General features: G+C 42.3%; 2 long non-coding RNA genes and 1 pseudogene across 2 annotated transcripts; 2 read left to right on the forward strand and 1 right to left on the reverse strand.

Annotated features, from left to right (window-relative positions):
• Nucleotides 1–5610: 5610 nt before the first annotated feature.
• Nucleotides 5611–36473, reverse strand: LOC138789245 (uncharacterized). Its single transcript, XR_011362712.1, has 3 exons — nucleotides 36405–36473; nucleotides 32066–32112; nucleotides 5611–6208 (listed from the first exon to the last, which is right to left on the reverse strand). It is a non-coding gene; the product is annotated as an uncharacterized lncRNA (long non-coding RNA).
• LOC138781788 (U2 spliceosomal RNA) lies at nucleotides 31923–32102 on the forward strand (annotated as a pseudogene).
• Nucleotides 36231–49192, forward strand: LOC138789249 (uncharacterized). Its single transcript, XR_011362713.1, has 3 exons — nucleotides 36231–36320; nucleotides 39833–39885; nucleotides 48959–49192. It is a non-coding gene; the product is annotated as an uncharacterized lncRNA (long non-coding RNA).
• The last annotated feature ends 22897 nt before the right edge of the window (nucleotides 49193–72089 follow it).

Below are 72089 nucleotides of genomic sequence, written 5' to 3' on the forward strand. Positions count from 1 at the left end.
CATTCTCACAGCCGTGCGCTGTCTGGTAGCTAGGTTTTGGAGGCAGACGGTCTCTCCTACACGAAATGACTTATATGCTCGCATTCTCGATGTGAGGAACATGGAACAGTTAACGGCCATGCTTAACAACAGATTAGACCATCTCAAACAGGTCTGGAACTTATGGGATGTGTTCTGGGCTGAAAAGGAATCTATAGGTACCAGGCCCCATCGTACTACCTGTCCCCCAACCGATAGGGATCCCTCTCCGTAGACTTTCCCTCTTGTGCTCTATGTCCTGTCTACCCCCTCCCTTTCCTCTTTGCTTTGTCCGGTTTATGGTTTTTCATTTTACTATACTCTACTTCGGTTGCTCTCTTTTTTTTATTTTTTTCCTTTTTGTTGTTTTTCTTAGTCCAATATGACATGAGCAATACCTTTATTCATTCATGTGCCTGACTGTAGGCTCTGACTGTTTCTTTGTATTGCGATGTCTGAGCTTGCATATGCCTATTGATTAATAGACATGTTGTTTTCCACATTGGCTGTTTTATGAAAAAGAAAAAATCCTTTCAATAAAAACACAATTCTAAAAAAAAAAAAAAAAGGTTGTCAGCAGTTTTGGCAGATCCCCTTTAAATTATCCTGTATCCCCAAATTAACTCTGATCTTGCGATCAGTGGAGGTTCTAGCAGTCGGACCCCCAAGCATTAAGGTCAATTGTCCCCCAAATGGTACCTGAGCATGCGCACTTGGCTTCTACTCCAGTACCATTCAAGAGGACTTAGCTGAGTGCTAAACTTGGCTATGCACGTCCTATGGGCAGCAAATGGAGTGGTGGCCGAGGGCAATTAACTTGGGCACAGTTGACTATTTTCTTGATTGGTGGTATGAAGTCTATCCCTTCAGACGTGAACAGCAGACCAAGTACACACATGGATATTGTGAATGGATGTGAGATCGAGACGAGAGTGGATATACCATAGAAGAACCCCATGAGACCATGGCATGGGGCAGGTGGAAGGAGCGGAGAGACAAGAAAATCCATAATGAGCTAATTACACATTAAGATGATTTTATATACTAAACAGACATTGCCCATTGACAGGGATAGACAGACGTTACAGGATAGTTGCTCAACCCTTCACATTTTCTCTCACAATTGACCCTAAAGATTGAGTCAGCGCCTCAGTGACTCAACAATAAGTGAACACTGTTAGCTGCGCAAATGTAGAATTTATGGCAGGGCTGCTGTTCGGAAGCCACATGTTTCCAGGCCCGATGCCTGGATAAGAGATGCATAACCTGTTCTATGACCACAAAGTCTTGACTCTTGAGTAATCGACAAATGTAATATGATAAGTCATCTTTCACACTTCTTCCTATAACCAGATGTTCGGAGAAAGTAACAAATGTCTTCAACCGAGGGGGAGTATAGACTGAAGATCAGGTCATCAATCACAGATCAGTGATGTGCCAACACCCAGTGCCCTCACCGATCAGCTGTTCAGCTCCCGCAATAAACGGTGAAAGCAGTTAAGGAACGGCTGCAAGCAGTTGGCTCCATTGACTGTATGCTGGTGGCCACGCATAACTGCAGCTCAGCTCCCGCTTAAGTGGACAACAGCTAAGCTGCAGTAACCAGGTCTGGCCACTACACCTCGTCCGGCCTGCTTCTTTGGCCCCATTAACTGTGTATGGTGGGCATTGAACAGCTGATCGGCATGGGGGGGGGGTACGTGTCAGCATTCCACTGATGAGTGACGGATGGCTTATCCAAAGGTTGCCTAGAAAACTGCTTTAAGCCCCCTAACAGGCCACATTATTTTTTGTCTGGACCAACCCCTCTTTCTGGATGTGTTTACCATAAAAAGAGGGGAGTAAGTTGCTGGCACACCTTTTAGGAGAATAAAAGGCCAGTCCTGCCAAAATTGGTGGGTTTTAGACTGGTCCAGAGAACATACAGATCTTCCACTTGGCCTAAGTTTCTAATTCAATTCAAAGTGGACTTATAGGTGTTCTGCATAGATGAAGGATGGGCCCTAAGAATTAGTTTCTTTAGAGGAACCAAGGAACCTTAAATTTATATCAGGGGAACAGATAAAAATCTAATTCATGGATTTAACAGCTAAACATATGTCCAAGGAGTTTAACATTTAACCAAAAATAGACGGGTTCCTCCACCAGCCTCATGGTGTCTTGCATGGTTGGATGCCATAGTCTACTTGATCCTTCACAGTTTAGCTGTTTAGTCAACTCCCATTTCACTTTTTCTATAATACTATCTGCCATGGATTTAATCATACCTCAATAGCTAAAATGTTCTATTCGACACGTAGAACCTTTGTGGTATAACCTCTATGCTCAATGACCCCAATCTTTTTGGTATTATCTTGCCTTTTGGTATTATATTCGTCTTTATCTGCCTGGCTTTCTCAGATTTCGCCTGTATTTGCTTGAGTATTATTTTATGACTACTTTTAAGTTCTATCCGAGATTCAAGTTGAGTCCTTTAGATTTATGTTTCAGGATGGAGCCAAATGTACGCCTGCGCTGGCACCACATAGCTCCAGATTATCCCTTTTTGTTTCATCTTGGACCTCTGACTGCGTTGTGGAGCGCTTCGGCATGACGTGCGGCAACGGGAGTGACGTCACAACTCGATTCCAAGCTTAGGAGCAGGTTAATGACTTGGCTGGAGATGATATTAGCTGCACGAGCTTCTGCCAAATATAAGCAGCTGGAGCTGATTTATTAGATGACGGAGAATAAAATGAAATGTGGGAAGGATAACAAGCTCTAGAGCCCAAGTATAATAGACCAGGGGTCCTCAGAACTATTCAGGTTGTGGAACATCTTGTACTTCATAAAACTTTTTCAAGGAACACACAGGGAAAGAGAGAAAAAGAAATTATGTTCCGTAACGTGAGTGTTATCCGGTGTCCAGACCCTGTCCCGGCCCTCGGCAAAAATTTAGAAGGGACTTTTTGAGTCACCTCATAGAGTTCTTAGAAAACAAACAAGACAATGGTTCGATGTGGGCTGCCGTGTTGTGTGGCTGGATCAAAGAGTTTTGGAGTAAAGCACAAGATATGCAGCACAAGTAAAGGTTATATTATACGGAACCATTATTGTCCGTATTCGGCCGATAATCGTCCTGTGTAATAGAAAGCAACGATCAGCCGACATGAACGATGTCGGTTGATCGTTGCTGTGGTTTGTCTTTCAACATGTTGAAAGACAAACGACAATGATAGCAGCGATCTGCTGCTGTCGCTCCGTGGAATAGGAGTGGTGGCAGCAGACCGCCGCTATCCTCTATGGGCTGTCTGGACAATCTAGCAATCACCTGGGCAGCCCCCGCAGCCTCCCCTGTACTCACCTGCTCGCCGCCGACGCGTGGAATAGCGGCGGCAGCGAGCGGGGAATGAGGAGCAATCAAGCGCTGACAGCTCTTCTCAGTCGCCCTGTGGAATAGGGGTTTAAGTTTCCAACTCTTAGGCCACTAAGTATCTCAGGCTTGCCATAAACGACAGCTATTTATCCTATACATAGACTCGTCAAAGGTTCTCAATAGGGAAGGGACTATTAGCTACTACCAGACACCTTTGGTGGTGGCTCAAGCATTCGACATTCCCAAAGCAGATGACAGTAGCAAGGGAATCTACAGATAATATAGTCCATCAATTCTACAAAAATTGGCAATGTGGACAACTTTGGGGCCTTTAAACTCGCCCAGTAGGGTGCCTTTGATAGGGCAGGGACCCAAAGTTTTTGAAGCAGCTGGACATGCACTTGTTCTATACAAATGGACGGTGGGTTCTAAGTATTGGGGAGACCATTCTGTCATTTCCACTTACCAAGTAACATGCACCTCAAAAGGAGAACATGAACCATAATAGTAGACAATACGGTATGGACCACCTTAGACAACAGAAGAATTGATCATGTTGAAATCCAATTGCCCTAATAACTTTAAGCTGTATGACATATACTGTAGTTTTGTTTTTCTTAAAGATCTACTTGCAGTGCAATATTTATGGTTGCCTGTTGGTCATTTGTTCTCGTAAAGAAAAGGGATCTCCATTTTGTAATTTTGTTGGCTGATCATCTGTCCCCCCCCAGTACCACCACAACTACTACCACAACCAACACTACTCCCCAAATTTAAGCAGCACTGGAACTGTTCAGATAACCAGTTCAGATAACTGACCTCTTAATAATTTTCAGCTGTTGTGTCAGTGGCCGTTGCAGTCATAAGTTGGCCAAAATCTCCAGGGACCGTCCAATATCCATTATTATTGTCTATATTTTCCAAATTGTTCAAATAGCTTTTGAAAAGGAAAGGCAGTTGAGACGGCAAAGCGGTACTCTGTGATCAACTCTGAAATCACTTAAAGTGTATGGCAAAAAATTCATAGGATATGTGCCCTTTTTTTGCAAAAAAATTTCATGCCAAACTCAACTCCTACAATTTCCCAATATAATTTTTTTAATGATTTTTGATAGGACACCTCTTGTGGGTCAGTCCATACATAAGTTTTGATTGGTGGGGATCCTCACCGATCAAAAAAATGAGTAGTGAGACACATGCGGTATAGACTATCACTTCCCAGCTGGACATTGCTGCAAGCCATGGTGTACTTTTCCCTTTTCTCAACTCACTTTTCTGATCAGCTAAGACCTTGACCGATAACACTTTTTTTCTACTGATCGTGCTTATTTAAGGTAAAAATACCCAATACATCATGTGTCATTGGTTGGTTGGAGGGTACCCATACACCTTAGATCTATGTTTTCCAAACCCACCGCTCAAGGTGGATTCAGCCGTCAGTCTATAGGGCCCCCCCGGTCAATCACAACACATGATGTTGGCGGTGATAGGGGTCGGCCGTCATGAAAAATTATAGACCCCTTTGTTAAGAAAAAGATAAGCCACAGTGACAGTGCTTCTGTTGCGGCTTACACCTCCCCTCATCATAGAGAACAAAGGAACGTTCCTGTGTATGAGGAGGACTGGTGGCAAACAAGTGACATAACTGATGGTGTATAAGGATCTTTACTTAGAAGAGTCAGTAGACTCTCATTCACATTGGATCACTGGTTATTTCTGCTCAAATCAGTAATGATCAAGCGTAATTGACAATGCATCTACTGTAATAAGAAAAATCTAATTCTCGAGGAACCATTTTGAATTAACAATGAAATTCAGTATACAATTGTGATACAATAACATTTAGAAATTAAAGGGGAATTTCACACAGAATTACCTTTTAATATGTTGTTGCCCTGGTGCAGAACATAACAGACTATTATTACCTCTTTGTGCTCACCTGGTGTCCCTCTACGACATCTTTGGTCCCCAGCTGACCGATCCTGCCTAAACTTCCGTGACGGGCGCATCTGGCAGTGACAGCCTGCTCAACCGATCAATGACTGAGACGGGACAGCAGCGTGGCCAGTGATTGGCTGAGCGGGCTGTCACTACCAGATGAGTCTCAGAAGTGGTGGCGGGAGCTTGGGACTGAAGATGATGTAGGAGCACGGAGAGGTAAGAATAGGCTGTTTGTTATGTTCTTACCAAGAGCAATAATATATGAAAAGTTAATTATGGGTGGAATACCCCTTTAATTTAATAATAGTACTCCATACCAAAAAACAAAGCTGCACATTTTTTTCTATGCTTTTGAGCCGTAAACGTTTTTCAAATAACGGGGCCAAAATATAAGGCCTAATAGTTTATGATCTCTCTGCTATTGTTTGTTAATTTTCAAATTTTTTGAAACTTTTTTTTTTAATATCTTTTTTGTCTTTGTCCATACACTTTCTTATTACAATGGCGTTATATTCAGTCTTCATTTACTCAGAGAAGTCACTATTGTTTTCTCTTCTTTCCTGGTAGTATAATACCACAAGGCTGGCCCAGCGGGAGGATAAGTTAAAAATAGCCTCACAAGTAACATGCAGCGATGCTCAAGAGTGAGGATTGATAATCCTTGGTGAACTTTCTGTGTTCCGGGTTCCAGATGTCTTTTTAGACTTGTGAACCGCTAATGGTGCTGAATCAGTTAATTGCTCTGGCCCCCTCGACACTAGTGTTGTGCCTGCTGAGCCGGTTGGTGTGTGTGGGGGGGGGGATTCGGAGATTCGTTTGACGTCACGAGTTCAGCAACAATCCATTTTTCCAAGGTCTGTGGGAATTGCTGAGTTTTTACAGTTTATGATGAATCTGGCGGAAAGGAAAGGCAAAAATAGTTAAAAATAACATGTCCGTCATAACTTCTTTTTTGACAGTGGGACGACTATCATCATTGTGTGACTAACTGGTTAATAAAGCGTAAAAATAATCAATAAACAATAAGAATGCATATAAAAAACAATGATATGTGCTATCTATAAAATCTATAAATATATATATATATATATATATATATATATATATATATATATAAAATATTGTGTGAATCTCCGTATTGGACAATCCCTATTTGTTTCTTATCTTCTAGAACATGACCACAAGATGTCCTGCTCGACCCCTGCCATTAGCTGTGATTTATGGAGAAACCTGGCAGCAAGTGTCCAATTTCACTACAGCACCTCCGCAGGAGGAATGAAGCATTACACCGCCCCCATTCACATAAAACAGGGGTGGGGAACCTCCGGCCCGCGGGCCGCATCCGGCCCCTGAGACCTCCCGATGCGGCCCGCAGCTCCCCTGTGATGCTCGCCGCTCTGCTGGGGAAGAACTGGCATACACCGCATCCTCCGGTGTCTGTGACAGCTGGCGGACACCGGAGGATGCTGTCTGTGCCGGCTTCTTCCCCAGCAGAGCGGCGCGTGTCTTTAGTCTCCTGCGGGCCGCGCGCGACGACGTCATTTCATCGCGCGCCGCCTGCAGGAGAAGACCGGCACAGAGGACCTGGGAGAGAAGAGGACCTGGACTGCGTGGGAGCGGAGGTAAGGTGAGTGGGATGTTTATTTTTTTATTTGGGGGTTAACTAGGATCCCAGGGACATGACTGATGGGGGGGGGGACAACTAGGCTACCAGGGACATGCCTGATGGGGGTTAACTAGGCTACCAGGGTCATGCCTGATGGGGGGGGGGGGGGAATAACTAGGCTACCAGGGACATGTCTGATGGGGGGGGGGAATAACTAGGCTACCAGGGACATGCCTGATGGGGGGGGGGGGGACAACTAGGCCACCAGGGACATGACTGATGGGGGGGGACAACTAGGCTACCAGGGACATGACTGATGGGGGGGACAACTAGGCTACCAGAGACATGACTGATGGGGGGGGAATAAGTAGGCTACCAGGGACATGACTGATGGGGGGGGAATAACTAGGCTACCAGGGACATGACTTATCGGGGGGGGGGGGGGACAACTAGGCTACCAGGGACATGACTGATGGGGGGGACAACTAGGCTACCAGAGACATGACTGATGGGGGGGGAATAACTAGGCTACCAGGGACATGACTGATGGGGGTTAACTAGGCTACCAGGGACATGACTTGGGGGTTAACTAGACTACAAGGGGCATCACTGGGGGTTAACTACAATAGCAGGGGCACTGGGGGAACAATACTTTGCCTTGTCCTGGGTGCTGCAAACCCCCGCTACTAACTGCCGCGCACGGTATGCGGCCCTCGAATGATTTTATTAATGCCCGACCGGCCCTCGACATGGAAAAGGTTCCCCACCCCTGACATAAAAGAAGTGTGGACAGAAGAGGTCCTCCAGAGTGAGAGACTCTCTTTATAGCTGCTCCACAATATGTCCAGGAGATGAGGATCTTAAACAGAGGCGCCCCCGCTATTAAAGGGGATACCCAATTCTCACTGGGTTCTAATTGATCACCACTTCCGACACATGGGGTCACCATTGTGGCCAATGTTTGGCTGAGTGACCATTTCCTTAATATTGGGACAAGGAAACATAGACTGGACAAACCCTTTTTTTTTTCTTTTAACCAATTGTAACCGCTTTAAAGGGAACTTGCCATCTTTTTCATGCTACCCAAATGCCAGGCAGCATGAAAGTCTCTGTTTGATGCTGCCTGTAAATCGGGCAGCATGACAAAGTTGTTAATTTTCCTTTTAAAGTGGTTAGATTGGGTAAAAAAACACCCCCTTGTCCGCTTTTTCTAGTTTTGACCCTCTTTGGATGCCATAGATCAGTTTAGAGAGGGGGGTTAAAGGGGTTGTCCCATGAGCAGAGGATGGCTAAAGCTTTGTGCTCACTGGCGCTCACTTTCTGAAATTCCACATCTCAGAACTTAGGTTTCCAAGACATGAGGGCTTGGGGCTAAAGGCCCTATTCCATGGAACGATTATCTGCTGTATGCGGCAGCAGACCGCCACTATCCTCTATGTGCTGCCCAGACGATCTAGCGTCCAGCCCCTCACCCGCTCGCTGCTGACGTGTAATAGTGGTGGCAGCAAACGGGGAACGAGGAGCAACTGAGTGCTGACACCGCTCATTTGCTCCTCAACGTCGGCCCGTTGGAATAGGGCCTTAAGTCGTAATCATCGCGTCTGTGAATCTACACCAACACAATGTCAAATACCTGCACAGTGTCTCCGGTATTGGGGAGACACTGTGCAGCAACTGGACATCAGGTGTGGGCGTTTTTCGTCTGCACGCAATGATCGCCTGTGTTTTGAAAAGGATAGGGAAAGAGAAAAAGTTTCGGCACCAATCGATGGAAGACTTTAGCCGTCTTCTGCTCTCCAGACAAGCCCTTTAAGAGCCATACTGCGGCTTCTATGATACGTGGGGTTGACCACCACTCTCCTAATAGTGGTATAAAATTGGAGAGAGCACAAACTTTTGGGTATGTAATACATAGAGGCAAGGCAGAAACATATAAATTCTCCTTTTTTATGATCCCAATGACCTCTTATCGTGGTAAGGTCAAAGGCCATCAAAAGACACAAATTTTAGACTAATGGCCCTATTACACAGGCGACTATCGTGCGAATTATCGTTACATCGTTCAAATTTTAAACGATAATCGTTTTGTGTTCAGACCCTATTACACCTAGCAGTTATTGCCCGTATTTGGCCGATTACCAGCTGTACCAGCCAATAATCGTTTTGTGTAGTCGCTCATGTTCAAAGGCAACTATCAGCTGAAATGCGGCTGATCGCTGTCTTTGAACATGTTACAAAAAAAACCAAGAGCAGGTTGGCACTCACTTGCTCCTTAATATCCGGCCATGTAATACGGCCCTAAAAGCAACCGATTAAACGACCGAGAAATCGTTCATCATTTATTTGGCGCTGACACCAAAATCAACATTAATCGTTCGCAGTAATTCTGCATTTGTTCACTAACTGTTCAGTGTAATTCCACATTGTTCCTTCATTTGCTGGGATCAGATAGAGTAAACGATTGTAGTTCTGTGCAATATGGTGAACGATTTCGTCTGGCCTAAACTTATTTTCCAATGAGAAATTATACAAACTTGTAATGTACACTTATAACGGATTCTTACATCTTAGCAAGTTTGAACCAGAAGTTGTGTATTTTTGAAAAAAATTTATTTTGTCACGAACCGCACACTCTCCATCGGCGCCATATTGATTTGTGACGTCGCTTGTGCGCGTCACGATCCTAGGCGTTCCTCATGCCGGATACACCCTCTTCATTATTTGGGCGGTCTTAGGCAGGATGGAGAGATCCCCTTCATTATGTGGGCGTTCGTATGCAGCTTGTCTACATCCGGCTTGCTTATGTGGGCGTTCTTCTCCAGCGACGCAGCGCGCCCCCCCCCCCCCGTTAATCGTTAAAAATAGCTTTGTCTAATAGGTCGCTTCTTAGTGATAAGTTCGGATGAGGTAATTGGAGTTATAAAAGTGTATATGGATTATATTAATGTTTACCTTATCTATCACATTCTTCCTCTTACATTTACGAATGGAGCAATTGCCAAGATGGATGGATGCTGTACTGATCTATGGAAAAAATAACATAACAAATTCCTGTCTACAAAAGCAAAAAAAACAAAAAGAAAGAAAACAAAAAACAATAGTTAAAGAGTTATACAGAAAAGTAGCTAAGGGGTGCAGAGTTTGGGGGTCACACCAAGCCTTGGAACAGGCCATGTAGCCCCTTTCTGCTTCCATTCAGAGTTGAATTCACGCATTCCATAATTATGGTCTGTGCACGGAGGATGTGCTACAGACAGAAATTCATAACTCCCGGCATCATCATTGATTATGATGCTGGGAGCTCTGAAAACTGTTTAAATCTTCACGCTACTGTACTGTCATGCTGTGTCAGGACAGAAGTACGAAGAATTTAAAAAGTTTTATACGGGCGATGTGCTACGGAACAGAATTCGGAACTCCTGGCATCATCATTCCGTTCCGTATCATCATCTCGGCATCATCAGAATTCCGCTCCGTAGCACATTTTCCGTATATACAGACTGTACATGTAATGTGTGAATCCCCCCAAGACAATATTCACACAGTAAAACAAATCCCAAATTATGGATGTCATTTTGAGTGAAAATGTGAAAAGGTGAAAAAAAAACCTGCAGTTTTTATTTTTGCTAGAGAAGTCCTAAAAAATGAGCATGTACATTTTTTGACAGTCAGAATCAATTACAACCGTTATTATTTACGGTGTGTTCACTGCCGGCCAATTTCACATTAAATTCAATGTAACACATTGTTATATTGAAAATATTTTCACCTTAAATTTTGGCTGTATTTTTTATTTTTTTTTACTGTAAGTCAACATAGCTTAAAAATGTAGAAATTTTTTTAAAAAAATACAGCCGTTTTTCCTATGTAATAATATGCTCCATTGAAGTTCATGGGGAATTGACCTTTACTGCAGAAACAGTACCGTTAAATGCCCTTAATTGAGTAGGTGTAAGTAAGTTAAGTAAGGTTGAGTAAGGTGTAAAAAATAATGAACATGCTCATTAATTAAGATCTGTTTTTATTATAAAAAAAAAAACAGACAATATTTTTATCTTTTCACACATGAAATCAGGTAAAAAAAAACGGATGTATTTCTAACAGATCAATTATAAAAATGAATTTCCTCTTCCAAAAGATAAATAAATGAAGAAAAAATTACAAACTAAAAAAAAATAAAGAAGGGAAAAATATGTCCGTAATTTAAAAACTAGTAAAAAAGCCTACAGTTTTCTACTAATATATTTAACATTTGTTTTTTCAGTTATACATAATACTGGCAAAAAGAACCTATGTGAACATAGCCTTATAGCAATAAAACAAAAATTATAATACTTAGAGTTAAGTTTCTGAAATCAAAATTTGTAATTTTTTTTATAACAATTTTTTTTTTTACTTTTGATACAGTCATCCATTATGCGGCTGCATCTTTCCCGATCTCCAGCACTATATTTATTCCTGGTCTCACGTGTTTTTCCCAGGGATTTTTCATACTAGATTAACATCATTGAAGGAGCCATTAAAGTCACTGATTGTGGCATTGTGGAGCCGCTGTCTCCCTGTTCTCTCCTTTGTGCTGAGATGAAATAGCCGGAGCCGTCCTATAATTGCCTTTTTAAGAGTAAATTGTTAAAAAGTAGATATATGCAGAAGTCACTCTGGTCCCACCGAAAACGAAGAGGCCTTTTATAAGATTAGAATGACGGTCACTTAGGATTCATTCATGTTAAAGTATCTATTGATTAATCTCCTCACCGCTCTGCTCCGAAAATGAAACTTCACTTGTTATATGCAAAGCAAACACACCTCAGCTGCTGCAGAACCTCATAACAAACCTCAGCTGCTGCAGAACATAATACACCTCAGCTGCTGCAGAACATAATACACCTCAGCTGCTGCAGAACCCCAGAATACACCTCAGCTGCTGCAGAACCTCATACAACACCTCAGCTGTATATTATGAATGCTGTGCAGTGGATGAGGTGTTATACAAGGAATCATGTTCCCATAAATGATTAGGACTGCCTGTCGTCCCCTTGGAGTGCGGCCTGTACATTTATAGGATCAGGCAGCATCTGTGTGACTTGTAATATTCCTATAATTTACAGTATGGAGAACACCAGCCCATACGTAACTGTAATAATATATAATAAAACCATCCCACGCTCTATGATTTTCCATCGTCTTACAGCCAGCATCTGCCCAATGTGGTTACTGCAATAAAAGAACCCAGAATACCTGATCCTGTAAGGCTAGGTTCACACTGCGTTTTCAGCATCCGTTTAACGCATCCGTTTTTTGAAAAAAACGCATAAAAAACGGATTGCAAAAAACTGATTCATTTGTGTGCATCCGTTTTTCCATTGACTTCCATTATAAAAAAAACGGATCCGTTTTTTTTGACGGACCAAAACGGACAAAAAAACGTTGCTGACCCTATTTTTCTGGACGTTAAAAAAAACGGATCCGTTAAACGGATGCTGAAAACGCAGTGTGAACCTAGCCTAACACTGACGCACCCTTCACTCTCTGGAAAACTTTTAGTGTAAGCCGAGGAGATGTTGTCCCTGTTTCTCCTCCTGGAAATCTATGACTAGTACATTCCTCTGCTACTCCTCCTGGAAATCTATGACTACTACGTCCCTCTGCTACTCCTCCTGGAAATGTATGACTACTACGTCCCTCTGCTACTTCTCCTGGAAATGTATGACTACTACGTCCCTCTGCTACTCCTCCTGGAAATCTATGACTACTACGTCCCTCTGCTACTCCTCCTGGAAATCTATGACTAGTACATTCCTCTGCTACTCCTCCTGCAAATCTATGACTACTACGTCCCTCTGCTACTCCTCCTGGAAATCTATGACTAGTACATTCCTCTGCTACTCCTCCTGGAAATGTATGACTACTACGTCCCTCTGCTACTCCTGGAAATCTATGATTACTACGTCCCTCTGCTACTCCTCCTGGAAATGTATGATTACTACGTCCCTCTGCTACTCCTCCTGGAAATGTATGATTACTACGTCCCTCTGCTACTCCTCCTGGAAATGTATGATTACTACGTCCCTCTGCTACTCCTCCTGGAAATGTATGATTAGTACGTCCCTCTGCTACTCCTCCTGGAAATGTATGATTACTACGTCCCTCTGCTACTCCTCCTGGAAATGTATGACTATTACATCCCTTTGTTTCTCCTCCTGGAAATGTACGACTAGTACATCCCTCTGCTAACCCTCCTGGAAATGTATGACCATAACTATTATTAATGTTTTCTACTGTAAGGTACTAATATGCCCAAGTGACCGAAATTCTGGAGTACCCTTTCTTACAAACACTGTATTGTGTGGGTCCTCCGTTGCTCCTCCTGGAAATGTAAAGCCATTTTCTATTGTAGTGGGCAAATATGCTCTGGTAACATTTCAGGCTTTTGGTTTTCTACAGGCACTGTATTGTGTTGTGTTGTTCCCCTGTTCAGGGGTGTAGTGAGGATTCATGGGGCCCCATACCAGAAAACTGTACGGGGTCCCATGAATCCTGTAGCTCCCCCCCCCCCCCACACACACACACACTCCCCCAGCATTACTTCGACCTACAAGCTCCCCGATTCATGAGTAACATCACTTCTTCGACAGGGGACTACTCCGGGCCAGGTGAGTATGAGTATGCTGGTTTGGTGGGGTGCTGGCGTGAGTCGTACCATGCGTTTTAAAGGGATTGTCCAGCGAAAATCTTTTTCTTTCAAATCAACTGCTGTTAGAAAGTTATATAGATTTGTAATTTACTTCTGATAAAATATCTCAAGTCTTATTATTATACTTATCAACTGCTGTATGTCCTGCAGGAAATGTTGGTTTATTTTCAGTCTGACACAGTGCTCTCCGCTGACATCTCTGGCCGAGACAGGAACTCTGTCACGGTATTCTATGAATCCCCATAGAAAACCTCTCCTGCTCTGGACAGTTCCTGACATGGACAGATGTGGCAGCAGAGAGCACTGTGTCAGACTGAAAATAAACCAACATTTCCTGCAGGACATACAGCAGCTGATAAGTATAATAATAAGACCTGAGATATTTTATCAGAAGTAAATTACAAATCTATATAACTTTCTAACACCAACTGACAATCCTGGACAATCCCTTTAAAGGGAACCATTCACCCCGTGGCCCCCGGCAGAAACTGACATACAGTGACATAAAGGTCAATATACTTACCACATCGCTCCCGGTCCCATCCCAGTTCCCGTTGTTGACACGGAGAAATCGCCGATTCTTCTTCTCGCGCCCATTATGGTAATGAGCGCCGCCGGGCCCAAAGTCCAGCCTTCTCCCCGCCTCCGACACTTGATTGACGCCGGGTCTTCTTCCTCCTCGTCTTCTTTCTTCTCGACGGATCCCGCGCAGGCGCTGTGACAGTAGTTTTCGGCGCATGCGCACTTCACAATTGAAGCCGCTCCGCAGCTTCACTGAGGATTCTCTCGAGCACGTATCCCGTTTACCACTCAGGCGCAGAAGAGGTGACGAGACCATCGCAACATCGCCTGCGCGGAAATTCATCAGAAGACTGAAGACGTCAATCAAGTTCCAGGAGGCGTGGATGGGCGGCGATGAGAAGAGGATTTCTCTGTGTCAACAACGGGATCCGGGACGGGACCGGGAGCGATGTGGTAAGTATATTGACCTTTATGTCACTGTATGGGTATATTCACACGGACGGGCTCGCAGCGAGATTCTCGCTGCGAGCCCGGCAGGTCCTGGCAGTTCCCATACACTACATACTTGCTGCGGTCTAAACGACCACAGCGAGTATGTAATTCTGCCGCCCTTAACCCCTTCTGCTCCTGCCCGGCTCCCCCGCTGTAAGCATACATTACCTGTCCTCGCTGCACGGGTCCGGCGTCCTGCTCTCCCGTCCGGCCAATCAGTGTTTCCCAGCCGCAGCCACTGATTGGCCGGACGGGAGAGCAGGACGCCGGACCCGTGCAGCGAGGACAGGTAATGTATGCTTACAGCGGGGGAGCCGGCCGGGAGCAGAAGGGGTTAAGGGCGGCAGAATTACATACTCGCTGCGGTCGTTTAGACCGCAGCAAGTATGTAGTGTATGGGAACTGCCAGGACCTGCCGGGCTCGCAGCGAGAATCTCGCTGCGAGCCCGTCCGTGTGAATATACCCTATGTCAGTTTCTGCCGGGGCCACGGGGTGAATGGTTCCCTTTAAGGAGAAGTCACAGAAGCAGTGGTGTAGCTACCATGGAGGCACATCACACAACTGCTGTGGGGCCAGTGTGGCAGGTGGGCCCACCCCGGCAAAGCATGGACTGCCTCCTTGGTAGCTGTGCCACCTCCTCTGTTACTCCTCCTCATCCTCCTCCATTGTCTATTGTATGGTGCAAATGTGCTCCTATGATAGCAATTTTGGTATCTTTTTGTGCCATTCTTTTGTTGCTCTTCCTGAAATTGTATGAAATAAATTGACAACTGGGTGTTCCCATTTCCCTTGTGGATAGGATGTTTCACTACTGGTTGGACAGTTGGACAGTTCCACTGTTACGCGGAATCATTTTTAACGATGGACGACTAACAATCGCAAACGAGATTGTTTATCGTTAACCTGAAATCGTTCACCATACTACACAGAACGATGGTCGTTAGGTACGATTGTTACTATGATTGTTTACTGCTTGTGATCCCAGCAAAACAATGAACAATGTGCAATTACACTGAACGATTAGTGAACAAATGCGGAACTTGAGCGAACGAATGTGGAATTACAGCGAACGATTAACGATAATTTTGGGTTAAGATCTAAATCAATGATCGTTTCGATCGTTGCCTGCCATTACACAGAACGATTATTGTTTAAATTCAAACGATACAACGATTTTTCAATGTGTAATAGGGCCCTTACTCTCCCTGGAAATGCATGACTGTTACAGCCTTTTCCTCTTGCAGGGTGGAAATAACAATGCTGGAATATCTTTTCTTGGAATAAAGTGTTTTTTTGTTTTTTTTTTGTTATCCCTCCTGGAAATGTTTCAACCATTCCCCATTTTAGTGAGTTATTAGGCTCTCATGATTAAAAAACTTTCCTCTGTTACTCCTCCTGTAAGTATATGAAATACTTTGACAAATGGGTGTGGCCAAAAGTAAAGGGTAACACCCAGTTGTCAGTTTATTCATACATTCCCAGGAGAAATAACTGAGGAATAACGCAACAAAAATCATTTAAAGGGATTATCCAGGTTTACAAAAACGTGGCTTCTTCCTTCCAGAACCAGAGCAACGCCTGACCTCAGTTTAGGTTGGGAACAGCAGCTCATTACTATTGCAGTGAATGGCACTGAGTTGTAGTACCACACATAACCTGAGCACAGGTGTGGTGCAGGTTTTTTTTTTTTTTTTTGAAGGAACAGCTATTTTTCCCCCTTTAATAAAAAGCTTTAAGGGGTACTCCAGGGACATCTTTTTTCTTTCAAATTAACTGGTTTCCCAAAGTTATATTGATTTGTAAATTGCTTTTATTTGAAAATCTCCAGCCGTCCAGTATTTATCAGCTGCTGTATGTCCTGCAGGTATTCTTTATAGTCTGGCACAGCGCTCTCTGCTGCCACCTCTGTCCATGTCAGGAACTGTCCAGAGCAGGAGAGGTTTTCTACGGGGATTTGTTACTACTCTGGACAGTTCCTGACATGACAGCAGAGAGCACTGAAAGAATATACCACTTCCCGCAGAACATACGGCAGCTGATAAGTACTGGAAGACTTGAGATTTTTAAATAGGAGTAAATTACAAATCTATATAACTTTCTGAAACCAGCTAATTTGAAAGAAAAAGATTTTCGCCGAAGTGCCCCTTTAACATTGCAAATTGTCATCACTCATTTCTACCTGACTTGAACTAATGGATACATTTTTTTACTGCACCCCCTTATGGTAAGATTATATATTTGCCACTAAAAATGTGATTTAAAATAGGTTGGGGAGGGAACCACAACCAAAATATTCTTCTCTATGACAGTCAGTTCTCTATCCAACAAAGGAGAGAGAGGCGCTCCCCCTAGAGGCGGCAGCTGGTACTCCGAGGGAAAATTTCCTCCCTGTGTGTTTCCCTTCTCTGACCCTGCTTGATAGGAAAGGCTACTATATATGTATATAAATGACAGGAATGGTGGGATACTATCTATATCTGATTGTATTCTGAAGTGAGGGCAGTAAGGGGCGTGTAACCCTTTAAAATGACCCCATGACAGCTCTGCCGGGCTGTTGACCCGCTATACTATAAGCTGTAATCCCCGCAGCCGCACTGCACGCTCTATAAAGCCGCTTTTATGGCTCTGGTCACATAAACACCAAGAAGTTGCTTTCATGTTCTCGCTTTATCGCTAAAATATTTCACAGCTGTAAAAAGAGAAAAGACCAAAGAAAAGGAGAAGGAAGGGGATATAGATATACATATATATATATATATATATATATATATATATATATATATATATATATATACACTGTGTATATACATTATTGAAGACGAGGATATAGATCTATACTGTGTTTATACATTACTGAAGAGGAGGAGGATATAGATATATACTGTGTATATACATTACTGAAGAGGAGGAGGATATAGATATATACTGTGTATATATGTTACTGAAGAGGAGGAGGGGACAACTAAAGGGGATATATAAATATACAGTATGAATATTACTGAAGAAAAGGAAGAGGAGGAGAAGGGGTATAGATATATATACTGTATATATATAGTACATTACTTAAAAAATGAAGAGGCAAGTCAAGGGGATATACTGTATATATACAGTAAATAGATATAAAGCACACAGGTAGGGAGTATATTCAGCTACTACAATATGAGCACACTCCTGAGCACTATATACATTACACATATACTATATACAGCCACAATAGTTGAGCTCTTCTCCACTAGTGTAGAAGCTGCTGTCTGTGAATATTTACAGCAAAAGGAATAGGAAGGAAGGTATAAAAGAAGCACAAAATAATAATGATGATAATAATAACAATAATAATAAAAAAAATAATACTATTAGTTAATAGTTAGCAGAGCTATGTACTGTGGCTGGTGACACTCATCAGAGGATATACAGGAAATCCTCTATATATTATGTGTAGGGAACCTCTCTGTCCTGTATGTATGGTCTTCCTCCTAGAGGACATTCCCTCCTCCGATGAATGGATAGGAAGGTGTCGGTCAGCTATCTATCTATCTATCTCTCTCTCTCTATCTCCTATCTATCTATCTATCTATCTATCTATCTATCTATCTCCTATCTATCAATCTATCTCTATCTATCTATCTATCTATCTATCTCTCTATCTATCTCCTATCTGCTATCTATCTATTATCTATCTCCTATCTATCTATCTCCTATCTATCTATCTCCTATCTATCTATCTATCTATCTATCTATCTATCTATCATCTATCTATCTCCTATCTGCTATCTATCTATTATCTATCTATCTATCTATCTATCTATCTATCTATCTATCTATCTATCTCCTATCTATCTATCTATTATCTATCTCCTATCTATCTATCTCCTATCTATCTATCTATCTATCTCTCTCTCTCTCTCTCTCTCTATCTATCTCCTATCTCCTATCTATCTATCTATCTATCTATCTATCTATCTATCTAGCAAATAGATAATCCATGGCACTCACAGGGTTATACGGTGAAAAAAGTAAGTGATTTATTGCAGCATTCCAAAACAAGACACAACGTTTCGGTAACCTCACGTTACCATCCTTGAGGATGGTAACGTGAGGTTACCGAAACGTAGTGTCTTGTTTTGGAATGCTGCAATAAATCACTTACTTTTTTCACCGTTTAACCCCGTGAGTGCCATGGATTATCTATTTGCTATTTGGGAACGATCTGTGGTCAGGATCCAGGACCGCTGGCACCCGAATATTTTTGAGCAGTGCTGCTTAGCTTTTCTGTTACATATCTATCTATCTATCTCTTCTCTATTCATCTATCTATCTATCCCCTATCTATCTATCTATCTATCTATCTCTCTTCATCTATCTATCTATCTCTCAATCAATCAATCATATATCTATTATCTATATTGATGATAGATAGATATAAGATAAATAGATAGATAATAGATAGATAATAGATAGAAGATAGATAGATAGATAGGGGATAGATAGATAGATAGATAGATAGATAGATAGATAGATAGATAGATAGAAGATAGATAGATAGATAGATAGATAGGAGATAGATAGATAATAGATAGATAGATAGATAGATAGATAGATAGATAGGAGATAGATAGATAGATAGATAGATAGATAGATAGATAGATAGGAGATAGATAGGAGATAGATAGATAGGAGATAGATAGATAGATAATAGATAGATAATAGATAGGAGATAGATAGATAGATAGATAGATAGATAGATAGATAGATAGGAGATAGATAGAAGATAGATAGATAGATAGGAGATAGATAGATAGGAGATAGATAGATAGATAGATAGGAGATAGATAGGAGATAGATAGAAGATAGATAGGAGATAGATAGATAGGAGATAGATAGATAGATAGGAGATAGATAGGAGATAGATAGGAGATAGATAGATAGGAGATAGATAGATAGATAATAGATAGATAATAGATAGGAGATAGATAGATAGATAGATAGATAGATAGATAGATAGATAGATAGGAGATAGATAGATAGATAGATAGGAGATAGATAGATAGATAATAGATAGGAGATAGATAGATAGATAGATAGATAGATAGGAGATAGATAGATAGATAGATAGATAGATAGATAGGAGATAGATAGATAGATAGGAGATAGATAGATAGATAATAGATAGGAGATAGATAGATAGATAGATAGATAGATAGATAGATAATAGATAGATAGGAGATAGATAGATAGATGTAGTATGAGGATGTGCTGTGTAGTTATGTAGAGTGCAGACACATAGGAGACCCCCGCTCTATATAACACAGCAGTAATGACCCCCGGCCGGGCTGTAATGTACAGGGATTAGTTACTGCTCCCACAATATATCATTGTCCCCGCATTATCATCAAAGGGACCTGAACTCTGGCAAAGCCAATTAGTGGTGTAATAGAGAGAGGCCGCATGTAACGAGCCTCATTAATTACAGCCAGAGCCCCAGGCCATGGAGGCCGAGCACACCCTGCACTGTACATACACTGCACCGACCCCTCTGCATACACGGCACTGTACATACACTGCACCGGCCCCTCTGCATACACGGCACTGTACATACACTGCACCGGCCCCTCTGCATACACTGCACTGTACATACACTGCACCGGCCCCTCTGCATACACTGCACTGTACATACACTGCACCGGCCCCTCTGCATACACTGCACCGGCCCCTCTGTATACACTGCACTGTACATACACTGCACCGGCCCCTCTGTATACACTGCACTGTACATACACTGCACCGGCTCCTCTGCATACACGGCACTGTACATACACTGCACCGGCCCCTCTGCATACACGGCACTGTACATACACTGCACCGGCTCCTCTGCATACACTGCACTGTACATACACTGCACCGGCCCCTCTGCATACACTGCACTGTATATACACTGCACCGGCCCCTCTGTATACACTGCACTGTACATACACTGCACCGGCCCCTCTGCATACACTGCACTGTACATACACTGCACCGGCCCCTCTGCATACACTGCACTGTACATACACTGCACCGGCCCCTCTGTATACACTGCACCGGCCCCTCTGCATACACTGCACTGTACATACACTGCACCGGCCCCTCTGTACACACAACACTGTACATACACTGCACCGGCCCCTCTGCATACACTGCACTGTATATACACTGCACCGACCCCTCTGTATACACGGCACTGTACATACACTGCACCGGCCCCTCTGTATACACGACACTGTACATACACTGCACCGGCCCCTCTGTATACACGGCACTGTACATACACTGCACCGGCCCCTCTGCATACAATGCACTGTACATACACTGCATCGGCCCCTCTGTATACACTGCACTGTACATACACTGCACCGGCCCCTCTGTATACACTGCACTGTACATACCCTGCACCGGCCCCTCTGCATACTCTGCACTGTACATACACTGCACCGGCCCCTCTGCATACACTGCACTGTACATACACTGCACCGGCCCCTCTGTATACACTGCACTGTACATACACTGCACCGGCCCCTCTGCATACACTGCACTGTACATACACTGCACCGGCCCCTCTGCATACACTGCACTGTACATACACTGCACCGACCCCTCTGCATACACTGCACTGTATATACACTGCACCGGCCCCTCTGCATACACTGCACTGTATATACACTGCACCGGCCCCTCTGCATACACTGTACTGTATATACACTGCACCGGCCCCTCTGCATACACTGCATCTCCTATGTATCCATCCATATCTATGTTTTCCTCTTATCTACCTTTCTCTCATCATCTTTCTTTCCTTCTTTTATCATCTATACTTTCCTCCTCACATCCAACTCTCAACTATCTATCTATCTCCTATCTATTTATCTTGATATTTCCTATCTATTATCTATCTATCTATGTATTTCCTATCTATGTTTCTCCTACCTATCTATTATCTATCTATCTATGTATTTCCTATCTATGTTTCTCCTACCTATCTATTATCTATCTATCTATGTATTTCCTATCTATGTTTCTCCTACCTATCTATCTATGTTCCTGTGACTAACACTAAATATAATCCACAGAAATGTCTAAATAATATAATAAGTCACATTGTATATATCTGCTCTATAGACCATGTAACAGCCCCGGCACCTCCAAGTGTGGTGCAGCATTACTGTATGGGATGTGGTGTGCAGGGATTATACCCTGTGTATATTATATTGTAGTATTACAGTCCAGGAGGGCAGCCATATGGGATTATACACAGTGTATGATATACTGTAGTATTACAGTCCAGGAGGGCAGCTATGAATATGGGATTATATACTGTAGGATATATTGTAGTATTACAGTCCAGGAGGGCAGCTATATAGGATTATATACTGTAGGATATATTGTAGTATTACAGTCCAGGAGGGCAGCTATATAGGATTATACACTGTGTATGATATACTGTAGTATTACAGTCCAGGAGGGCAGCTATATAGGATTATACACGGAGTATGATATACTGTAGTATTACAGTCCAGGAGGGCAGCTATATACAGTAGGATTATACACGGAGTATGATATACTGTAGTATTACAGTCCAGGAGGGCAGCTATATAGGATTATACACGGAGTATGATATACTGTAGTATTACAGTCCAGGAGGGCAGCTATATAGGATTATACACGGAGTATGATATACTGTAGTATTACAGTCCAGGAGGGCAGCTATATACAGTAGGATTATACACGGAGTATGATATACTGTAGTATTACAGTCCAGGAGGGCAGCTATATAGGATTATACACGGAGTATGATATACTGTAGTATTACAGTCCAGGAGGGCAGCTATATAGGATTATACACGGAGTATGATATACTGTAGTATTACAGTCCAGGAGGGCAGCTATATACAGTAGGATTATACACGGAGTATGATATACTGTAGTATTACAGTCCAGGAGGGCAGCTATATAGGATTATACACGGAGTATGATATACTGTAGTATTACAGTCCAGGAGGGCAGCTATATAGGATTATACACGGAGTATGATATACTGTAGTATTACAGTCCAGGAGGGCAGCTATATAGGATTATACACGGAGTATGATATACTGTAGTATTACAGCTGAGTATAAGAAGCGGACGGCTTAGCCTGGTCTGTGGCTCCTCAGCTCTGGGGGCAGCACGGGCTTCATTCCTTTCATTTCACAGACTCACAAGTTTCCAAACTGCTGCAAGTAGAGAAGCATCAGCCCAGAGGAGAGAATACAGTATATATAATATATTATATAGGTGGATAGCTGTAGGCTGGGGAGCTATGGGCAGAGGAGCCACCAATGAGCAAGGTAAGAAGCCTTCCACATCTCATATACACAATGCAGATACATTATATAGGAGAGGAGACTGCAACAACTCATATACACAATGCAGATACAGTACATAGAGGAGACTGTGACATCACATATACACTATATACAATGCGGATACAGTATATAAAGCCTGGATATAGGAGACTGTGACATCACATATACACTATATACAATGCGGATACAGTATATAAAGCCTGGATATAGGAGACTGTGACATCACATATACACTATATACAATGTGGGTACTGTATATACAGCCTGGATATAGGAGACTGTGACATCACATATACACTATATACAATGTGGGTACTGTATATACAGCCTGGATATAGGAGACTGTGACATCACATATACACTATATACAATGTGGGTACAGTATGGAGAGGAGACTGTGACATCACATATACACTATATACAATGCGGATACAGTATATATAGTCTGGATATAGGAGACTGTGACATCACATATACACTATATACAATGTAAGTACAGTATGGAGAGGAGACTGTGACATCACATACACTATATACAACGCGGGTACAGTATATACAGCCTGGATATAGGAGACTGTGACATCACATATACACTTTATACAATGTGTGTACAGTATATACAGCCTGGATATAGGAGACTGTGACATCACATATACACTATATACAATGTGGGTACAGTATGGAGAGGAGACTGTGACATCACATATACACTATATACAATGTGGGTACTGTATATACAGCCTGGATATAGGAGACTGTGACATCACATATACACTATATACAATGTGGGTACAGTATGGAGAGGAGACTAACATCACATATACACTATATACAATGCGGGTACAGTATGGAGAGGAGACTGTGACATCACATATACACTATATACAATGTGGGTACTGTATATACAGCCTGGATATAGGAGACTGTGACATCACATATACACTATATACAATGTGGGTACTGTATATACAGCCTGGATATAGGAGACTGTGACATCACATATACACTATATACAATGTGGGTACTGTATATACAGCCTGGATATAGGAGACTGTGACATCACATATACACTATATACAATGTGGGTACAGTATGGAGAGGAGACTGACATCACATATACACTATATACAATGTGGGTACAGTATGGAGAGGAGACTGTGACATCACATATACACTATATACAATGTGGGTACAGTATGGAGAGGAGACTGTGACATCACATATACACTATATACAATGTGGGTACAGTATGGAGAGGAGACTGTGACATCACATATACACTATATACAATGTGGGTACAGTATGGAGAGGAGACTGTGACATCACATATACACTATATACAATGCGGATACAGTATATATAGTCTGGATATAGGAGACTGTGACATCACATATACACTATATACAATGCGGGTACAGTATGGAGAGGAGACTGTGACATCACATATACACTATATACAATGTGGGTACAGTATTAGGAGACTGACATCACATATACACTATATACAATGTGGGTACAGTATTAGGAGACTGTGACATCACATATACACAATATACAATGTGGGTACAGTATTAGGAGACTGTGACATCACATATACACTATATACAATGCGGGTACAGTATGGAGAGGAGACTGTGACATCACATATACACTATATACAATGTGGGTACAGTATTAGGAGACTGACATCACATATACACTATATACAATGTGGGTACAGTATTAGGAGACTGTGACATCACATATACACAATATACAATGTGGGTACAGTATTAGGAGACTGTGACATCACATATACACTATATACAATGCGGGTACAGTATTGAGAGTGACAGTATGCAGTAAGCTGAGCTCTGGGCACTGTATATAATGTAATCAGTTACAGTGCACTATATGGCAGTGCCCTCCAGGATCTGCCAGCAGTGCCTGCCACCTCTGGTATAAACCAGCCTGCACTGCATGGGCACAGCCTGTATACACTACCCTGTACTGCACAGACATCCCCTGCCTATACTGTACACTCCACTGAACAGTCATTCTAAATATCTGCTGTCCTGTAGGATATGGACATTCTCTCTCTATATATAATATACAGTATAGCCTGTACTGCACAGACATCCCCTCACTATACTGTACCACCCTGCACTGCATGGACATTCTTAGTACTGTATATAGTGTATTACACTGCATAGTCATTTTCAGTGTATACTGTATGGTTGTTCCTAGTATAGTCATACCCAGTCTATTCTATGCTGCAGTACATAGACTATTCTGCACTACATAGATACTGGCAGTATTATATTATACTGTACAGCACACACATTCCCTGCCTAAACAGTACCATCCTGTACTGCCTGGTAATTCCCAGTATATGTTACATTTGGCTAAATATAATTTCCAGTATATAAAATTTTTGCACTACATATTCCCAGTATATACCATTTTTTAATATATATAATTCCTATTATATAACATCCTGCACTACATAGCATTCCCAGTATATACCATCATGCACTACTTATCATTCCCAGTATATACCATCATGCACTACTTATCATTCCCAGTATATACCATCATACACTACATACCATCCTGCACTACATATTCCCAGTATATACTACCCTTTACTATATATAATTCATAGTATTTACCATCCTGCACTACATATCATTCCCAGTATATACCATCGTATGGTCATGGTATGGTCATTCCCTGTATACACCGCCTTGCACTGTACACAGTATTAGCTGTTCCCAGTATACACAATTCGGCTATGTTCACACAACGTCAAAAATGGAGAAAAAACGTCTGATTGCACTATTTAAAAAAACGTCAGTTTTTGCAGCAATTTAACTGACTTCAATGCAATTGCATTGAAGTCAATGGGAAGACGGACGTCCTATGCACACAATGCATTGAAAAACGGACGTTTTTGCCGCGGACGTCAAAATAATGAACATGAACATTATTTTCGGACGTTTTTTATTAGTTGTTCACACACAGTTCTTCTTTTGTCACCGTTCTTTCTCCGTTTTTACTATTAAATTCAATGGATTTTTCAATTAAGCCGCAACCAAAGGCCAATTAGTAACCAAACTAGAATAATGTACAAACACCAGTCAGTGCACTAAGGGGATGCCAGGCTTTGAAAAACGTCTGTTATTTTAGACTCAAAATAACGGACGTCATTTTAAACGGAGCTGAAAAAAGTTGTGTGAACATAGCCTTCTAGAGTGTTCATGCCAAGTATATACAGTCCTGTAGTGCATATTTATGCAATATATAGTGATATCCAGCACTGCCCAGTCATTCCCATTATATTCCCAGCCCTACACCCCAATATATAGTGATATCCAGCACTGCCCAGTCATTCCCATTATATTCCCAGCCCTACACCCCAATATATAGTGATATCCAGCACTGCCCAGTTATTCCCATTATATTCCCAGCCCTACACCCCAATATATAGAAACCCAGCACTTCCCAGTTATTCCCATTATATTCCCAGCCCTTCACCCCAATATATAGTGATATCCAGCACTTCCCAGTTATTCCCATTATATTCCCGGCCCTTCACCCCAATATATAGTGATATCCAGCACTTCCCAGTTATTCCCATTATATTCCCGGCCCTTCACCCCAATATATAGTGATATCCAGCACTTCCCAGTTATTCCCATTATATTCCCGGCCCTTCACCCCAATATATAGTGATATCCAGCACTTCCCAGTTATTCCCATTATATTCCCAGCCCTTCACCCCAATATATAGTGATACCCAGCACTTCCCAGTTATTCCCATTATATTCCCAGCCCTTCACCCCAATATATAGTGATACCCAGCACTTCCCAGTTATTCCCATTATATTCCCAGCCCTACACCCCAATATATAGTGATATCCAGCACTTCCCAGTTATTCCCATTATATTCCCAGCCCTACACCCCAATATATAGAAACCCAGCACTGCCCAGTTATTCCCATTATATTCCCAGCCCTACACCCCAGTATATTGCTATCCAGCACTTCCCAATCATTCCCATTATATTCCCAGCCCTACACCCCAATATATAGTGATATCCAGCACTTCCCAGTTATTCCTATTATATTCCCAGCCCTACACCCCAATATATAGTAATTTCCAGCACTTCCCAGTCATTCCCATTAAATTCCCAGCCCTACACCCCAATATATAGTGATATCCAGCACTTCCCAGTTATTCCTATTATATTCCCAGCCCTACACCCCAATATATAGTGATATCCAGCACTGCCCAGTCATTCCCATTATATTCCCAGCCCTACACCCCAATATATAGTGATATCCAGCACTTCCCAGTCATTCCTATTATATTCCCAGCCCTACACCCCAGTATATTGCTATCTAGCATTCCCAGAGTATATAATGCATACAGTGGGCTGTATTCTATCTGCTCCCAGTATAACTACCCTGCAGAATCAGCATTCAGCAGCAGCAGCGGTGACCTAGTCCAGCACTTCCAGTATAAATGATGACACAGCACCCTCTGCACGCTATATTATACAGCAGCTCAGCTTTTTATAGCTTGTCATTTAATGCTAGGGCTTATTATATACTGAATTACACCGTCTATCTGGAGATTAACATATAACATGAGTAAAGAGTAAAAAGATGTATACAACATATACAGATTATAAAGAGTAATAATTTATATATATGCTTTATGTACAGTACATATACACTGCAGGTACTTCTATTATGTATATACCGCCAGCCTGCTGTGCTGGCACCATAGTCTGCAGAATTACATGTGAATCGGAGTATAACACATGGCTTGGCTGGCACAAAGAATTTCCTGCCACGCTGCCAGGTTAATCATTAGTAATGATGTGTACAGTAAGGAGACCTGAGGCAGCAGGGACCGACAGGAGCAGCAACTGGTTTAGCCACTTACACTGTGCACCAGATTGCAGATTATACATAAATTGTTATAGGTGTCAGCTATTTATGGCGTCAGGTATACAAATGTACAATACACATGTGGTATATAGTATACCGCATGAGGGGGGATAATGCAGATGTGATATACAGTATTCATCATGAGGCAGAATAATGTACATGTGATATACTGTGTGAGAAGGAGGAATAATACTGGTACAACATATACCACATGCGGTAGAATAATACACATGATGTATACAGGGTGGAGTAACACACGTATATACTGCGTACTGCATAAGGAGAAATGATGCATATGTGATATACACTGCTCATATACAACGGATATAGGAAAATGATAACATACAGTAATTTGCATATTATTTACATAGTTTAGTCTAAAATGCCCATGTTATATACAAAGTAGGTATAATTACAGACGTGTAATATAAAATGTATACAGTATAAAATGCACAGGGCATTTACAGTTTACAGAATGAAGTCATATAATGGATATATGATATACAGTGTACAGCATGTGCGGGGTATAATAGACATCTCAGCAACAATTTACAGTATGAATATATTACATACAGTATTCAGCACAGATTATAATATTGTACACTTTATGCAGTTTACAGCAATGTGCATATGATTTATCTTTTCTATATAGTTCAGTATGTAGTATTATATGTACATTATATATTATACACAGCATGTAGTATATTATATGGACATTATATATTATACACAGCATGTAGTATTATATTATATGTACATTATATATAGTACACAGCATGTAGTATATTATATGTACATTATATATAGCTCACAACATGTAGTATTATATTATATGTACAATATATATTATACACAACATGTAGTATTTATTATATGTACATTATATATTATACACAACATGTAGTATTATATTATATGTACATTATATATTATACACAGCATGTATTATATTATATGTACATTATATATAGCTCACAACATGTAGTATTATATTATATGTACATTATATATAGTACACAGTATGTAGTATTTATTATATGTACATTATATATAGTACACAGCATGTAGTATATTATATGTATATTATATATAGTACACAGCATGTAGTATTGATTACATGTACATTATATATAGTACACAGCATGTATTATTTATAATTATTATATATAGTGCACAGCATGTAGTATTATACACATTATAAATAGCTCACAGCAAGTAGTATATTATATGTACATTATATATTATACACAGCATATAGTATTACATTATACACACATTATATATAGTACACAGCATGTATTATTTATTATATGTACATTATATATAGTACACAGCATGTAGTATTATATTATACACACATTGAATATAGTACACAGCATGTAGTATATTATACACATTAAATATAGTACACAGCGTGTAGTATATTATACACACATTATATATAGTTCACAGCATGTAGTATTTATATGTACATTATATATAGCTTACAGCATGTAGTGTTATAGTGCACAGCATGTAGTATTATATGTTTATTATATATAGTACACAGCATGTAGTATTTATTATATGTACATTATATATAGTGCACAGCATGTAGTATTATACACATTATATATAGTACACAGCATGTAGTATTTATTATATGTACATTATATATAGCTCACAGCATGTAGTATTATATGTACATTATATAAAGCTTACAGCATGTAGTATTATAGTGCAGAGCATGTAGTATTATATATAGTAAACAGCATGTAGTATTATATGCACATTATATAGTACACAGCATGTATTATTTATCATATGCACATTATATAGTACACAGCATGTAGCATTATATTATACACATATATAGTACACAGCATGTATTATTTATTACATGCACATTATATATAGTACACAGCATGTAGTATTATATGCACATTCTATAGTTTGCGGCATGTAGTATTATACGCACATTATATAGCTTGTGACATGCTACGTAAAATCCACATTTTACAAACATGTATAATAGTATGCATAATATATACAGGTTATAGCAAGCTGTATAATAATCCACACATTACACACACCTCACAGCAAAGTTTGATAATAATTCACACTTTTAAAAAGAAAATTATTTATAGCATGTTGTAGAATGTACATGTATATAAATCCACTTATTATATACAGTTTACTGCAATGCAATTTATTACGGTTATATAGCCTACTGTTATAGCTATAGTTACGTCTTACATACAGTGCACAGAATTTATGCATACAGTTTAATAATGCATGTGATATACACATTTTGTCCCTCAATTTAGTTTACATCATGTGATGTGGTATAATATGCATAATATACAATATAATCCTGCATCTATTATGATATATAGTAATGCTTCAATTATACACATTTATATACCATGTGATAATGAATATATAGTTTTCATCGTGTAGGATATTTTTTCTATACAGTTTATGCCACTTAATATAACACACATAGGGCTTACGTATTATATACAGTCCACCGCACTCTAGATCATTTGAGAATATTGCTATATATTAATCTACCGCTGTATAATAAAACAATTATATTGCAAACTCCAACTACAAAATATAAAGATAACAGCAGGCTGCATAGTAACAATATTTTATATGTATAAACAGAGATTATAGTCATATAATTCAACTGCTGTGAGTTATAGGCAGCGGCCATTCTCAGCATGTCCCCTAATAAACTGGAACATATTACAACTGGCTGCACTGAGAAAATGCTCTAGTTTTCCATTGTGCTACCTTTGAAGCAGATGGTTATTTTAGGTGTTTTAGGTGGGTTGTCACTCCCGATCTCTGTCACCCAAAATAGTTTTTTCATATTTCCCCCCCAAAACAAATTGCATGATAAAATGCTATCGTTTCTTTGTAATATTACCTAAGTTTCATTTATGCATTTGTGGCATTTTTGGCAATTTTTCTGTTCTGTTTATCCTAAGACAAATTGTGTGATTTTACTATATATATATATATATATATATATATATATATATATATATATATATACACATACACTCTTTGTAATGTTAAAAGCCTCCCATCACCCCCCAAAAAACACATTTGTTTATTTAATCAAGAAAAAAAAGCAAAAAAATTGCCAAAAGTCTGAAAAAAACGCCACATCTACAGCTTTAATTAAAGAAATAATAACAATATGGAAAAAAAAGTGTTTCATAATTCACTATTCATATACAATAAACATCTGACCACATAAAAAATTTATTTAAAAAATGCCAAAATAAACAATGCAAAAAATAAAAAGTAAAATAAAACAAAATAAAAATGACTGCAATTTTCCAATAATTTCTATTAAATCACCCTGATTCCGACACTAATAAGGCTGTACAGATTGGATTAACACTGAATTCAGCGGGACTGACCAACAACCTTATGTATACAACTTTTTTTTTTTCAGATGGAAGAAGTTAGGGGAGAGAAGAATCTTGACGTGTCATTTGTTCTCAGGGAGAATAGTGCGGCAGCGTCTTTCTTCCCTCGGACAATATGTACGCTCAGCTGACCTGTTTACAGAGGATTGGGGCTGATCTGTTATGTGTATGGCCAGATTTGGCCTACACTTCATATTATTCTGCACTGGCTTTAAAACGTTATTCCAGTTTGAACAAATTTTGATGCATTTACTGCAAATAATTTTGAGTGTTTTTCAGTTTTCAAATCGAGCTCGGTGGTCAGTTCAGCATGATTAGTCATGTTTTTGGATGCTGGTAAGGCTGGCACATGTCTACCATCATGGTGGCACTACTCCACAGCATGTGCATAAGCTTTCTTATATTACATTAATACTCCCTGAATACTTGTTTTGTTTACAATAGCCATACACATTAGATACTTTTCTGTGTATTGTGTCCATATTGTCGACAGCCTAGGGTTGAGTTAATTCCATTCTTACATTTCTTCCTAGATGACAGAAAGCCGTAAGTGATTGCTTCTCTGCCTTTTGGCTAAGATCAAGTGAAGTATCTGTTTTTATCAGTTTAATATCTGATACGTCCCCTATATATTAAATGGATTTTTAGAACAGGGAGATGGAAAAAGAGCTTGCTCTGTCCTCTCCAGGCATTTACCTGGAATTGCAGGTCTTCCAGGTTCAGTGCACCCCCTAATGAGTTTCCTAAAAACAGAAAAAAAGAAATTAAAAAAAGAAAGCCCTAAGTGATATTTACTGTCATAAAATGGGCACTTAAAGGGGTGCTCCAGCGTGGGGGCACTTTTTTGGGGGGACCAGGGAGGAGGTGGCTGAAATAAAAGACGGCCACTTACCTCCCCGGTTCCAGCGGCGGGTCCCGCATCATGGCGCTCCGTTGCCTGGTTCCCGGCCGCTTCCGGGTGTCTGACGCCGCCCGAGACGCTATGTCTCAGGGCCGCTCAGCCACTCTGTGAAGGAGGCGGGATCTGTTTGAGGTCCGCTCAGATCCCGCCTCCTTCAATGAGTGGCTGAGCGGCCCTGAGACGTAGCGTCTCAGGCGGCGTCAGACACCCGGAAGCGTCCGGGAACCGGGCACCGGAACGACGTGATGCGGGACCCGCCGCTGGAACCGGGGAGGTAAGTGGCCGTCTTTTATTTCAGCCACCTCCTCCCCAGTCCCCCCAAAAAAGTGCCCCCCAGCTGGATAACCCCTTTAACCCCTGGACGACCCAGGACGTAGGGTTACGTCATGGAAGTCTGTCCCCAGACGACCCTGGACGTAACTGTACGTCCTGGGTGGTTCTCCCGCTATGATAGGAGGTGGGGGCCGGCTGCAGTGAGCAGCCGGGACCTCACCGGTAATGACATGCTGCAGCGATCACGCTGCCGTGTGCCATTAACCCCTTAAACGCCGCGGCGTTTAAGTAAGTGACAGGGGGAGTCCCCTGTCACTTACCGATCGTTGAAACGGACCGCCGGAGGTCTCTCACCTGCCTCCATGCGGTCCGATCGGCGATCTGCTGCACTAAGCCTGCACAGGCAGGCTCAATGAGCAGATCGCCGATAACACTGATCAATGCTATGCCTATGGCATAGCAATCATCAGTGTAGAAATCAAACTAGTGAATGTAAAAGTCCCCCAAAGGGACTTCAAATGTGTAAAAAAAAAAAAAAAAGTTCAAAACACTATTACACTACCCCAAAACCCCTCCCCCAATAAAAGTTGAAATAACCCCCCCTATCCTATTATATAAATAAAACACATAAAAATAAATAAATAGATAAACATATAATATACCGTAGCATGCGTAATTGTCCGATCTATTAAAATATAACAAGCGTCATTGTTATCGGTGAACGGCGTACACGAAAAGAGGGAAAAAAGTGCGCGGATTACCGATTTTATGTTACATTATATATTTTAAAAAATCAATAAAAAGTCATCAAAACGTCTGATCTTCACAAATATGGTATTAATAAAAACTAGAGATCATGGCGGAAAAAATGACACCCCATACAGCCCCGTAGGTGAAAAAATAAAACTGTTATAAGGGTCACAATAGGCCCATTTTATTAATATTTAATTGCCAAAAAAAAAATATATATAACATTAGAGAATCTGTGTAACCTGCATATGGTTGTGTTCGGACTGACCTATAGAATAATAATATCATGTCACTTTTACCATATAGTGCATTACGTAGACACAGGAACCCCCCAAAAGTTACCATATTGCATTCTTTTTTACGATTTCACCTATTTATATCTTCATAAATAATATATTTGGAATTCCATCATACATGTCATGGTAAAATAAATGACGCCATTACACAGTACAACTATTCCTGTAAAAAACAAGCACTTACATGGCCTGTAGATAGAAAACTGATAGTGCTAGACCTCTTAGAAGGGGAGGAGGGAAAAACGAAAACACTAAGATCAAAATTTGCGCGGTCCACTGGGTCATTTTGGGCCTGGTCCTCAAAGGGTTAAAGCGCTCATGGATTCCAATGACTTACAAACTCCTAACACAATAGACATGGATAGACCAAACCTGCAGATCATGTGTATTGTGGCCTCAAACTTTTGGGGAGAGATTTGGGCATGATAGATTTCAACTGCCTGATCTATTGTTCTCAGAGAGATATGAAGTGACTACAGGTGAGTGAATTTTGAGCATGTTTGCGTTTGTCCAAGCCCAAACTCTCTGTATTTGATAACAGGTGGCTGCAGAAGTTGGAAGCAGGCTGTCTGGAAAACATGGATATAGCCTATGGCTGTATGCATGTTTTCCGGGACTCCCTAGGGCTGCATCCAACTTCTTCAGTCATCAGTAATCAAATGCTGAGAATTTAGGTTCGGACAAACCCGAACATTCTCGAAGTCCGCCTATCTCTAATGCATGTAGAAGCTAGAATATTCTTCCTGTGTCATAATCTGCAATGGAGGCCCAGAATCGCTCTGTCCACATAATATCTTACTCTAAGATAATATGAAAAGAAATACTAAAAGGGCAGACTAGATGGATGAGGTGGTCCTTTTCTGCCAACAATTTTCCAATTCCATTTAGTGCACACACCAGGTGGGTTTCTTCAGTAGTAACGCCCCACGTGTGCAAGTGAACACCCATCCATTCCCTCATAGACAAAGTCTTTCAGGGGTATGGTAGGTTCAGCGACCAGAGACCAAATAAACACCCTGTATGGAATTTATATACCGGTGGCTGACAAAGTTGAATGCAGCACTGGGGATTCCTGGAAAACATGGATACAGCCTATGGCCATGTTCACATGGTGTAAGAGACCTGCCGTTCCGTGACCCGATTGGGTCACGGGACGGTTGGCGTCAGGAAAGATCATCCTGGCCGGATGATCTTTACTGCCACTGAATTCGGATGCAAGCGCATCCGAACCGCATTCGAACTCCCCGCTGCTCACAATTGAGCGTGCGGCAAGAGCACCATTGTGTGAACTGACAGGGTTTTCTGCAGCCGCTATTCAGTGAATAGCGGCCACAGAAAACTGATACGTCAGTTTCTCCACTAGGGATCCCAGCCGGGATTCCCTCAGCGGAAGCACTACATAAGTACCATAGCAATCACGGCCGTGATCAACAATGGCCGTGATCACTTTGGTTCTTACGTAGTGTAAACATAGCCTATGGTTGTATCCATGTTTTCCAGGGCTCCCTAGGGCTGCATCCAACTTTGTCAACCGCCGGTATTCAAATGGCAAGTGCTTGAGTCACGCCCATCGCTGGTCAAGAGCTTATATAGTCTAAATGTAACTAGAAAACCTGTTGTGAACGTAGCCTAATATGTATGGGGACAGGAAGCCATTTTGTATGTTCTCCTCTGCAATCTTTAGTCTTCCTTCATAGATAAGTGGAGCATTAGAGATTTTATATATATATATATATATATATATATATATATATATATATATATATATAATATGTCAGGTACTTTTTTTTTTACTACAAAATTCCCATCTATTGGCTTATATTTTTGCTCTGAAAAATACAACACAAAATACAGGTCAAAAATTCCAATATTTACGATTTTGCTAATGAATTATCCCATTTCCGTGAGGCAAATCCTCGTCCCGGATTCCCGAAGCCTCACTGTCGACAAAACAGTGACATCACCTATTTGAAACGCACCAAAAAAATACCCTTGTATTCGAATTATTAAAATAGGAAGCGTTTAAGACCTAATTTGTGTGAAAAAATTCTCTGTGGATTAAAAAAAAAACAAAAAAAAACTAAATCAATGGGTGTATCCCGAGATGATTTTGACATAATGAAGCGTCACATTATTTTTGGCTATCAGATTGATCTGAAATAATAGAAATCGAATTTTACATGGATTTCACGGCAGAATACGTGTCAGATTCAGCATGGGGGATGAGAAACATGGCATATATATATATATATATATATATATATATATATATATATATATATATATATATATATATATATATATATATATATATATGAGATAAATAATAAATGTGGGATAGATTGATAAATTGTGACCAAAATTCCTATTTTTCTCTTTACTCTCCATCCTCTTTAACTTCACAGAATATAAAATCACAAAATGGAGGACATCCTCATATAAAACGCTTATAAAGAAAAGCTGAGGTGTTTTCCCTTCCTCCCTCTCCTCCCAGCCGTGGGAACAGGCTCCTTTCGTCCTCAGTCACTGGGCAGGCGATGTATTTGAACTTGAACTCTGTCTTCTCCTCAGCTCCCCTCTCCCGCCATCTTTTCCCGCCCTTCCCCTCGTTCCTCCCCCTCACAGACAAGATGGCGGCGGCGGCTGCAGCGCGCTGTGCGCAGGCGTCAGTGAAACATCTCGGCTGCTGATTACGTCATTTCATGCGATAATCGCAGCGAGAAGCGTCCCGGTAATGGCGGATATTATATTTTACGGCTATGCCCGACATAGTGATGGTTCGGGAAGGTTTTGCGGTATAAGGGGAATCACATACAAGGAACGGTGTGTGATATAGTTCGGCGGGAATTATGGCGGAATATCGCAGCTGTGGTACATTTACCACACAGTGCGGCACGTATTCATGGCAGCCAATCAGTTTGCTCATTACAATCTACATCATAATGAGTGCTGTGTTCTGATTGGCTGAAGCGGACAGCCAGTTCACCTATTTCTGTGAAGCAGTTTTCTATAGCAACCAATGAGGTTACTGCTCTCATTTTTGTTAAATAATAGATGGAATGTGATTGGTTGTTGCTTCACCTTATAAGTAGCTTGGAGAAATCCCCCTTGTAATTTTCCAGTTCTGCTGTGAGTCCTTAAAGGGGTATACACACAATTTAAAGCTATCTTTATTAAAGGGATTCTATGAGGAAAAAACAATTGATTTGCTAATACATTGCTTTAGTAAGGTTTTTTTAAAAGAAAATTTTTATTTTTTATGTAGTACTTCTGACCCCCTCTACTGCTACTTTTTTTCCCCAGAACTTGCAGTATTCCTGCTCTGTTCTTGCGCAATTAGACCAATGTCCTGTTTCCCCCCTTGGGCTATGTTCACACAACGTATCTTTTCGTAAAAGTACGGCCGTTGTTGCAATCGGCAACAACGGCCGTACTTTTCACGAAAAGATACGATGCCTTATGATCTATGGGATCCCGGACGGAGCGTGTAGACATAGAGGGAGATTTATCAAACATGGTGTAAAGTAAACCTGGCCCAGTTGCCCCTAGCAACCAATCAGATTCCACCTTTTATTCCTCACAGACTTTTTTGGAAAATGAAAGGTGGAATCTGATTGGTTGCTAGAGGCAACTGAGCCAGTTTCACTTTACACCATGTTTGATAAATCTCTCCCATAGTATACGCTTCGGCCGGGATCTCTGGCGGCGCCGCAAACAACTGACGTCAGTTTTCTGAGGCCGCTATCCATTGAATAGCGGCCACAGAAACCCATGTCAGTGCACACTGTGGAGCGAGCGCCTCCGGCTGCAAGCTCCACAGTGTGCTGTGGGAAGTTCTGATGCGGGTGCACGCGGATGCACCGCGTCAGAACCCTGCGGCCGAAAAGATCATGTGTGAACATGGCCTAGTACTGTAAATATTGTACTGGGGGTGCACAGCAACCTCTGAACAGTGAACAGTGGTTGCTTTTACCTCTTCCTGTTCTAGAAGCAGAGGGGCCATTTATTAAAGCAATGTATTATAAAGGAGTACCCCTTTAACCCCCTAGGACAGAAACAATTTCAATTTTTGCGGTTTCGTTTTTTCTTCTTGTGTTTAAAAGGCCATAGAGCTTGTAATTTTTCACCTACAGACCCACACGAGTCCTTATTTTTTGCGCGACTAATCGTACTTTGCAATGACAGACTTAATTTTTCCATAAAATATGCTGCACAACTGGAGAAAACGTACATGTTATCTATGTTCCTTAAGTCGGTACAGTTACAACAATATGTAACTTGTATAACTTTTATATTATTTGATGGCTTTTAAAAAATTAAAACCTTTTAAAAAAAACTGAATGTTCCTTAAAATCGCTCTATTCCCACACGTATAACGCTTTTATTTTTTGGTCTATGGGGCTGTGTGAGGTGTCATTTTTTGCGCCATGATCTGTACTTCCTTGCTAACTTTTTGATCACTTTTTATTACAATTTTTCTGGACTTGATGCGCCCCAAAAGGCGCAATTTTGCACTTTGGATTTTTTTTGCACTTACTTAGTTTATTACCGTGCGAATTCAGGAATGTGATTATTTATTAGTTCGGGTGAATATGCACGCAGCGATAGCAAATATGTTTATTTTTTATTTATAAAATGGGAAAAGGGGGGAATTGAAACTTTTATTAGGGGAGGGGATTTTTTTATTAGACCACCAGGTGATTGCTTTGGAGGGCATTTACCCCTCTCTGAAGTCCCCTAGCAGCACCATGACGTAACTATACGTCATGGGTCATTAAGGATAATAAGGTGGTTGGTGGAATCCAACAGCTGGAACCCCTGTTGATCACCAGTATTAAGGAGAAATGTTCCCAGGGCATCCTTCGTTGTCCATAGAGCATTGCTCGGATTTTAAACTTTACCAAGTGCAGCTTCATAGACAATAAATGCCAGATACTAGAAGTGAGCGAACTTCCCAAAGATTTGGGTTTAGCCCAATCGGAACACTCAGCATTTGATTCCTGATGCCTGCAGAAGTTGGAAGCAGCCCTAGCGAGTCCTGGAAAATATGGATTACCACAGGCTGTATTCATGTTCCTGGCAGCCCTGGGGCTGCTTTCAACTTCTCAAGGCATCAGGAGTCAAATGGCATTAAGCAAGTTAGCTCAACACTATTCAGTACATTCCCACTGATCATCTTAGGCCCTATTCACACGACTAACTGCCCACAACTGTGTCCTACCATTGCCGACAGAACATAGGACCAATATATTTCATTGGCCCGTCCATGAGTGTGTACGGGGCCATGATCCACCACAAAAAAAAACACAGGTCCTATGTAGGGCACGGATTGCCATCTTCAATTTGTCAACCTTTATAATATTTCAAAATTTTTTTGTGAAAACAATAATTTCTAAATTATGTAATTTTCTGGGAAGGTAAATTTTTTTTCTTCCCTTTCAAGTGTGGTAGAAAGGACGTGCAAGCCATAGAGCTGTATAACAAAGCCCGGTGACTTCATGTAAGCGAGCACCAGTCTGCTAGACTGGCTCTCACTTACTGAGCCCATATACGCCTTGGTTCGATAATACGCCATATACGCCTTGGTTCGACTACATGAAAGCCCTGCAAATTTGAGATATATATATATATATATATATAAGTAAGCGATGTCCATACAGCCCTTGCCTAATAAATGTGAAATAATAAACTGTACCCACCTCTCCGCGCTCCCTGATGTCCTGGTAGGTTTGGCCCACCTGCAGTGTCTGAAATGGCAGGTTGCTCAGCCAATCACTGCCCCCGGTACTGTCCCAGTGACTGGTTGAGCGGCCTGTGACTTCAGACACTGCAGGGAGTGGGCCGAACCTACCAGGACTTTAGGGAGCGCGGAGAGGTATGTATAGTTTATTTATTTTTACATAGTCATTAGCCGCCGGCCACACATCATTATTACACATAGTGATGCATTGTCAGTGGCCGATGATTTTAGGTCAGGACCAGAGAAAACACGTCCAAGGATATACACTTTGTGGTTTCCACATTGCCCCATAGATGATTGCTATTACCAAATAGTAAGTTCTTACAGTACTGCCATGTGATTTCATGCCGCCGAGGGGAGGCAGTGACATTTTCAGTCTTAAACTCTGTATTTCTAATTTTTTTTTTTTTTTGCATAAAATTACCATCATTTTCTTAGTTTATGTGCAAGCTGTAAATGCAATAAGCAAACTAACCGACATAAAAAATATATATTTTTTTCAGATAGAGGAGATGCCGGTCTCTTTCAACATGAGGTGGTGGTTTATGTATAGTTGGTAAGTTTGCTAAGGAAAAGTAAGTGATATGTAGTTTTTGATATATGCCACTATGAAGTTTATTCTTATTAAAGGGATTGTTCAACCCCCATAAATTCTTTCAAATCAATTGGTGCCAGGAACTGTCAAGGGCAGTAGCGTAGAAAAGCTCTCGTGCTCTCCAGATGGAAGAGAATACAATTTCATGCAGGACATACAGCAGCTGATAAGTACTGCAATACTTGAAATTTTTTTAATAAAAGTAAATTATAGGAAGCTTGGAGAAAATGACATCCGGTGATGGTCTGAGCAGCGAGATTGGCACTACGGGGGCAGTAAGTAAACGTTCTTTATTATGTTCTTTATGTTACCCTCCCGCCTTTTTTCGTGGGACTTCCTCTTTAATATTTGGTTTGGGATACATACTGTATACTGGGATCTGAGTCATAGGGTCTGGTTTTGGGTATGGTCTTAGATTTGGGCTGAAAAGCAATGACCACTGATGTGACAATAAAGGGGTATTCCGGGCGGGAGAACTTTTTTTTACTATGGCAGGGGAGGGGGTGAATAGAAGCAATGTTGTCCACTTACTTCCTTGGTTCTAGCGCTGGGTTCCGCATTGTGCTGCTCCGGTCCCCGGGCCATTTGCGGGACTATGACACACCTTGAGACGTGATGTTTCTAGCCCATTTAGCCAACCAGGGTCGGTAGCGGGGTCCCACCTCTGCCTCTGAATGGGGGAGCAGGTTTGAAGAACCATGTCTCAAGCTGCTTCATAGAGCAGGAAGCGGCCGGGGACAGGAGCAGAACGATGCAGGACCCAGCTCTGGAATTGGGGAGGTAAATGGACGTTATTACTTTTATCCATCCCCTCCCCATCCATATTGAAAAAAGCCCTCCCACCCAGAGTACCCCTTTAAACTGTACCTCTCTATAAGGTGCCAGTATATATTTTGCATGGGCTGTATTAACCTCAGATCCACCGCAGATCCCCTGGCCTTAGTGATGGGAATATCTGCATCTGGCCTTAATTTTATTCTAAACCACTTTAAAGTGATGCTCATAAGCCAGCAATAGACAAAAATTTATAACAAAAAGAGGTGATGAAATTAGGAGAACACACGTCCCCTGGAGTAACAAACGTAAGGCAAACACTTTGTGGTTTCTACATTAACCCGTTGCAAACTGGTTTGACTCAATGGTAATTTCTTAGGCTACAGTCACACGTTCCTTTATTACCGTCTGCAATTTTTAGCCCACGATCTGCAATACCGCATCTGTAATGTGTCCGTATTTCAATCCGTAAAAAAGTACTTAAAAAAAGGAGGAATAGTTAAAATGTTGACACTAGCTAGAATTACGGATCTGTATTTTTCAGTAAAATTACCGCAAATTACGGACAATCCCATAGACTTTTATTGGTGCGTCCTTTCCGCACTAGGATGTGTCACAGCCAAATCACTGATCCATAAAAAATTATGGATGTGTGAATAGGGATAGAGTGACCTATGGGACTGTACTTTGTCCGTAAATGTAATTGTCCGTATTTCTTCATGGTGTCCATCTTCATCTAATAAATGCAGAAGCTGAAACCTGTGGTGGCAGAGTCACTGTGATGTCTGCTGCTAGGTGATGGTCCAAAAATATTTGGTTGCTGTCTAAGAAACTTATCATAATATACAAAAAAATCTGCACAGGAAGTCTGAAGCACTTCCTAATGAACAGGAAACACAATATGTGTCAGAGTTAGCAGCAGGTGCCACTTCATCTCTATTGGAATCCACTGTAAGGATATGTTCACACTGAGTAAATGTGGCGGAATTCCGCGGCGGATCTCTCGACTGCGGAATCCCGCCTGCCTCAGTGTGCCGTAGCCTGTCTATGAGAGGGCTTGCGCACCTCCACTCCAGCCGCTCTTCGCACAAAAAATTGACATGGACGTCTCCCTCAGCCAATCAGTGCGGTGCCCCGCTGAAGCCACTAATTGGTGGAGCAGGATGTCCGGGAGCCCCCAGAGGAAGCCCGAGCGTGGAGCAGGTACAGCATGCTCTAGCCAGCGGTGGGTTAAGGGGGCCGTCACATACTGTGTCAATCCCGCCGCAAGTATGTCTTCTCATTTAAACTGACCGGCAAGGGATTCGCAGCGTGAAATCCGCTGTGGATCCGGTGTGTGTGTTTGTACCCTAAGTGTAAGTCACACTAAGTGTAAGTCACGAATCCATTGAATCGGCGATTGATTCATCGCACCGCTTTCCAAGTGTTCTGATTCCCCAGAAAAGTCAAGTGTATAATACAATCCAGAGTCTCATACTAGACTAGCTACTGTTAGGGTCCTATTACACGGGCCAATGGGGCGCTTGTTTACTGGGCCTATTGTGCGGCCTGATAATTGTTTAGCAAGGGCTGCACGGACATTGTTACAGATGTCCTTGCAGCCTTTGCTTAAACAGTATACGTTACCTGTCCACGCTCCAGGGCTCACACAGACCGCTCTGAAGCTGGAGCGCACGGGACCCTGGAAGAAGCAGACCGCAGGAGGAGCCCTGGAGCGTGGATAGGTAATGTCTTCTGGTTGCAGAATCGTCAGCCGCCGGCTGCACATCACTATTGCACGTAGCGATGTGTGGTCGGCGGCCAATGATTTTAGGTTTGGGCCTAAAGCAATGGTCAGCCGATGATCGTTTCATTGTCTGATCGTTATCTCTATTACACTGAGTGACAACTTCCTGTATGATGAGGCTGCATGGACTGTTCCACACAAACTCTTCACAGGGTGAGACCAATGCGCACTAGCAGCCATTTCTCTGATTCACTGCACCCGGACCCGGAAGTGAGGACAGCGGGCGAAGATGGCGGGGACGCGGCCGGCGGGAAATTCGAACAGCGATCGCCACCGGATTGATGGTAAGTATATTTCCTGTGCGTGTCTGTGTTTTTTTTTGTGGGGGGGGGGGGGGAGCGCCGGAGTACTCCTTTACGGATCCAAAAACTAACAAAGTGGATATAGCCTTCATACACAACCCCTAGCAGAGGTCACATAACTCAGATACAGTAAATATATGAAGCAGAGCCGGGATGAAACAGATGACAATGCAGAACAAGTGATGGTTAGTATATCATTATATCTATTTGATTTGTTTTTAAGTGCTTAAATATCAAAAAACTAACAAAAAGTGGATATATCTCTCATTCAATATACACAATCCCTAGCAGAGGTCACATATCTCAGATACAGTGAATGTATGCAGCAGAGCCAGGATGAAACAGATGGCACTGCAGAACAAGTGATGTTGAGTATTATTATATCTATTTGATTTGTATTCAAGTGCTCAAAAATAAAAAAACTAACAAAGTAGATATATCTCTCATTCGATACACACAACCCCTAGCTGTCTTTTCTTATACCCGTCTACTGGACTCTAATATAGAAGTCAATGTTTTTCCCCTACGCCCCCGTTTTATATCTGTTCGATGTCACATGATTGTGGCAGACAACCATGTGAGCAATCACTACATATTATTACTTTTCACATTCTGATTAGTGAAATTGATCCTACCCCTTTTAGAAGGGTGGATTTTTTTTTTTAAGTGTCCAACCGTTTTATGTAAATTCTCAGTATAATGCATAATTTATACCACTCTGCTTATTCAGAACTTGATGGCGTCTTGTAATTGAACAATTTTATATTTAATTCAAATGCCCCGACTTGCATTTAGAGCCCGCAAAATAAGCACTTATCTGTTTTTAGAGAAAATTACAATTTTTTTTTTCTTCTTGCCAAGGCTGCATTTTTTTTTTTCGTTTTCATGTAAAAACACATCTCCTACCCAGAGCACACATGAAAATCTGTGAGGAACAAGAAATGTGCACGCCAGACGCCAAGGCTAAGTTTCATTTCTCTCTAGACAAATGAGAAGTAGCAGAAACACTGGCATGTAAACCACAAGTATATATGACTTATGGGAGGTATCAGGGGTGTGATATATCTGGATAAATATTGGAGGGGATATACTTCAAAGAGGGTTGCAGAACCTTTGTTATATTGCTTCATCCAGGGGGTTACACCAACCATATATTGATTTTTTTTCCCAGAAAAGGGGTGTTTTTGAGTTTTTATTTTTTGGGGGGGCATAAATAATAGTACTCGATTCCTTGAGCAGTCACGTGACTTTCTAGGACTATGATTTGACATACATTGGTCATGTTTAGCACTGTTTGGGTTCGTACATTCTCCAAACCCAAATGCTTTGCATTTGATTTGATGTCGCTTCAGAAGTTGGATGCCACCATAGGGCTGCCTGGAAAACATGGATACAACCTATGGACTATGACTGTATCCATGTTCTCCAGGACTTCCAACTTCTGTTGCCGAATTTGAACAGTTTGGAAGGTCCTCTCAGCACTAGTCATGCTCCCTTGCAGAGACAAGCTGCATTCACACATCAGTAAGGGTCAGTTCTATGGAATTCTATGGCGGAATTTTCTGCCATCCCGCCTGCCTCAGTGTCAAATGGCTTCTATATGGGAGGGCTCTTTCGCCTCCGCTCAAAGAATTGACATGTCAATTCTTTGAGCGGAGGCGCGAGCCGTCCCATAGAGTCTCCACTTGACACTGTGGCTCCACCGTGGAATTCCGCCGAATTTACTCAATGTGAACTAGCCCTAATTGAGGACGGACTACAGACCCATGTGAAAGCCATGCTGGACAACAACGTGGAGAGATAGAGAGGCAGATGGTTAGGGCCCAAAAGGGGCCGATTATATCAGTAATGAGTGTTCCTTGGATAATCAGTAGAGATGAGCGAACCGGGTTCGAGTCGATCCGAAACCCGAACGTTCGGCATTTGATTAGCAGTGGCTGCTGAACTTGGATAAAGCTCTAAGGTTGTCTGGAAAACATGGATATAGTCATCGGCTGTATCCATGTTTTCCACATAGCCTTAGGGCTTTATCCAACTTCAGCAGCCACCGCTAATCAAATGCCGAAAGTTCAGGTTTGGATCAGCTCGAGCATGCTCCAGGTTCGCTCATCTCTAATAATCAGCGATCGGCTGACAAATGAGCACAAGCTCGTTCGTGACCAATCTTTTGTGTGGCCATATAAAATAACGTTATCGGTTTGCACCAAAGGTGATATTACGACTCTTCGGCTTGATAACTGGCCTGTGTTAAAAGGCAATGGATACCTCTGACCTCTTATATTTGGTGGTTACCTGATGGTTTAATATTTATTTATGAGGGTGTGACCATCAATGATAAACAATGAACGTGAACTTCTTGTGTTCAGGAGTTTAGAATCTGCTATGGATGCTTTTGCTTTCACCGCATCTACAGCCTGTTTGACCTCAGGAAAACACGGAAAATGATCAGGACCCGATCAGAGAATAACAGGAGTGTGGCATTAAAGGGGTTATCCAGCGCTACAAAAACATGGCCACCTTTCCCCCTTACTTTTCTCCAGTTCAGGTGTGGTTTGCAATTAAGCTCCATTTACTTCAATGGAACTGAGTTTTAAATGGAACGCCCAGTTGTCAATTTACTCCTTTATTTCCAGGCAGAATAGCAGAGGGCAAAAGCAGAGTTTAAAAAGAACAGATGTTCCCGAGTTGTTATTTCATGGAGAATACAAGCATGTGCCATATCTGAGATAACGACCTATATAAAGGGGCCGAATAGGAGTGCAATATTCAGAGCATTTTCTTCCATCTACTTCTACGCGATCCTCGCAGACCGTGCAGTGTTCTATCCAGCAGCCACGTGAAATATGAGGGAGTGCAGGTTTGGCAGGCCTGCGGCGCTGCTGTGTCACTCTTCATAAGGCCTCTGACGGTTTAATGACTCGAGGTCTGGAAGACGGGAATGATTGAATTCTGGGTTTTCATTTTAAGGGTAACCATTCCAGCTGTTTGTAATTGAGGGGTCCATGTAAAGAGATATAATTGGGGCCCACATCATATGGATGTCTGTACGGCGCCATGTGTACGGTATTAGGACACGCAAGAGATCTTAGGGTGCAATATTTTATCTTACGCCATTTCCTTTGAAACATAAGGATTAAATTAAAAATAAATATAACCGTGACAGTACAGCCTAGGTACACCGCATATATCTTCTTGGTACTCCACAGTTGAAAAAGTTGCTAAAAAGTCAAGTTGCCTGGATTACAAAATAACACTTAGCGATCGTGTTTACTTAGTATGGAATCCTAATCCTGTTAGGTAATACCGTTCATTGAGGTTTCCTCATTTTCCATTGGATGTTGAGTGTCGAAATATTCTTGCCTAGAATCATTTATTTCCGGGAAGGATATGTGTAATATGGTACCATATGGCAGCATACAGAGTGCCTTCGGCTGCACTGTGCACAGATTGTTCTAACCAGTTTTTGTTTTTTTTTTTATTGCCAACCGGCGTGTTTTTATAGTATATTTTCAAGATCACTAAAAATTTGTCAACAGATTATATTTTTTTTAAGAAAAAAAAAAGTAGGTTGCATCAGTATTCAAGAAGTTGGACGCTGACCTAGGGAGTCCAGAAAAACATGGATACAGTCTATGGCTTATGGTTGTATCCATGTTTCCAGGAGTCCCTAGGGCTGCATCTAACTTCTTTAGCAACCAGTAATCAAATGCGGAACCATTGCACTTGAGTTGCGCACATCTCTACTCAGGATATATATAACTTCCTCAAACTAGAACCACCATTTGCTGCAATAACAGTGTGCATTCTGGTGTTGCTGCTGTATGGTTAGGGGATATGGAGGGCTGAGTAACTGTGCTTAAAGGGCCTTTTCCATGAGACAATTATCTGTCAAGAACGTTGCTAGAAACGCTCCTTCAGCCGATAATTGTCCCATGTAAAAGTGACAGCGATTAGATGAGGAGCGGCAAAATGCCAATCTTTTGGACCACTTTAAAATTTATCGCTATCGGCTTCGCATCTCCCTGTGTATACCAATAGAAAAGCAAAACTGACAGCACAAATATGAATATATCCATGCTGTCAGATTCCAGATCACACATGCAGTGTATACAACCTAGTGTGCTGCTGTGTGATCCGGCATCCTGCTCCTATCCTGCTCTCTGGCCATCAGCAGTATCTTCAGACTGCCGCTTCCCCCAGAATGTTTGACAGCTGGAGGAGGCGTGGCAGAAAGCAGGATGGGAGAGTGGGATGTTGGATCACACAGCAGCTCACTAGGTATGCATATCTGCACTTATGTAAGTAGATCAACCGGCACTCCAGTCCAATAGTAGCGCGGTGCTCGTGGCAAAGTAGTAACCAGTGGAATAATGGATCCCAGGACTAGCTATTGTGATGCTTCTTCAAAACTTTTTATTATAACATAATAACAAACGCTGCACATGTTGCGACCCTCCGGTCTTTCTCTACAGCATCTGCTGTTCATGCTGTTGAGAAAGACCGGAGGGTCGCAACGCGTGCAGCATTTGTTATTATGTTATAATAAAAAGTTTTGAAGAAGCATCACAATAGCGAGTGCCGGGATCCATTATTCCACTGCATATCTGCACTGTCAGTTTCCATGGCTGCACGAACGATACCAGGATCACTCGTGTGGCCCGGACGCTTGATTATTGTGCAGTGTAAAGGTACTGCAGGCGGCGCCCATTTCGCCAATCACGCTTGTCTGGTCCTTGCACGGTGCCATGTCAGGCCTTCTAAAAGACCGCTATTGACTGATGCAATCTACTCAACAAAGCCTCAACTAAATAACCAGTTTTGTCTTCTCTTGTATAAACATTAATGATTTTTTTGTTAATTTAGTTACACAGAACCTGGGTTTTCTACACCGATGTATGGAGAAGTTCTGTACTGTTTAAATCCTTGTCTCATTGAAGGTTCCTAGGAGATATAATTGGTATGCAATTTAAAATCTTTGACAAAGGGAGGCAAGGTGAGTATATTATAGTTGGAGGTGGTCATGCTGATAGGATATAACAGAGGTGTATACTTACCAGTTCCCAGGCCGCCTGGTGTCTACCACTCTCTGCTGCTGTCCTCTTCTACAGAACTTCTTCTGACATGCGGACAGGAAATAACAGCTCAGCATGTCACTCACTATGCTGGGGGAATCATGCACGTCAGCACCTCCAGTGGCCAGGAGGGGAATATGTCCATTGGTCATATTAGAAGAATGTGTGTATTATTTCTAAAACTTAAAGGAACGTGCCTGTCGACTGATCCCATTAAACTCTTTGTGAACTTTGTGTCTTAGTCGTTTTCAATGTTTGTAAAATGCATGATATATTACCAATAAAATTTCAAAAAAATAATAGGTGAATGTTTCTGTGTTCCTGATCTTTCTTCAGCGTACTTAGTATTTAACTTTGTACTTAGCACTAGTTTCCTTCCTTCCTAAACTCACATAGTTCGAGAACAGTGAAAGCCGAGGACAAGGTTGGTGATGCCCTTCCGTCAGCTTCCGACAAAAACAAGACAGTGTCATTGCGTTGTGTTTTCAGTACTCACACGTAACTCGCTTCCATTGGTTTGGGGAGTCATTTTTTCCATGGAGTTTACCAAAATAAGTGTCGAAATGGACTATTTCTGATTGTTACTCCAGAGGTTGATCTGAAGATTCCTTGAGGTCCATTAGAGATCAAGCTTAAAACCAAACTAGAGCCATACATGGTTTGTTCAGATAAGATTTATGGTATTTTGACAGAAAGACAACCTACCCCAGTGTCTGTCTGAACTACCTGTAGGCTCACCAGCTATATATTCCATCATTTGCCGTGTTATTATTGCACAGAGTACATATTCATGCAATAATCCCCCAAAAGTGAGCCATGTCATCATGCCAAACTTGGAGCCGATTGGGGGATCTTCTGGAAGCCAATCTATACCAAGGGAATATACGTAAGTAAAGATGTTCAGTACTTTTTGGCAGTAATTTGGTTCCATTAGGACAAGTTTTCTAACACTATCTACGATAGTAGTTTTGTTCGTAAAGAATCATCCTGTCCTGTTTCAGGTATGAAAATAAAGGAGATGTCACTCACAATGAGCTGAACATTCGTTCCCGGAGGAAAGAGGCTTTATAAGAAGTATGTTTTTGTCTTTTTTTGTGCAGACCAGGCTCTAACTTTGCCAGAGGCCTGAATACAAACTAGACTTGAGATTTTACAAAGAGAATTTAGAAGCCAGTGCAGCAACACGATCACCGAAAGACACAAGCTGTGCTGGGAAGGCGTCCAGAGCCATGAGCAAAACGAAGGAAAAAAAGCCAGCTGCAGCCAAAATATCTGATGCATCCCAGGACCTGGAGCTGCTTGGCTCTTCTACGTGAGAAGAGGAACGCATAAAAGTAACTACCTAGCTTCTGTATCAAGACTGACGTTTCATTGGTTTTGTTCTTCACTTAAAAGTAGTTGTATGATATATACAAAGTATTTTTTATATATTATAAGAGCTGCCACATCAGTTTATTCCTATGTGTGTTTTAACACGAAAATGCCTGAAAGAAATATGAAGATGGTCCAATGTCAACCTTACCAAATATTCTCAATGGTTAACTCCACCTAACCCCTAAATAGACAGGTTTGCCTCAAGGTAAATACAGTCTGACACCTTTTTAGCCTCTTAGGAGAGCTGCGGAAAAGGGTTAAATGGTTTGGACAATGTCTTCTTGTTGAAAGGATTCTTTGAATAAAAGCTGATCACAAAGTGTCCTTCTGCTAAGACCTCCGGCTGTAGTCTGTGTGTGTGTGGGGGGGAAACGCTAAAAGGGAGGCATTTATTAAGACGTAAAAATGCCCCCGCAGCTCTGGCGCTACGGAGATTTATGTAGAGGCGGACTGCCTCTACATAAATCCCGTGCGCCACGTTGCGCACCGCCGAAAACCTGCGCCAGCTGAGGACTGGAGTAGGTTTTCGGCGTACATTTTTCCGCCCCTTTTCCGCCCCCTGGCGTACTCGGCGGAAAGTGCCGATTTGCGAATATTTTATTCGCAAATCGGCCATTTGCGTATAAAAAAATATGCAAATCGGCACTTTCCGCCGAAAATCATCCGTTGGCCGGATGATACATGTGGCCCTAAGTGTTCATATTCTCTGCTGCACCACCACAGGGAGAATGAGGCATTACATAGTGTTCATTTAAATGAATTGGTTGCTTGTGTTATGTGGGACAGGTCCTCCAGAGCAAGAGGCGCTTTTTGTTGCCACTTTCTACTGTGGTCAACACGAGATGAGTTTCCAGTTCAGATTCTGATTGTTGTCTTTCAGCAAGTTTTAAAATTATCGGGTGCCACTTAAAGTGCGTAGAAAATAAAAAAGTTATACTTACCTCTCCAGGCTCCACCGCTTTTCTCATGCTTTTTCCCCTTCACCGTTAAGACTTCCTAACCTGCTTGCGCAGTGACAGCAAGCTAAGCCAATCACTGGCCACAGCCCTGTCCTAGTGACAGGCTGCTCAGCCAATCACTGAGAGATAAGTTCAGAAGTGTCAAGGGAAAAAGCAGGAGGACACCAGGGGAACCTAGAGAAGAAAGTATAACTTTATTATTTTCTATATATACCATCAAGGGCTGCATGGAAATTGATATCGAATAACAGGAACATGATAGAGGCATCATTGTGCACACCTAGCTTCTTGTCATTTTCTTATTTCTCGAGGAATTTATTTGGAATGTTGATAAAAGTCCAAGGATCATTTGGCAACCTTGACATTCTTGGGGCCGTTAAAAATACTTATAGTGTGATTTTGATGTCATGGACATATCCCCAGATGACCAGGTAATCCGTTCATGGCAGATCTGTTAAGCTTGTAAAATAGCAGCCTAATTAATTTATAGTTTTACACAATTTTAATTAGAACCATTATGTTGTTATTCTAGTAGCAATTGACAGATTTGGCATTGAAATCTACACGTTATTCCCCCCCCCCCCCCATTCTCACTTTTGAGACATTCCAAACAGTATCCAGTCTGTAAATGATATAATAGACAAGTCTGAGAGCTTTTAACTGCAGGAGATAGAAAGGGTGCCCCTCTCCACCATGCCGGATTCCTGTCACATCTGTGGCTGTCTGCCTTTTATGCTCCTTTTCATGTATTTCAAGACGGTTAGTGACTTGGGTATCAATTATGCCAAACAATTAGACTAATTACTACCAGACGCCACGTCTCGAGTCGAAAGCAAGTTTTCACCAGAAAAGGGGGGGGGGGGGGGGGGTGGTATTGCACATTTTAGGCGTACAAGAATGCCGTGTGGAGACCTGAGTACATGTAAAGCTATTTAAAGGGATCAGGGTTATTTTATACTAGAATTCTTTTTCTCTTTCTTATATCATCCCAACTCTTTCTAACATTAGATGGAAGCGCTCGTCTTCCCACAATGTCCTGAGTACCTTGCAGACATATTTTCAAATGATGCAATTTACAGTCCAAAATGATGCCACTTACTATAAAGGGTAATTCCGGAGATTTTTTTCTATTCCACTGTGCTCATGGTGCAGTTAAATAGAAAAAAAAAAAATACTATACTCACCTTTCTGACTCCCCTGCTGCCACCATGACAGTGTTAGTCTCTGCTGCAAATCACTTCCTTGTGTTGATGTCAGCCGACCACTGATTGGCTGAGCGGGAAGGTCCTTGTGCCTGCGCAAGGTAGTGCTTTGCAGCAGGGACCAATACTAAGACAGTGGTCGAGGAGCGAACAGGGTAAGGGTCTATTTACAGGGCTATGCAGTCAAAGAAAAGGTGGCAAAGTGACATTTTTTTTGTCCCCTGTGAGTACAAGGAATGTTAGCCCAAGTGCATCCAAACCAAGGGTCTCCATTGCTGCGGCCTACTCCCAGTGTATCATGGTGTAGTTGACTCTGTCACATAGGCACACTTGTTGAGAGTACTAGAATACTCAGAGATGCCAATATAATCTGGGAGTGAGGATAGTATAGCCATCATGACTCCTTCTTGACTGCACAGCCCCAATATGGAGCAAGTGCTACTTTTCTGCAAATTGTGCTATTACTTTGAAAATTACTTACTAAGAAAATCTGACTTCTCAAAATTCCTCAACACATCTGTAAGGTACAGAAGAGGTTTGGTGGCCAGATGAGGGTGACAGGTTCCCTTTAAATGTTCTGTACTTTGAGGATTCTGTGTATAGTTGTACTACACGGTAATGGCAGCACTTTTTTCCAAATTCTTCTTGTCGCCCGTGGAAACAGACTACAGTTTAGCTCTAGTCTGTAGTCAGACGTGACAGATTGTCAGCTTAACTAGACTCAGAGTTTGTTCTCTATGGATTCAAGTTCTTTTTTTTCTAGGCCTCTGATCACTACCAATTGGTGTCTTTAGTTTTAGCATCCAGTATGCCAACAGGTGTCTAGACTCACGGCTCATGCCCCATAGAAAGCAGCAGTTAATGGTTTAAAAGAGTAGTCCAGCTAAATAAAAAACTACAGTGCAGGCAGGGGATGGGGAGAACATAATAAAGAATGTATACTTACTAGAGATGAGCGAACCTGGAGCATGCTCGAGTCCATCCGAACCCGAACATTCGGCATTTGATTAGCTGTGGCTGCTGAAGTTGGATAAAGCCCTAAGGCTATGTGGAAAACATGGATATAGTCATTGGCTGTATCCATGTTTTCCAGACAACCTTAGAGCTTTATCCAACTTCAGCAGCCCCCGCTAATCAAATGCCAATCGTTCAGGTTCGGATGGACTCGAGCATGCTCAAGGTATGCTCATCTCTAATACTTACCTATCCTTGTGCTGCATCACCATCTGTCTGAGCACTGCCAGAATTAATTTTCTCCTGGCTTCCTACTATGTCCTTATCCGGCTGTGGGATTGCCCAGTCAGGCAGTCAGTGGTGAGTGGGCAATCCATCACCTGGGCTGTGGAGTTGTAGGAGAGAGACCTGGTAGGGTTCAAGGAGGAGTGATGCAGCGCTTTAGGGGCACAGGGACAGGTAAGTATATATTCTTTATTATGGTCCCGCACCCTCTGCCTGCACAGCACTTTTTGATTTTGTCAGACTTGCATTTTTTCCAGACTTGCTAGGACTGCATCCAACTTAGTCAACCACCAGTATTCAAATGCTGAATTATCCTAGCACGCTGAAGTCTCGCTAATCTCTATTCCTGCCATATTTACATATGGAAGAGAACACATGTGATTTCTTGTTGAAGGTATTCTTTATCCATGCTCTCAGGTATAAGGGTAAAAGGAGCTGACCGACTCTTTTTCAACTTTAGAAAAAAAGAAAAAAAAAACAGAAAAAAAACTTGGATGAGGGAGAGAAGGGTGTGTAACAGTTCAGCGGACAGCGGTACAGCAGCGCCACCTGTTGGACGAAAGTGTTACATCAGGTGAAAATTCACAAAACTGGTAAATCAACAGTAAAATAAGTAGTATGAGTGAAGGTAAGCTGCAGGGGATGATAAGAATATGTAGGATCATCCCTATAGGACATAAATAGGACACCAGACCAGAAAAAAAATCAGAACCCCAAAAAACTAATCCCATACTGAAAAAAAAATACAGACCTCAGCACCCCCCCCCCCCCCCCCCCCCCCCCCCCCCCCATTATACAATAAAGAACTAACATTACACATAGCTTACGGTGACATCTGACACACTTACAGTTTTTTTATGTACAGTGGCTTAAGGACCTATACAAATCTGGTCATGTGACCTTACCTCTGCTGGTCCTTTAACAACTACCGCATGAACTTGTGTGTAATGACTTGTGTGTAATCACTTACAGGCAAAAAAAAAAAAATCTTTCAAATCAACTAGTCCCGGCAAGTGCCAGAGATTTGTAATTTATTTCTATTCAAAAAAATCTCCAGTCTTCCAGTACTTATCAGCTGCTGTATGTACTGCAGGAAGTGAAGTATTCTTTCCAGTCTGACACAGTGCTCTCTGCTGCCACCTCTGTCCATGTCAGGAACTGTCCAGAACAGCAACAAATCCCCATAGAAAACCTCTCCTGCTCTCAAGACTGGAAAGAATACACCACTTCCTGCAGGACATACAGCGGCTGATAAGTGCTGGAAGACTTGAGATTTTTTTTAATAGAAGTAAATTACAAATCTCTGGCACTTTCTGACACCAGTTGTTTTGAAGGAATGGGTTTTTTTGCTCAACTACCCCTATATAAATTATCTATTGGTCAGCCACGGCACATTGTAGACCAAGGCTAGGCAAGCTGTAAAACTACAATTCCCATCATACCTGGACAGCAAAACTCAAATCTTTGGGTGTCTAGGTATGATGGGTATTGTGGTTTAGCAGCAGCTAGAGGGTTAAAGGGGTTATCCAGCGCTACAAAAACATGGACACTTTCTTCCAGAGACAGCACCGCGCTTGTCTCCAGCTTTGGCAGGGTTTTGCTGCTCAGTTCCATTGAAGTGAATGGAGCTTAATTGCAAACTGCACCTGAACTGGAGACAAGAGTCGTGTTGTCTCTGAAAGAAAGTGGCCATGTTTTTATAGCACTGGATAACCCCTTTAAGACCATTGTAAGACATTGGTGTATTTTTTTTTATAAAGTAAGTGTTATGGGCCGAATATAGCACACAGCCGATAAAGTCTGCTTTAAAATAACCTTTTGTATGTAATATCTCATTATTTGGGACACAGTTTGAGATTTGTACATTTTGGGGCCTACTAATTCAGGAAAATTTTGAGGCCTATACTCCACATTGTGAGATGTTTCTTCTCCAGGACTCTGGCGCCATCTGGTGGACATCTGTAGTCATTACTATTATAATGGTGCTCAATGCAGAAACCCTCTCTCATGCTTAACCCCTTCACAACACAGTCATTTTGGATTTCCGATTTTTTTCTGATGGCTTCTGTTTCCCAGTGCCTGGAGAAGTTGGTTGCAGTCCTAACAAGTCCTGGAAAACATGGATACAGCCATAGGCCATATGTTGTATCCATGTTTTCCTGGCAGCCCTAGGGCAGAATCCAACTTCGATTGCCACACACTCAGACGAACCCAAGCGTGCTCAAAGTTCGCTCATCTTTAGTCATGAGTAACATGCTTAAAGGGAACTCGTCACCATGAAAATGCTACCTAAGCTATTGCCATCATGTTATAGAGCAGAAGTAGCTTTATGGGAAAAGATTCAATATAACTTGTAATTTATTGTTTCTATGCTAAAGAGTGACACCGCCCACTGGACTCCTTACCACAGAATGATCAGGGATTTCAATCAACATGTTACAAGTTATACTAAATCTTTTCCCATAAAGATATATATAATTTTGCTCTGCTCTTCCTGCTCTATAACATGATGGTGATAGATAAGATAGCATTGTCTTAGTGACAGGTTCCCTTTAATGCATATAGTAATGTGCATATCTAACTACTAAGCTGGGAGCTGGTGGACGCACATGGTCAGTCACTCTCCTCTCAGCTCACTGCATTGCGGTCACCATTAAAAATAGTACATGGCGGCATAACTGGGAAGACTTGTTCTGTAGGGGACTTAAGAAGAGGCCATATTGTCGGCTGCCAGAGGGGGAGGGAGATTGATTGTGTAAAGAGCCGCCATCATTGATACAGATTAGCAGTAGTGCCAGGGAAGCAATGATGGGAAAAAAAAAAAAAATTTTAATGTCAAAAACACTATAAATTACTTTAAAGGGGTTCTCCAATTAAAATCTAGGAGACAAGTAGGACATTGGGGAAAGGGGGAAGCGGCTGTATTTAAAACAAAGGAGATTGCTGGGGGGTACGGAGGTCAGATCCCCCACAATCCACAGGACACGGGGCAAGTATGTTTTAATCAGAGAACCTCTTTAAAATAGCTATAGATCTTTAATTCCCTGTCCTGGAGGAAACCTGACTGGCTATGGAGGGTGCACACTGATTGCATGTGGCACCTCCATAGTTAATAAAGGGTTAACTAAGCCAGGACGGTAGTGTGTTATTTTCCCTCCCATGTTTTTCCCCTGTTACTGAGGCTGTGCTACTGTGGTGTCCTACCATGGGTGTTACTATTATATACACCCTTTGTAAAAGCCTATACTTATTGTACTTGTGTGGTGATGAAAGTAGTGATAAAGTTTTACCACTAGATGTCATTATATTAGATATGTATGTTCAGAAGCTGCACAGCTGAAGTGTGTAAAGGGTTATTGTTTATCTGTATGTCACATGGATCTGCGGACCAATAGGAATCTGTACTTCTTCTCGCCTATCACCTTTCTCTTTACTTCTTCTGTTCGCACTATTCACCCACTCACAGCGCACTTTAGATGCCCTGGAGGAAGGAAGTCACATGGGTGGAGGAAGTGCATGAGTCTTTCGTGTTGGACATTGTGGAGGAAGGACGCAAGGTAGATAGCTCTCTATAGTGCTCCTCTCTGAGCCCTGGCCCTAGGCCAGGTCCAGGTACCCTCAAGGTTCAGTGTTAGCTTGAGCCCCGTATGGGTAGGAAGCAAGAAAGTACAACAGTTTCTTCTCGGTGATTCTACACAACACTTTGCAGTGTTAAACCCCTTTCAAGAGAGGACAAGTCAGAGACAACCTTAACTCACGCCGTGGACTAGGAGAGTAATAGCAGGACAGTCTCCACAGACAGCAGTAAGCTAGGGACTGATCCGAATAGAGCAAAGTTGCAGTAAGCCTAGGAACTCTATCTCGCAGCGCGGTTGTCAGCAGGGAACCGTCAGCATTCCGCTCATCCCAGTTAACAAGGTCTGGGGCTTGTGTCACCCTCTAGGACAGTTCACCAAATCTAGTGGGCATAAGATGGTGTGAAGACTAATCAAAGGTCAATGAACGGGCCCAGGTGTTCTCTTCTTCTTCTACCTCATCCTCCAACATCCTGGCAGAGCACAGTACTACTTGGGTTGAGAGTCTCACGACATCCTCCTCTCTTCTTCTACCTCATCCTCCAACATCCCGGCAGAGCACAGTACTACTTGGGTTGAGAATCTCACGACATCCTCCTCTACTACTCTGCTTATCTGTATCGCTCCACAAGCTACTCAGTCGGCACGACTATATCTCACACCCCACTCCTATCGCAGATTTGGTTGCTGTATTGGCACGTATTTGTCTACAAGTGTTATCAAGTGTATTATCCAATGCTTTATCAAGAGAAACATCATAATTGTGTATCCTGCTGCAAGCACGTACTCTTCAGTAAAAACAAACTTATTTATGGTAAAGAGACTCTGTGATCTTTCGCCTTACACTGAGACAGCACACACCGCAGCCTTGGGACATTTTCTTTTTCTGTGGGTGGCAGCTCTGGCCATCCGTGATTACCGGCACAACCCGGCGGGACACTGACCACAGGGGAAAAAGGTACAACTAGCCTTGTAAAATAAAAGCAGGCATGCCATCACACCTGTGTGCTCAAACGGCACTGGCGTCACAATATAACACCTCAAAGTCCAGCTGTATGTCGGCCAACCACCACCGGAGTGGCATCACACTTCACCATCTACCAAGTGACCGGCCAATCCTCCGGCACAGTCGACAGCGGCATATCGCTTGCTATCCCATCCTCTGGTCTTGGTGGCACTACTTGCCGGTTTTGTATTAATGTTCAAGTTAAATTGCTGTGGCCCACCACCACCCAGCACAAGAGTTATCTGTTGTCCAGTCTATTTTTTCCTGGCGGGTCACAGGGTTGGTATGTCTTCCAAAGATAATGAAATGACTCTGTTTCATCTGTCCTAATCTATAGAGCAAAGCTGACAAGGTAGCTGCAGAAAACGGGAAACATCCAAGTATCGGCCAAGTAAGGCAGTAATAGGAGAACATCTGCACGGAAGGATCTTCAGATGGAAAAAATGGTGCATTGGGATCCATTATTAATCAGCAAAAAAGAAAGAAAGCATGTGAACAAACGGGGAGCACATCAACCAATACTTTATTGAAAAACATCTCTGTACAAAAAGTCTAAACAGGGAGACAGGCCCTAGATACTACCAAATATTAAAGGGAATCTGTCACTAGATTTATTCCACCTTAAATAAGGGCAGCATAAACTAGTGACAGAAATGCTGAACAGATTGGTGTATTGCTTACATCATTCTGTTCAGCCGTTCTCCTAATATGCAGGAGAATAGGATTCTTGCCACACCCCTCCCCCCGCCCTCCAGCTGCTGATTGCCAGCTGACTGCCTATACACAGCATGGATAGATAACTGGCAATCAGCAGCTGGTGGGCGGAGTTTTCTGCTTCTCATGAATATCCAGGACTACTGGGCTCATGCACATAATGGAGAGGACTACTTATTGTCCATGTTATTCAGGAGAATAACTCTGGATGAGCTGCACAGAACAATGTAAGTGATACATCATTCTGTTCAGCTTCTCTGTCACTAGTTTATTCTACCCTGAGATAGGACAGCATAATCCTACTAGAGTCTTTTTAAAATCATTAAAAGTCACATGCTGATCTCACTTGCCTCTAAGTATGGGGTACCCCAAAACAAACTCGGGCCCTGGACAACATCACATGGGATCACATATACAATAATCAGATAAATCCTGCGGTATATAGATAAAAAAGAATAATAGAGATAGAACTGCTAAGAGTAAGTCATTTACTTCTATTTAAATATCTCCAATCTTCCAGTACTTATCAGCTGCTGTATGTCCTGCAGGAAGTGGTGTATTCTCCTCAGTCTGATACAGTGCTCTCAGCTGTCAGGAACTGTCCAGAGCAGTAGCAAATCCCCATAGAAAACCTCTCCTGATCTGGACAGTTCCTGACATGGACTGAGGTGGCAGCAGAGAGCACTGTGTCAAACTGGAAAGAAAACTCCACTCCCTGCAGGACATACAGCAGCTGACAAGTACTGGAAGACTGGAGTTTTTTTTTAAATAGAAGCAAATTACAAATGTATATAACTTTCTGACAGCAGTACCACTTTAATAACCTCACTGATAATACACTAAGCCATGTAAGTGCGTTTATTTATGTCGCTCATGCTCCGTACTTTTTTCCTCTTTTTTTTTTTTATTATTTGGATATGATTATCCTGTGACTTTTCCTTCCCGGTGTTATGGGGGATGTAAGTGAGTACACCGGACCATGGAGCCTTTGTATGTGATTACTTGTTCGTAGTGTTTGCTCATGTTTTCCTGGTGTTTTTGGTATATTTGATACCGCAGGTGTCGTCCGTCTTGGGTAACAGCCAGTGATAGCATTAGTCGCCGCCATCTTGTTGTGAGGTGGGCTCGGTGACAGACGGTGACATGGGGTGATGACACTGCAGACATATTGTGGCAGTGACTGATGCTTCCTACCCCTGACAACCCTCTCACCTCTGCCGCCTCTTACACACCTCATTTACTGCCGTGTCTTCTCTGTGAGACCTTAATGGAGGTGCTCCGCCAAACCGAGGCGTCACTATGGAGTCTGTATACTACTAGTATAGAATGGATGAGATACATGATGGTATTGCTGTGGTTACTGGGCAGATACTGGGACGGCCCCGGCTGATATTCACCCAATACAAATATAATAACCTCATTCTGTGCTGAAATAATACAACTGTACAGTGGCGAGTAACACCGCCATATACCACAGAGACATAAAATTACCACATAGGGGGAGATTTATCAAACATGGTGTAAAGTGAGACTGGCCCAGTTGCCCCTAGCAACCAATCAGATTCCACCTTTCATTCCTCACAGACTCTTTGGAAAATGAAAGGTGGAATCTGATTGGTTGCTAGGGGCAACTGAGCCAGTTTCACTTGACAGCATGTTTGATAAATCTCCCCCATGATTCCTATACATTAGTGCCATAATGTACCCAAATACCAGTGCCATCAACTACTAACATAATAATGCCATACAGTGGCAACATAATAGTACTATATAGTACCAACTTAACAGCACCATGTAGTACCAACATAACAGTACTACACCGTACCATATAGTACCAATATAGTATTGCTATATAGTACCAACATAACAGTACCATATAGTACCAACATACTATTGCTATATAGTACCAACATAACAGTATCGTATATTACCGACTTTATAATACCACATATTGTCAACATAAGAGTGCCATATAGTACCAACATACTGTTGCTATATAGAACCAACATAACAGTGTCACATAGTATCAACATAATAGTACCCTATAGTGCCAACTTAATAGCACCATGTAGTACCAACATAATAGTGCCATATAGTACCAACATACTATTGCTATATAGTACCAACATAACAGTACCACATTGTGCCAACATAAGAGTGCCATATGGTACCAAAATCATAGTAACATTTAGTGCCAACATAATAATACCATACAGAACTAACATACTGTTGCTATAGACAACCAACATAATCGTACCACATAGTATAAACATAATAGTACCATACAGTGTCAATTTAATAGTATCGCATAGTTCCTATATAATAGTACCATGAAGTGCCAGCTGAATAGTATCACATAGTTTCAATATAATAGTACCATATAGTACCAAGGTAATAGTATGACATAGAACCAACAAATAGTTGCCTACAGTACCAGCATACTAATGCTATATGGTACCAACCAATATAATAGTACCAATATAATAGTGGCATATAGTACCAACATAATAGTGGCAATTTAATAGTACCAACATAACAGTGGCATATAGTACCAACATAATAGTACCAACATGAAGGTCGTAGACATTACCAACATAACAATACCACATAGTGCCAACACAAGAGTACCACAGGGTGGGAACATAATAGTGGCCTATAGTACCAACATAATATTACTTTATAGTATTAACATCACAGGGCCATACAGTACCTACATACTATTGTCCCATAGTACTAATGTAATAGTGTCATATAGTACCAACATACCAATATTATATAGTCCCAACCTTTTAATACTATATGATGCTAACATAATAGTGCTAAATATGTCCACAGTCCACATATGGTTCTTCGGAAAACTGCTGTCTAGTAAACAGCGCCACATCTGTCCATAGGTTGTGTGTGGCACTGCAGCTTTATTCCATTAAAGTGAATAGGACTGATCCCACTGTTTTTGGAACAGAGCAGCCATGTTTTTTTTTTTTAATCCTCCTGCAACACCACACTTTTATCAGCAGATGGCGGTATTACTGTACATATTGATACCCTGCCTACAGCACCTTCTGTTAATCTTACCGCTTACACCGCAGTTAGTCTATAGTCCTGCAGGTGGCAGCGAATCCCAGTTTAAACTTGGTATTCCTGATCAACTTAAAAGGCTTGGAAATAAGATCTTTCCCTAAAACTATCTGCTTTCCGATCTCTGCTACTGACACAGTCTGCTTAGCATCTCAATTACCTTCTTCATTTACCCCCGGTTATCCTTAAAAGAGGTGTTAACGTTTTCTGTCCACAAATATCACCTGGCCACCCACATTATAGCTGGAAAAGTAGCTTCATATTCTAGGAAATGGCTCGTCATCTGAGGAGAAAGAGCTTTGATCTGGGAGCCACAAAAGACAACACTGATCTACTTAAAGGTGGCTGGAGACTGCGAGGAAACGGCACTTAGAGGGTACCTGCTAACATATGTAGATCCCATCTTCATAGCAAAGATGACATCACTAGGTGACATTGGGGGAAAGGAGCCAATCAAAAAGCAAAAAGATAAGTGTAATGAGGGGGTAGACTCTTTAAGATGATGGTTAGACGTTACGTTAGGCAATATGGCCGCCTCTGGGGGTGTCTTATCTTATAACAAAAGGATCGGGCCTTCATACATATTAAAGGGGTTGTCCGGCGATAAAAAATTATTCACAAAATAACACACATTACAAAGTTATACAACTTTGTAATGTATGTTATGTCTGTGAATGGCCCCCTTCCCCGTGTCCCACCACCCCCACCCGTGTACCCGGAAGTGTGGTGCGCTATACATTACCTGTCACGTGCCGACCACGGTCTCCGATCGTCTGCAGTGACGTCTTCTTCGGGAGGCCAGCGGATCTTCCCGAGTGCCGGCCGCCCTCTGCAGCGTCATCCGAAGCTCAGCCGCGATTGGCTGAGCATAACTGTGCTCAGCCAACCGCGGCTGAGCAGCTGATGACGTGGCCGCGTCATCAGCCGCTCAGCCGCGATTGGCTGAGCACAGTTATGCTCAGCCAATCGCGGCTGAGCTTCGGATGACGCTGCAGAGGGCGTCCGGCACTCGGGAAGATCCGCTGGCCTCCCGAAGAAGACGTCACTGCTGACGATCGGAGACCGTGGACGACACGAGATGCGGTGAGTATAATGCACCACACTTCCGGGTCTAGCGTGGGTGGGGGGAAACACGGGGAAGGGGGCCATTCACAGACATAACATACATTACAAAGTTGTATAACTTTGTAATGTGTGTTATTCTGTGAATAATTTTTTATCGCCGGACAACCCCTTTAAATGGTTGGCCGATTCTCCCAAATTTGGCCGAACTTAGGGGGAGATTTATCAATCGTAGTTTAAAGTAAAACTGGCTAAGTTGCCCCTAGCAACCAATCAGATTCCACCTTTCATTCCTCACAGACTCTTTGGAAAATGAAAGGTGGAATCTGATTGGTTGCTAGGGGGAACTGAGACAGTTTCACTTTACACCATGTTTGATAAATCTCCCCCTTAATGCGTATGTTCAGCTTTTTTTGGAAATTAGACCCTTTCAAGGGATTGTCTATATTGTCTTTTATAGACCCTATTAAGGGATTCTGGTTTAGTAAACGGGTATCTGTTTCCTAGGGTAGAGTTTAGACTTCATGCAAAGAGTGTGTCTCTCTTTGGAGGACCTGACCTGTCCTGTATTATACAAACAACCCTGTACTGTGTAATACCTGGTTTCTCCTGCGGAGGCAGTGTGGGGAAAGTGAACACTTCAGATTATAGTTAATCGCTGGGGGTTTTATTAGCAGGATACTTCTGATCTGCTTATTATCAAGAAACCTTGAAAGAGATTGTGAAAAGTAGAGAACCTCTTTTAGATTTTTTTGCTTTGTTTTTTTTTACTTTTAAATTAAAATTTTTTAAATGTAAACTGCCACAAAACACCTGTTTCCTGTGTTTACCTGTTTCCTACATTTTGCCATGTACCTGGTCATGGGATACATGATGTCCTCTAAGTACAGTAATCTGGAGGTGGTCAGTGGTCATCAATCTGAGACTCTCTACTCTCTACCGCAACTCACAGTCCAGGGCATGCTGGGAATTGTAGTTTTTCAGCCTATAGTTATGTAAGAGACTAAGTGAATTACAGACCAAGGCTATTCCGGGAGTTTAGTAGAATCAATATACAATAAATTTTTAGGTGAAATTTTTGAGAATAAATTTTTGAATACTACCATCACAGCCCCTCCCGTCTGCTGTTTACTCCACGGCTGGATGTGACGAGCTGTCTTACGCTCATTGACGGATTGTTCAGCACATTACTCATGCCTTTTCTATGTAGACCTGACTCTTACACAATGTGTAATTAACATGGAACTACAGCCAATAAACATAAGTTAGAATTAATTGCCATCAAAAACTTGCAGTTTCTCCTCGTACCATTGTTCCCGCTGGACATACTTGTGGTCTGTTAATGTTTAACAACTGGATCCTAGTAAATCATGGCTGCATAGTGGATCAATTCTGCTTTGGTGCTAATATTGTTGCTAAGAGGGTCAGGACTAGCACCCCCCCCCCCCAGAGGGCCCTCCAGTTGGCCCAAGATCCAACCTAATGGTGGGCCCAATAGAAGACATATATCCCAAAAAGTTATTGCTGCATACAGGATCACTTTTGCTCTGGTGCCTATATTATTGCTAGATTAGCCCAACAGAGGACCCCCAAGCTCACACAATGATGGGCCGAGCAGAAGACAACCAAGGGCCAAATGGTTCAAGATCTGACATGGGCCGAGCAGAAGACAACCAATATCCCAGATAATTATGGCTGCATTGGGGATCAGTTTTACTTGAGTGCCAGTATGCTTGCTAACAGGGTTGGACTAACCCGAGGGCCAGTGGGTCCAAGATCTGACACATCAATGGGCCCAGCAGAAGAAAACACATATCCCAGATGGAGCATCTGCTCTGGTGCCTATATTCTAGCTAAAAGGGTCTGAGTAACCCTCACGCATGATCCTATGGTTGCCCCAAGATCTAAAGACCCTATTACATGAGGCGATTATCGTCCGTATTTGGTCGATTAACAACAATTACAGCCAATAATCGCTTTGTGTGATAAAAGGCAACGATTGTTGGCTTTTAAAGTTTTTCAACATGTTGAAAGTAGAAATGATCGAACCCTCGACATTTGACTCCCGCTGCCTTCCCGTTCTGTGGGGAATGTGGAGACAGTCTGAGTAGCACCTAGAAAACAGGGATACAGCCTATTACCTAGGCTGTATCCCTGTTTTCCAGGCGGTACTTGGGCTGTCTCCACCCTCCCTACGGAGCGGGAAGGCAGCGGGAGTCAAATGCCGATGGTTCGAGTTCGAACAAGCCTGAACATCAGCGCTGTTCAATCATCTCTAGTTGTAAGACAAACCACAACGATGGCAACGATTTGCTGCCGTTGCTCCGCCTCCATTTCCTACCTCTGATGATCTCCCGGGCAGCCCCCCCCCAGCTCCTGTGCCCCCCTCCCCGCACTTACCCGTTCGCTATTACATGCGCTGGCACTGAGCGGGGAGCGTGTAATAGTGATGAGACCAGCAGAAGACAACCCAACTTGGATTGACTTTGGGGTCAACACCTTCCTCCTGTGGTTGACTTTTATTAAATCAAAGGGGTAAGGGTTGGAGTAAGGGTCTTATTAGACAAAGCAATTTTTAATGATTAACGATAAACAATCTCAAACGAGATCGTGAAATCGTTTACCATATTACAGAGAACGATAGTCGATTGTTACTACGATCTGATCCATCTGATCCCAGCAAAAGAATTAACGATTTGGAATTACAGCAAACGATTAACGATGATTTTAGGGTCAGATCTAAATCAACAAACAACGACATGGAAACAATTTTTTTAAATCGTTGTCTGCAATTACACTGGACAATTATTTAAATTCGAATTATATCATGATTTTCCGCGCGATAATCGTCCTGTGCATTAGGGCCCTAAGATTGGTCAGTGCCCAATGCTGTTGCCTTCTCAGAGGTTTGGGATTTGAATTCATAGGCCAACCAGATCATTGGGACAATATTAGCTTGTGTTAACCTTCTAAGACTGACCGATCACGTTAGATAGCTATCAGTCAATATTAGCTAGCTCATTCAGCCGACAACTATTATGACCACTTCTGTCCATGTCAAACGCCGTATGATGCCTCACTGGACTGACAGATGTCCCATTGAATCATAGTGTTGGTCACACTTCTCCTCAACTATGGCGAGTCTTTAATTTAGTCCAAGTTGTAAGACGTAAACCAAGCCCAATCCAAAACCAATTAATTAAGGCAGTCTGGTCTGGGGTCTGTATTTATTAAGAGGGTCTGGTCAAGGGTTTGTATTTATTCTGAGGGTCTAGTCTGGGGTCTGTATTTGTTAAGAGGGTCTGGTCTAGGGTTTGTATTTATTCTGAGGGTCTGGTCTGGGGTCTGTATTTATTAAGAGGGTCTGGTCAAGGGTTTGTATTTATTCTGAGGGTCTAGTCTGGGGTCTGTATTTGTTAAGGGGGTCTGGTCTAGGGTTTGTATTTATTCTGAGGGTCTGGTCTGGGGTCTGTATTTATTAAGAGGGTCTGGTCAAGGGTTTGTATTTATTCTGAGGGTCTAGTCATGGGTCTGTATTTATTAAGGGGGTCTTGTCCAGAGTTTGTATTTATTCTAAAGGGTCTGGTCTGGGGTCTGTATTTATTAAGGGGGTCTGGTCAAGGGTTTGTATTTATTCTGAGGGTCTAGTCATGGGTCTGTATTTATTAAGGGGGTCTAGTCCAGAGTTTGTATTTATTCTAAAGGGTCTGGTCTGGGGTCTGTATTTATTAAGGGGGTCTGGTCAAGGGTTTGTATTTATTCTGAGGGTCTAGTCATGGGTCTGTATTTATTAAGGGGGTCTTGTCCAGAGTTTGTATTTATTCTAAAGGGTCTGGTCTGGGGTCTGTATTTATTAAGGGGGTCTGGTCAAGGGTTTGTATTTATTCTGAGGGTCTAGTCTGGGGTCTGTATTTGTTAAGGGGGTCTGGTCTAGGGTTTGTATTTATTCTGAGGGTCTGGTCTGGGGTCTGTATTTATTAAGAGGGTCTGGTCAAGGGTTTGTATTTATTCTGAGGGTCTGGTCTGGGGTCTGTATTTATTAAGGGGGTCTTGTCCAGAGTTTGAATTCGTTCTGAGGGTCTGTATTTATTAAGGGGGTCTAGTCCAGGGTTTGTATTTAATCTTAGGGTCTAGTCTGGATTCTGTATTTGTTAAGGGGGTCTGGTCCAGGGTTTGTATTTATTCTGAGGGTCTGCTCTGGGGTCTGTATTTATCTACAGGGTGTGGTCTGGCACCTTTATTCTGGATATCTGGCATGACTATCTTTATTTTAATAATCAGGTCTGGGTTATGTATTTATTATGGTGGTCTGTATTCATTGTGGGGTTTTGATTTGAGTCTGTATTCATTAAGAGGGTCTGGCGTCTTTTGTCTATATTTATTTTGGGGGTCATTTCTGGGGTTGATATTTATTCCAAAAGTCCTATCTGGAGCATGTGTTTATCTGGAAGGTCTGATCTGGAGCATTTAATGTTTTACGGAGGTCTAGTTTGGCTTTTTATTTTGGATGTCTGATATGGGGTCTTTTTATTTTCTTTTTACTTTGGGGGTCTGATCTGTGCGATTAGGGGGTCTGGTATCTTTATTTGGAATGTCTGATCTGGAGTCTTTATGTATTTTGGATGTCTGGTCTGGTGTCTGTATATATTTAGGTTGTTAAAAAATGTCAAAATAATGTACAGGTCCCTAAAAAATGCTTGAACAAGTCCTTAACTCTTCTTCAGTGTTCAGTGGACTTCTCGGCAACTTCTCCAAACCTGGACGCTCGGCATTTGATTCCCAGCATCTGGAAGTTGAATGTCACCCTAGGGCTGCCAAGAAAACGTGGATGCCGCCATAGGTCATAGGCTGTATCCATGTTTCCAGGACTCCCTAGGGCTGCATCCAACTTCTCCAGACACCAGGAATTAAATGCTGAGCATACAGGGTCGGAGAAGTTGCCGAACCCAAACAGTTTCCTCAAGTCCACTCAACACTACCCCTGATATGTATGGGTCTCTCGGGGAATGGTTAAAATGGCCCAGTTCTCTTAATTATCATATAGCAGAAGACTTACCATCATAGTGTGCTATGTGTCTGGGTATATAGAGACAAATATGGGGCCATTAAAGCATATAAGAAAGGCTAAATATGGCTCATCTTCCCATCCCCCATAGTATGGCATAGAACCAGTAGAGGCCAACCAGTCTAGGGGTTACATATCCTCCTTTCAAGTAAGGAAAGGTTTAAAAGGGTCCTTGGTTACTTGGATTTTTCTTTTTGTTATAGCGCCCCCTATTTTTCATCAGCTGTAATACCTACTATTAAGATATTAAAACTTTGGGAAATGGAGGCCTGCCACCTTTCATTGAGCTAGATTCTCCAACACATCATCCCAGTTGCCTACGGCATGTCATTGTGCCGCTGATCGCCGACCTGGGCTATAGATAATAAGGAAACATCCAAGGAACGTCCCTCTCTCTGATCTCAGAAGCCAGACTTCAATTTCTTTCTTCTGGAAGACATGACAAAGTGATCAAAGATCTCCCCTCAAACCCTTGTGGTGATCACATTTCTCGTTGCATCTTTCTCATGTACGCAGGAAGAGATTATATTAACCCTTTGGCACTTTTTGCCTTTTTTAGACCTTTTTGCAAGAATCAGAAAGGGAAATGACTTTAGTAAATAGTTCTCTAAAATGTTTGGAAAATAAAACATAAATTAAAAATTTGGGGAAATTGAAAGAATTTGATTGATTAGGACGCTCAGCTACTTTATTATAGTGAATGGCATCTGAAACAGCGCCACAATTTTTCACAGTTTGTATCTGGTATTACAGGTCAGTCACATTTATTTATGGGCTCTGGTTTGTATTTATTTTAGTGTTCTGATTTGCGGTTTGTAGCATCTATAGAAGTCTGATCTGAGGTCTATATTAGCTATGTGGGCTGATCTGAGGGATAGCCCCGGGGCTGTACACAGCAGGGAGCAATATTACTATGGGGGGCTATACAAAGCAGGGGGCAATATTACTATGGAGGGGGTGTACACAGTAGGGGACAATATTACTATGGGGGGGGGGGGCTGTACACAGCAGGGGGCAGTATTACTATGGGAGGGCTATACACAGCAGGGGGCAATATTACTATGGGGGCTGTACACAGCAGGGGGCAATATTACTATGGGGGCTGTACACAGCAGGGAGCAATATTGCTATGGATGGATGGGGCAATATTACTATGGGGGGCTGTACACAGCAGGGGGCAATATTACTATGGATGGATGGGGCAATATTACTATGGGCACTGTACACAGCAGGGGGCAATATTACTATGGGGGGCTGTACACAGCAGGGGGCAATATTACTATGGGTGGATGGGAGGCTGTATACAGCAGGGAGCAATATTACTATGGGGGCTGTACACAGCAGGGGGCAATATTACTATGGGTGGATGGGGGGCTGTATACAGCAGGGGGCAATATTACTATGGGGGGCTGTACACAGCAGGGGGCAATATTGCTATGGGGGGCTGTACACAGCAGGGGGCAATATTACTATGGGGGGGCTGTACACAGCAGGGGGCAATATTACTATGGGGGGGCTGTATAAAGCAGGGGGCAATAATACTATGGGGGGCTGTTCACAGCAGGGGGCAATATTACTATGGGTAGATGGGGGCTGTACACAGCAGGGGGCAATATTACTATGGGGGGGCTGTCCACAGCAGGGGGCAGTATTACCCACACACCTACTCACTTTACTGTACAAGACACCAAACCGCAGAATTACTAGAGATGAACTGTAGCTAGAAACAATCATCATGGTGGTCCGGGCCGAATGGAGAAAGTGACGACTCAAAGAAGACGTCACCTGTGAGTTACTGTATGTTTTTTTGTATTTTGTAAACCATTATTTGGTCGGGGTGCCCCAAGATAAAAAAGTTTGGGAAACACTTCCGCATCACCTCCGTCCCCATATACCGCGCCTCACCTCTATCCCCATATACCCCCTCATCCCTGTCCCCATATACCCCCTCGCCTCTGTCCCCATACACCCCCTCACCTCTTCTCCCATTTACTGCCTCACCTCTGTCCCCATATACTGCCTCACCTCTTCCCCCATATACTGCCTCACCTTTGTCCCCATATACCCCCTTACCTCTGTCCACATATACCGCCTCACCTCTGTCCCCATATATCGCCTCACCTCTGTCCCCATATACCCCCTTACCTCTGTCCCCATACACCGCCTCACCTCTGTCCCCATATACCGCCTCACCTCTGCCCCCATATACTGCCTCACCTTTGTCCCCATATACCCCCTTACCTCTGTCCCCATATACTGCCTCACCTCTGCCCCCATATACCCCCTTAACTCTGTCCCCATATACCGCCTCACCTCTGTCCCCATATACCCCCTTACCTCTGTCCCCATACACCGCTTCACCTCTGTCCCCATATACCGCCTCACCTTTGTCCCCATATACCCCCTTACCTCTGTCCCCATATACTGCCTCACCTCTGCCCCCATATACCCCCTTAACTCTGTCCCCATATACCGCCTCACCTCTGTCCCCATATACCCCCTTACCTCTGTCCCCATACACCGCTTCACCTCTGTCCCCATATACCGCCTCACCTTTGTCCCCATATACCCCCTTACCTCTGTCCCCATACACCGCCTCACCTCTTCTCCCATTTACTGTCTCACCTCTGTCCCCATATACCCCCTTAACTCTGTCCCCATATACCGCCCCACCTCTGCCCCCATATCCCACCCTCCCCACCAGAACTATGTATATTAGTCTGACCCTCTAAAAACCATTTCAATTCGTCATGTGGCCCTATGGGAAAATTCATTGCCTGGTTTAGGGGGGTCTAGTCTGAGGTCTGTAATAATGTCGGGGATTTGAATTTATTTAGCGGGTCTGGTCTGGCGTCTCGTTTTGACCTCACAGCAGAGATCTCTAACCATTCTACTTCATAGTAAGAGACGAGGAGACGATGGAGTTTTAGGCTTCACTTTGGATTTGTTGTCATGACACGAGACGTCCTGCGGGTGGAAACAGCACGACATGACTGGCTACGGGATGGATCTGTACCGTATACTCAGATGATATACTAGGGGTAAGATTTATCAAACATGGTGTAAAGTGAAACTGGCTCAGTTCCCCCTAGCAACCAATCAGATTCCACCTTTCATTTTCCAAAGAGTCTTCGAGGAATGAAAGGTGGAATCTGATTGGTTGCTAGGGGCGACTGAGCCAGTTTCACTTTACACCATGTTTGATAAATCTCTCTCCCTACGTGTATATCCCTGGAGCATCATTATTCGGCATACGAAGTCTAATATAATAAAATCCTAACAAAAAAACAAAACCTCTAGCTGTGATGCAGAAGTTTTGGAGTCGTCATCGTCATACATCATAAGGCTATGTTCACACAACGTATATTTTCGTAAAAGTACGGCCTTTGTTGAAATCAGCAACAATGGCCGTATTTTTTACGTAAATATAGGTTGCCTTGTCTTGTATGGTATCCCGGCTGGAGCGTATACTATGTGTGTTTTGCCGCCGCAAACAACTGACATGTCACTGAATAGCGGCCGTAGAAAACCCAGTCAGTGCACACTATCGAGCGAGTGGCTGCGGCTGCACTCTCCATAGTGTGCAGTGGAGAGTTCTGATGCGGGCGGGCACAGATGCGCCCGCATCAGGAAAGATCATCTGCAGCAGGATGATCATTTTAGAGAACGGCCGGTCTCTTACGTTGTGTGAACATAGCCTAAGTGTAAGTTCTATGTGGAAAAGCTTAATGACACAGCGCCACCACTGGGAAAATAAAGCATTACATCATTCCCTTTAAAAATCAGTGGCTGTCATGGTCGTGAATGGACAAGCCGGGTCCTCCAGACAGAAAGACGCTCTTGACTGCATGTAAAAGAGCACAAGAATTCACCACACATGCAGACTGGTGTTCTACAAGACAAGTTGTTGTGGAACTACAAGTCCCAGCCAAAATTTTAAAGGCTTGCAAAACTACAATTCCCATTATGCTTGGACAGCCAAAGCCTTTGGCTTTGGCTGTCCAGGCATGATGGGAGTTGTAGTTCTGCAACAGCTGGAGGGCCGCAATTCCCCATGAAGGTGCAAACATCTTTGAAATCCTCAAATCCTCAGTGCAAAAAAAATTTTTCCACAGATTCTCTCCTGTGGGACACAATGAAGTGTCGAATTTAGAAGCTGATTTGTTACTGATTTCATCACTGATTTCATATGGATCGAGTCTCCTATTGTGCAAATGGAAGAATCTAGATTTCCCATTGATTTCATATAGATCTCACATGGATTATAGGCAGTATGGTGGCTCAGTGGTTAGCACTGAGAGTTCTGGGTTCAAATCCCACCAAGGACAACATCTGCAAAGAGTTTGGATGTTCTTTGTAGGTAGAGATGATCGAACATCGGAAAATCCTAGGTTCGATCAAACCCGAACATTCTCGAACCTGCCGCATTTGATTGCTGATGCCTTCCAGGTTTGTGGGGAAGGAGAAGCGTGCCCGGGGACCACCTGGAATTAGGTAATAGGTACTCGGGCAGTCTCCTCCTTCCGCACGAACCAGGGAGCCATCAGCAATCAAACGCGGCAGGTTCGAGAATGTTCAAGTTTGATCGAACCTACGATCTCTATTTGTAGGATTCAAGGTTCAGATTACAAAAGGATAATATGGGGCTCTGGGTTCAAATCCCACAAGGACAATATCTGCAAAGTTTATGTCTTAAGGTTTGTATGTGTAAGACTTTGTATGTGCTATGGGGCTCTGGGTTCAAATCCCACCGCTTACAACTAACAACATGTGTAAGGAGGTTGTATGTTTAATGTAGGGTTCTAGGTTTAAATCCATCCAAGCACAACATCTGCACAGAGTTTGTATGGTCTATGTAGGGTTTTGGGTTAAAATCCTATCATGGACATCTGCATGGAGTTTGTATGTTCTCTGTTTGGGGTTCTGGGTTCAGATCCCAAAAGAACAATAGGATAAT

Source organism: Dendropsophus ebraccatus, chromosome 1 (genome assembly GCF_027789765.1).
Source record: "Dendropsophus ebraccatus isolate aDenEbr1 chromosome 1, aDenEbr1.pat, whole genome shotgun sequence".
Classification (NCBI taxonomy): Eukaryota; Metazoa; Chordata; class Amphibia; order Anura; family Hylidae; genus Dendropsophus; species Dendropsophus ebraccatus.